Here is a 72,089-nt window from a genome sequence, read left to right as displayed (position 1 = left end):
GTGTGACCTTTAGCAAGACAGCAGTTTATATCTCGGTAATCTTCTAATTAGTAATGTATTATAACGATTATATTCGTACTACAAGTTATGGATTACTTTTAAGCCAAATTGGCATAAAGCTTCTACGGAATATATAATTATGAGCACCTTTAGGGAGTCCAGGACCAAGACAATATGTTGTACAATTATGGACACTATTCAACTACTTTAACCAAAATCTGTATTAAAATTCCCTTAGGAAATATTGACGCAGGGTATATATTCATCACCCTTTGAGTCAAAAGGGCAGAGTTCCGTGGAACAACACAGATATCGTACAAGTATTATTCTCTACTTACAAATTCATAGATTTGACCAAACATTAATTCGAACAGCTGCGGTTGACTTGAAAATAAATGGGTATATTATTGCCCTGCTGGCTCAGAGGTATAAGCAGCACTCAACAAAGAAAATCAAACTTGAGAATTCCTTAAAATATCAAAATGTCGTCTCTTTTGAAGTAGGGTGACAATCTTCATTAATATTACACCCTGCTATCCAAATACACGTTGCTTTATGTTTAACGCAATTTATAAAACATAAAATTCATCATTATTTGCTCTAAAATAGTTAGTCATGTAGATATAACTTTAATACTCGTATTCGTAGATACAATTTGTAATCACGCAGATATTAATAATTATTATAAATTATTCCAGCTCAGCCAGAAAAAGGTAGATTTTGTGACAGCTGAAATAGTATTTAATCTCATAGTATTTACACGTACTCAAATCAATTTCTGGGTTCAAGATTTCAGGAGTTAAGACTTGCAACAGCATCATATTTCAGTTGCTGGATGTAAGAGGAATTTGAACTCGAGATTCACGTGTGTCAACATCGTAGTGCACTAAATCGTGCACCTGATGAGACAGTGAGAATACCTCTTCACCTGGATTGCACTGCTTTTTTAAATCTGGGTATCTCTGATGTCAAAACGGAGATTTTTATTTTGAGCTTCATCGTTCTTCGTCACCGACTATCTTTGGATCCCACCAAACGAACCAGATTTCAGGAGTCAAGTCTGCAACAGCATCAGATGTTAGACGCTGCACGCAAGAGGAAGGTGAACTGGAGCTAAATTCAATATTAACATTGAAATCAATATCTCGAAAATCATTAGAGATGAATTTCTTATTCCAAAACTTTTAGTAAATCTCATAAGCATTCCAGAACACTTTTATTTTTTCCTTTACGTTCTTAAGTAATTCCCAATATTTTTAAAGTTTAAACGGCAGCTTACCAACGAAATACGAAACGAAATAGCGTACCAAGCAGAACAGCGAAATTAGCAGACATTCATAATATCAATTGCTGTACCAAGTTTGATATAGCTTGAGCTTTTTCGGAACATTTATCGTTTCCACAAACCGCGTTAAAACTTTAAACATTTTTAACGGCAGGTGATTTTGTATACATAATCTACCTAAAGTCTACCAAAAGAGTAACTTTAAAAGTACTAAATCGAATACACTCAACTGGCTGCCAACCCATTTACGAGTATATGAGCTATCAGATAAATTAGTGTCAATTGTTTTGGAGTAAAAATCTGTTTCATTCACTCGCAAAAGCTATTTCCACATTTCACGATAATGACTTTGGCTTTAATTATCAGCTACTGGACATTAGCTCATTGTTAGTAATGCGTTCATCTTATTTATTTAATGTTTTAGTGTTTACGTACAATAGCAATAATACATAACATATGGTAATTTGAAATTTCTCGTTGGTAATTTGATAAAATAATAAAATTCTGGAACATTGATGTAGTAATAGCATTAAATTTATGTAAATGTTACTATGCAGGTTGTTTAGCGCTTGCAAGATATTTGTCCTGCACATTCAAATTTTAATTATAATCCAACTAATTTATCTAAGCAAATTTTGTTTCTTGCAGATTTCTGCAAGTAAATAATCGATTTATATTAGTTTTTTGTACTTTTACTTTAATTGAAAACATTAGAATAACATTAGTTCCAAATACTGTGCAGTTTCGAAGATTCTTTTTTGTTTTACATTGATTATATTTTAGTTCGGCAAAATATATTTCTAAAGATAATATCATCCACGCCATCTTTTTTAAAGGAGGGTCAACACTGCTTTATCCCTTTCACAATTCACTCGTCTTTATTTTATGTAAATATGAGTCGTACCTAACTTAAAAGATTTTGTTATTTTAATTTCTAAACCTAACTTTTTGGTTTTTGTTGGTTATTTTTACAATACTACTTATTTAGTATATATATATATAAATATATATTTAATATATTATATGTATGTATATATATATATATATATGTATATATATATATATATATATATAAAATTAAGTAAAAAAATATTAAATAAGGATGGATTTTGCTTTATCAGATCAGGACAAAAAAAACTCCAATTTTGTTTTAAATTGACTCCCCTTAAAACCAAAGCCAACCAAAATAGAATTATGTTTTCCTCGTGGGAATAGAGACATTCATGTAAAGTTTTATTTTTAACTAATTCTATCCAGTTATTACTATGGTGTGGACACGGCGATGAACAGACAAGATGACCCCAATATCTCTGACCTAATTATGGTAGAGGCTTTACTTACTTTGCCCTATTAAATTTAGTAGTAATATTTAGGTATATCTCCAAATGGCTAGTTAAACAAGAATTTGTGCTGTCTGAGCTTTGGAACATCTATATGATAATAATATAGTTTGAATTCTCTAAGAAACTTTTGTACACATGATATACAGAGTGTTCAGGAAAGGGTGTCACAAACTTGTCACTCATATTATTCATTATATTAATTAAACAAAAAATGTTGTACTAATATAAATCGAGAAATGTGTTGTTTAGTCACTAGTATTTATTTTGTATATAAATTAATATATGTATATAGAAATAATAAAGCTGCAGATACCAAGCTTAGTACATAACTGATAAATGAACTTTAAAAATTAATGGTGTTATTCCCTTCTTTGAGCTGCTAATGAAAGGCAAAGTCATTATAATGCTAGAAATGGCTTTCTCAAATTAATCGGAAACAGATTTTTACTCCGAAACAATTAACTCTAATTTATCTGATAGCTTATATAAATTGATGGGCAGCCAGTTAGTGTATTTTATTTAGCACTTTTCAAAGTTAATCTTTTGTGGTTTAAGGTAGGTTTTGTATACAACATCACTTCGAAGTTTGGATTAATAAAAATAATTAATAGTATTTTTTGTTTTTTAATTTTAATTATACACGTGATTCTCAATGGTTTTTCTCCTTTGAAAGTTGATTAATAGGATACGTCGAACGTGGTTAATCAAAAGGACTATAGAGAGCAGACTCATTGAAACTCCTCTTAGCACAGATACAGACCAGAGTACATCATTATAGTGATAAAGTCTTTACAATCTTTGACACCTAAGAGTTGTTAAACCCGTACCCGTACTTATGGGTTCTTACATTCATAATTTAACCTTGTCTGCACATTGACATAGTTTGGCGAAACGAGTAATAAGAAGCATGTACTAAATTTGGATTCAAATGTAGACACTGAACTTAATTAACCCAATCAGGCTTCATCACATCGTAGGCTAGGCGTTTTTCCATATATCTCTGTTTCTTTCTTCAAGTATCTTATTCTCCTTGAACCTAAACCTCACACACCTCTCTACCTTCCCTCAACCCTTACCCTTGAAAATCATTTATTCTCACCACTATCTTTTCTTTCTTGATCTCTTGAAATTATTTGTTCGAACGACACCTAAACTTAATCAACCAATCCATTCTGTATTTTTACAAATCGTTCATACATTGGGCATCCTCTCCAATTTGTGGGAAGTTTAAAAGGAAAATATATTTTCATAAATGCAGTAATTTTCCGATGATTTGCTTTTAAAACAATGACGTGTCGTCATCATTTTGAATTATTTTTCCACATTGCATTCTGAATTCAATTCTTCAGGAAGAGAGGTAATATAGAAAAAATTGTGTTAAATAATATGGACGTACACCAGGAATTTTATAGAAGTAAGTGACCTCGATTTAAATCCAAACAACTAACTTCGTTATATTATTTTTTCAATGTTGCTGTACATATCCCCAAGTACTGTTATACCGCACAAATAACAGCTGTTTTAAAAATTAAGTTTGACTATAACGTGAGTTTTTTCGTTAACTTATTCTATAAGTTATAAACTTTGTCGTTTTGACCTGAGCAAACTTTTCAAAATAAGAAAGGCACTTCGAAACTTAATATTTTACCACAAAATTTATGCTTTAAATGACGTTTTAATTTAATATATTCAGTTTTTTTTTATTTTTTGTATGTCAAAATAATTTATTTTAACTTAAATTGATCAACCATGCCTCATCTAATCACTTGTTAGTTTTAGTATAAATCAGAAATTAAACAAGTTATGTTGCGTACGTTATATTGAACGTATGATTCTACTTTCGTTAGTTAATTGTTTATACTAAGCAATTTAAATTATTAATCTAATTATTTTTCCCGAAATAAAAAGGACTCACAGAAATCCAGTTCAATTATTGAAGTGTTTGACTTTTCAATTTACGTTAATCGTTTGTAAAAATAATTAAATTCTAAAAAAATATATTTTTGTTTATAGCAACGTAAGTAATTTATAATTACTCTTCCACTACAATAAAATTAACTTTTTGTTCTAAAATTATATTTCCATTGCAATTGAAACCAGTTGGTGAACTAAAAGATGGTTATATGAGAAGTTGCAACAATATTTTAGGTATAGTTTATTTTACATGAACTGCTTGTATAAAGGAGAGATTGTTTCACTTTTTCTTTACGAAAATATGTCTCAAACGCCAATCCTGGAATCATTTTAATGTCGTAATGGAAAGAAAACAACACGGAGAGCGCTACTGCCGGTTTTGCTTCTGCAATGAATATTAGAGCGTTGTTTGCAGGCTTAATGATGTCTGGAATGGACGGCAAAGCGAAACTTTTAATGTTACACATCAAAAGCGGTATTTTTCGAAGAACAAGACACTTTTTAAAATATTTTTACTTTTCTCTGATCTTTCTAAACTATTTTCTCGCAGCTCAGTAGCCCTGACGTGGTGGGAGTGAACTTATAGGCATTATAACGTAGTTTTATTTAAATCTTACTATCGAATTGTGCAGTACTGTTCTAAATATAAAAAAATAACCTACATGTCTCATAACATCGAACCCATAATTCTTTCTTGTTTCAAACACTATTTAAATGTCCTCTCTATGAAAAAACTATTTATCGTAGGGATACGCATAACATATCAAATAAATTGTACGCTATTTTATTGTTATACGCAACTAGAAATACATTTCGCAAACTAAAAACAATTCAATTACTGTCGTGTGTAAGGTTTGTAAGGTTGGTATAGATCAAGGTTGTGAAATATTATAATATATTATGAGCAAGGGCTGCTGTGAGAGGATTTAATAATAGGTTAGATTGGCAATACAACACCCTCAAATGAACCAACACATATTTTATTTGTGACAGCATTTCATTAAATTGATTAGAATTTTAATTAACAATTGATAACGTCAACCGACATATTGAGCACAAATTTTAATACCTTTATACTTTGAAGACATGTTTAATATTAAATTATTCATTACAATTTATTTTTAATTTAATTCACTATAACATTTACTAGTAATTTTTGTAGTGTAGCAATAAATATGTGTTCATGGACTAACGTGAGAAACTTTCTTTTAAAATATCTAAACATTTACATAAATTTACATGATTAAAACAAATGAGTGACCTTTTGACATTTAAATTAAATATATGAAATAAGAAAATATGAATTCCAACATTAAACTATTCATTTGATTTCTACACATTATAATCCTTTCTTTTCATTATTTAGGTTGGAATTGTAAATGATTAATGAACCCTAATATATATAATACTACGTTCCTAAAATTACTTACATTTTATTGCACTTCACACTTATTACGCCTGAAAGATTTTTCCCGCATACGAACACAAGCACTGGCATTCCCGAACTTCGCTTTTCGAATCCCGTCCTCGACTTTCTTCTCTCCTCCTTGTTCTTCAGTTTTGATGTTCTCCCGGCAGCTCATGACCACGCCTCTGCCAAATCTCTCCATCATAATTGGTGAGTACCAATTTTTCATAAATCAGCATGGCTGTCCCTTACATCGTCGCACGGTTTTTAGAAATAAGCATTTCCGCTGCTTACACAAGCATTTCCTGTTTGTTCATAATCGGTGTCTGGGCGGATGTGCGTATCCACTTACATCCGGAGGATGTTTGTCTCGAATTGTAATACAAGACTTCCTTTCCAGCAACTATCTGTACACCGATTCTATGAATTTTATTTTACTAATAATTACGTATGTCTTACACGTGAAAATAAAACCAAAACAATTTCTCCTTAATCGTTATCAAACCTACCTTATTTAATGCAGAAATTAATGTCCGTGCTAAACTTGATAAAAATGTGATAAGATAGAAGAATTGACTTTCAACTCTCCACCCCTACACGCTATTCCTTAAGGAATTAAAAATTATTTTGGAGGTTACGATTGGACTAGTATAACAACTAATTTTACCACGAGAATTTTGTTAACATAAACCCTCATTACATTTGCCGAGATAATCTTAAAAGCCAATATGATAACATAGCATGAAGCGTTTCAATCCTGTCTTGGAATTTCCTTAAGGATTTTCAGTGCAACCCATTCAATAATGTATCATTTCCAATCACTACCGTATTACTGACATTCATTCATGTTCCATCAAAGTGAAAGCTCTCATGTTAACAACAGTGATAGTCTTTGACTTGGGACAAGCAGTTACCCGAGGTTCACTCTGTTCCAGAAATATGTCATGTGTGAGTATACGGTTTAGAATACGGTTAACCTGAATCGCGGAGTTCTTTTATTTTTGGGTCTTAGACGAAGACAAGGTCAATCAGAGGTGGGGCACACCGAGGCAGCTGTATGAATACCAGTAGGTTGAATAAGTTAATATCCAGAGCCCATCCTAAGTTTAGACAGATACAATGAGGTTAATATTGTAAGTGCTACTGCCTTTGCCACGGTTCCTTTATAATCAATTTCGCTTATTCCCATTTTATTTCCGTACATGTTGCTATAATGGTGAAGAAACTAAAAAAATACTTAACGATCATCAAACCCATTGATGGAAATAATTAAATAAATTATTTTAAAGTGGATATTTTAAATAATAAATTCAGTTTTATATTGGTTTGTTAAATTGATATACAGGGTGTAAAGGTGGTTTGGTAATTACGGAATGACTACAGGTAAAGCAAATTCATTTACTAAGTTTAACTTTCACAACTTAAGCTAAGATAAGAATATTAAACCATCTAGAACAGGAAATACATTGTAAATATTTAAAACTTTTAACGTGCATAATCTTTTAAAGAGTGAACCCTTGCAGGTCGGATTTGTGGCATTGTACTCTACATAAAAGACTTTAATTTGAGGTACTACTCGACCTATGCTCTCATTTAAGATTTCCTTCTGACTCCTTGCGAGCAATACCCCTGACATGAAAAAAGTACTGTAGTAAGTTCAAAAAGTACATCTTTGAGGGCAGTAATGATGTACCAAGTTTTACTTCTTTGCCTGTAATCTTTCGGAAATTGTGAAGCCCGTCCGTGACTTTTTTACACCATTTATATGCAAGCAAATAAAGCGTCCTAACTTGGAGACTACTGCCGAACGTGTTACCTACTGTCAACTTACTTGTAGGTCGGTAGGCCGGCAGGACACTCTGAGACAGGCGCGATTGGCTCAGTAACGAGCTCTCCAGCTCCAGAAGTCGTGACTTGATCCTTAAATCCAACGTTTGAGCCTCTAGCTACTATCTATTTATAATCATAAATTTAATGTTTAAAACATACCCCCTTTCCTTGCTTTTAAAGATAGAAGGATTGTGAAGGAAACAGGACACATTATCCTTTGTTACTGGTTTATCGTATCATTGAAGGATGGTAAAAAAACGAAAACTCCTGTTTCGTTTACATGGCCTTTTTATATCAATATACCAATAATCACATCATACATCAACGAAGAATTAAAATTAAATTACCAAATACCATCATTGCTGATTTCATTGGTTACAATTTAGTTATTATAATCTGTAAAAATATACTTCAAGATTGTTTTCTTACTTTGGATAGGTTTTATCAAGTCTATTAATTTTTATTAGCCCAATAGTTACTAAATTTGGGGTATCCAGTAGGGTGAAAACTACTAATTTATTTCAAGTTCTCGATTCTCGACTACGATAGGTGTATAGTGAGGAGGGGTCTTGTTATTATTCGCTTTATGTCCCTTACACGCTAATTATAACATCTTATAACATTTTTAAAAAGACTATTCCTATAACTTGGCTTTTATAACTAATTTGATCGTACATATAAAAACGAGTACAAAAAGATTCATTCCATTTAAATAAATACTTTTTTATATTCAGCTCTGCATATATTGTTTGGTGACCAAGGGTACAAAATTGCCTGTGTAATGGACACAGCAATTAAACAGGATACCCGGTGTTTACAGTGTTTGACACGGCAGAGCTCATCTGACACACCCGCCTGTCAATCATTCGCTTTCAATCACGTACGTGTTGTTTGGTGACCAAGGGTACAAAATTGCCTGTGTAATTGAAACAGCAATTGAACAGAATAATCGGTGTTTACAGTGTTTCACTTCAAGAGCTCATCTGTCACACCCACCTATCGATCATTCACTCCTAATCACTTAGTTACATTGACACGTACGTGTTGTTGGGTGACCAAGGGTACAAAATTGTCTGTGTAATGGAAACAGCAATTGAACAGAATAATCGGTGTTTACAGTGTTTCACTTCAAGAGCTCATCTGTCACACCCACCTATCGATCATTCACTCCTAATCACTTAGTTACATTGACATGTAGGTGTTGTTGGGTGACCAAGGGTACAAAATTGTCTGTGTAATGGAAACAGCAATTGAACAGAATAATCGGTGTTTACAGTGTTTCACTTCAAGAGCTCATCTGTCACACCCACCTATCGATCATTCACTCCTAATCACTTAGTTACATTGACATGTACGTGTTGTTGGGTGACCAAGGGTACAAAATTGTCTGTGTAATGGAAACAGCAATTGAACAGAATAATCGGTGTTTACAGTGTTTCACTTCAAGAGCTCATCTGCCACACCCACCTATCGATCATTCACTCCTAATCACTTAGTTACATTGACACGTACGTGTTGTTTGGTGACCAAGGGTACAAAATTGTCTGTGTAATGGAAACAGCAATTGAACAGAATAATCGGTGTTTACAGTGTTTCACTTCAAGAGCTCATCTGTCACACCCACCTATCGATCATTCACTCCTAATCACTTAGTTACATTGACATGTACGTGTTGTTTGGTGACCAAGGGTACAAAATTGTCTGTGTAATGGAAACAGCAATTGAACAGAATAATCGGTGTTTACAGTGTTTCACTTCAAGAGCTCATCTGTCACACCCACCTATCGATCATTCACTCCTAATCACTTAGTTACATTGACATGTACGTGTTGTTTGGTGACCAAGGGTACAAAATTGTCTGTGTAATGGAAACAGCAATTGAACAGAATAATCGGTGTTTACAGTGTTTCACTTCAAGAGCTCATCTGTCACACCCACCTATCGATCATTCACTCCTAATCACTTAGTTACATTGACACGTACGTGTTGTTTGGTGACCAAGGGTACAAAATTGTCTGTGTAATGGAAACAGCAATTGAACAGAATAATCGGTGTTTACAGTGTTTCACTTCAAGAGCTCATCTGTCACACCCACCTATCGATCATTCACTCCTAATCACTTAGTTACATTGACATGTACGTGTTGTTTGGTGACCAAGGGTACAAAATTGTCTGTGTAATGGAAACAGCAATTGAACAGAATAATCGGTGTTTACAGTGTTTCACTTCAAGAGCTCATCTGTCACACCCACCTATCGATCATTCACTCCTAATCACTTAGTTACATTGACATGTACGTGTTGTTGGGTGACCAAGGGTACAAAATTGCCTGTGTAATGGAAACAGCAATTGAACAGAATAATCGGTGTTTACAGTGTTTCACTTCAAGAGCTCATCTGTCACACCCACCTATCGATCATTCACTCCTAATCACTTAGTTACATTGACATGTACGTGTTGTTTGGTGACCAAGGGTACAAAATTGCCTGTGTAATGGACACAGCAATTAAACAGGATCACGGTGTTTACAGTGTTTGACTTGGAGAGCTCATCTGACTCACCCGCCTACCAATCATTCACTCCTAATCACTTAGTTATATTGACACGTACGTGTTGTTTGGTGACCAAGGGTACAAAATTACCTGTGTAATGGAACAACAAATAAACAGAATACTCGGTGTTTACAGTGTTTGTCTTGGAGAGCTCGTCTGACTCACTCGCTTGTCAATCATTCGCTTTCAGTCACTTAGTTATATTGACACGTACGTGTTGTTTGGTGACCAAGGGTACAAAATTGCCTGTGTAATGGAACAGCAATTAAACAGAATACTCGGTGTTTACAGTGTTTGACTTGGAGAGCTCATCTGACACACCCGCCTACCAATCATTCACTCCTAATCACTTAGTTATATTGACACGTATGTGTTATTTTGGTGACTAATTTTCTTTATAACAATTAAAGACTTTGAACATTAATAGTAATTGTGTGTGTGTTCTAAATGTGTGAATTTGTAAATAGCGTATACCAAACAGTTTATTTTTAATAGTAAAATGTTATAAAATGTACTGAATATATTGTTAAATTGGTATAAAGGAGTTTATCTTATCGTTATTATAGGCTAATTAGTTGCTTTTTATTGTTAAACTTTGTGTTCTTCTTTATTAAGATAGTTTGACTTTGGTAAATGTTCTTGTATTATCCTAATTTTTGATTTGATGTTGAAGTTAATTATATATTGCTTATTGAAAAGAAATAACTTTCTGAATTATATTAAATTACATGAGAATGAGCTATTAAGTTGTGAGTCTTAAAGTTTATTCTAGATTGTCTGTAATAGATCGCCAGAAAGAATAAAAATATTCGATTAATATATTACTGATTTTAAATAATACTAATCCCATGCATAAACTATGACTTGCGTATTTTAAGAATTATAAGGAGACTTTTTTAAATAAAAATGACCTTTTTCCGGAATATTAAACTTTTAAGGAGCTGTTTCATATGAATGAGCTGAACTATATTTGTAGTCATGGCAACTGGTGAGATATATGGAAACAGTATTGTTACTATGACGATGGGTCGGATATTGACTTCACTCAATTGCCACAGAGTGATTTTTGTACAGAAATATTCGAGTTTGATGTGGGAAAAACCCTTCGGGAATGGGAAATAATTTCCTCTGTTGTGTAACAACTGTTTTGTGTTCCTTTCACTGTCACGTCTGGAACTCACCAGACGTGTTATGACTCGATCAGCCATGTTACCAGAGAACGCGATGTGATAGTCGCCTGTTCCTTGTTTAACATTTTTTGTGAAGATGGAACGTTCGTTAAGGAAACAGAACTTTTTTCGGAAATTTGCCATCGTTTAGTGATACAAGAAATCAGTAACCTGTAGAAGAAATCAGAATGCAGATCTCAAAACTTAATGAAACTTGATCACTAAACGATGACGAATTTCCGACAAAATCCTATTTCCTTCACTACCAGCTGGTTTTGCTGACGTAATATCCGCGTGTACGCGTGCCATTCCCTCAACTGTGCCATCGCAGGTAAGTAAGAACGGAAAATAAAAAAGTTTTTAAAAATGGTCAGAACGCGTTAGTTTTCTGGTAAGCTAGCAAGGTACGTCAACACGAAGATTTTGAAACCGAATTTGTACAGATCCTTAAAGCAATATCTAAAAATAGAGATCTCAGAGCTATTCAACAGCACCCTAGGATTAATCAATTCTGTCAATTTAAGAACTTAAATTCTTGTGACCGAGTTGTAAATTTAGGAAATAAATGTATTTAGGCCTACCTTAAATGTTACATAACAAAGATTTTGTAAATTAAAAGCAAAAACAAGAGGCGACGAGGCAAGGCTGTATCGCCAATTGAGCAATAGTGATCCTCCAGTCGCTTACTTACATTAAACTCAGTGAAGCTTTAATGCGCCTGTCAGAAACAGTTTATATTTAAATATAAATTTCTTTTTAATTTTAGTAAGATTGAACCTCATTTTCATTCTAAACTTTTCATGTTAGTATAACCCTATCGAAGTAGTAAGCTCATGTCTTGTATTATGGCTTTGTATACTGCGTTAGGGAAGTTTGCAACATTGTACGTATACTTACAGTTATTAATGACTACACATAAAGTCAGATCAATAGCCGAAATAAGTTTCATACTTTGCTAAACGTGTGAAGAAATGTATTTCAACACGTGACACTAATGTAGATTCTCTAAATGTGTTTCTAGGTATTACAATATACATTCGAGCAGTTTGTCTCAGTCGCTATGTGCAGGAGAGAATGCACAAAGGCTGCATTGTCTGCATGTCTACGTGTTGAGAATGTAATTATGGTACAACACATGATTGTTCTGAAACGCATTGTCTGATTCACAATTATTGGAATAATATGATCAAGTTTGAGATGAAAATTGTGTCACCGATATCAATCTATAAAAAAGAAAGCTCAGTTGATCCGCAGAACAAAACTTTCGTTATAAGAAATATAAACCGTAATTTGAATTAGATTTCATAATCGTAGGTTTTAATTTAAAAATATTTTCAACAAAAATTAAAAAGCAGTGGCCACAGATTTCCTAAAATGATGCATTTTCCGGTTTTTCACAAATAAATCTTATTTAAAAATTGATTTTATAATTGAATTTTAATTGGAATACATAAAGATACTGCTGTGTGCTGAATTTTGATTAAATATACTTTACTATGCTGTTGTAAAATATATTCAATGTTAAAGGTAGTGAAATTGTGTACTATAAATCGCAAGGCGTACTGTCACATGTGCTGGATGTAAGGAATTAGAAACCTAATACGCATTGGATTGTTGTGTCTTCACGTAATAACTGTTCTCAAGTAAGTGTCATTTAATGTTGCAGAAAATGTATGTTACACCTCATATATACTCACCAAGGAAACGTTTCTCTCTCTGACTTTAGAGCTCAATTTATTCCTCTTTAAATAGAAACTTCTTAAAGCTCAGAAAACTACATGACCAAATCCAATGTACTATGAATTTGTGCTACAATTAATGTTAACTTATCGTTATGGTAACGCCCAAAGAGATTCTCCCCGATTTCACGGATTCACTCCAATGAGCTCTGTATTGAATGGGTATTATGTCCAGGAACTTCAAGTGTGTACAGAACGATCTTCCCCAGGTTCCGAATCCATAAAAATTTGTAAATGGAGTTAGACTGTTTTCTTTAAAAGCGTATGGTAGATTAATTTTTCTTTTTTTTAATAAATGGGGGAACGCAATGAAGAGATGGCATTTAAAAATAACCCTTTGCCATTGAAAGAACATGTGAAAAAGAACTGTAAATAGGATTTTCCGGATATTTGCCATCGTTCAGTGAAATAAGAGAAATCAGTAACACTTGTTTCACTAAGCGATGGCAAATGTCCGGAAAAAATCCTGTTTCCTTCACAATCCTTCCATCGCCAAAAATAACCTTCAAACAAAGAACTGTAAATACTTTGAAGTACACATATTGGACCGGACATGCTTTTGAAAACTTGTATGACTATCAAGGTTCAATATTCTAGAAATATGAGATATACTTGGAAGTTTTTATGTAATATTTCAAAATATACTTTATGACAAAAGTTTAACATGGATGCAATTCTGTATATTACATATAAATAAATGTTTTGTGTCACAGAGTTGCTGATAAAGCTGGATTCACAATGTTGCTATGAAACTGATGAGACAGGATTGACTGTAGCTTGGTGTATTACCATTGTTAAAGTAAGGCTGGCAATACAGTGGTTTATTTCTTGACTCAATACCCCAGTGCTGCAAAACTTGTATTTATTGGTGATGGATGTATAAACACCTTCTAAAAGTAATTGGTTGTTGTTGCATAATGAATGAATAACTTTTTCCAGATATGTGATAATACCTTTTAAACGTCCAATCACATATAAACCATATATACACAGAATATGGATCAGATAAACTGTTATTCTGACATAAGATTGTGCTAATAGAGAGTCGATACTGTCCTCATGGGCTTAAAGGTTAGAGAATTAGTGTAGTAGTTCATTTAATAGGGATCTTTCTACGGTGTACTTGTAATATACCGGTAAATGTCTGAAGAACTGCTTGTTATAGAGCCCTGACCAAGGTATCATCCTGCCGCTAGTTCAGCTGTATTAAGCAGGGCAATAAAGATATCGTTTCTCGACTAGCCATCTCCAACAACGTTACCCAAGTGGCTTCCTCCCTTATTACTACCAGTCTTTCAGATATCCTCCTTAACACTTCCCCTCAAAATTAAACAGAATATTATAGAATAAACTGTTGTTTAGCCCAACCCTCTCGCTCTGTTTTAAATACAAGAGAGAGTGAATGTAACAGAGGAGGGGAAGAATATCGAGATATCAGAATAGCTATGTATATGAAACCCTTGAAATATATATTATACGGAAGAGGATTGTGGAATTGGTCAATGTCACTGAGAATCAAATAGTTTTGACAGAAATTACGATTTAGTTAGTATTTTATACCTATGACTACGAATGAGAATGAAATGATAGGGAAAGAAAACAAAGGTTATACCTAGTCCATGGTTATTGAAAGAGTACGGTAATTGTTTAGCACTTTGGTTAGAAGATGAGTTTATGTAGTTAATGACTGTGTAGAACGTTAGCTGGGCATGCAGCTTTCAATCAGAAATTGAAGATGAGCTTAAGCTATTATTATATGGATGGAAGTTGGCAAAATATAAACTTTTCGAAATTTAATATGTTTTTTTTTTTAAACAATTTAGTATTGGAATATGATTAAACATGTAGAATTAGTCAAAAATGTACCCAGCTAGTTGACTTTGTTTTTTTTAGGATAGGCCCTTTTAGGCTTTATTCCGTCAATCCTCCTAGCCTCTGAGCATGGTGAGGAGCTTATCAAACAGAATAAGAAGAAGATTTGACAAAGCAAAAGGCCATGGTACTGATAAAATGTGCATCGTCACAGGGGTTTGACCTGCGATATGTCTAACTTAGATCCAAAGTCAAATGTCTTAGACCGCTCGGGCATCAGAACTCCCAAAAATTAGAAGAGGTCACAGAAAGTAGAAAGGCTAGTGAAGATAAGAAGCTATGAAGAATAACAACAAGGACGAAAGGAAACTCTTAACTTTCATTAGATGTGGTATTGGTCTAACGTGAGCTATTTCTCAATTTATTAAAGAATGGCAGAATCGTAAAAAAAGGTGATAGCATTGAGAAAGTAATGAAAAAAAGGTGAAAAGAAAGGTAAACTTATCGTTTCGTGGCTCTAGATCTATATTCAGAGGTATATTCGAGCTATATTCAGAGGTGGAGATATGTTCTTAAAATAACCACGCAAAGTTATAGTGATAACCGGATCATCATCAGTTCTCTCGAACGTTAAGTGGAGTTTCCAGTGATAACCGAATATTAATATCACTATTCATTAAGGCTGACTCAAAAGCACAATATTGTGGCCAGCAACTTTTTCTAGTCACGAATGATCAACTGACACGAAATTAAGAAATAAAAAATCATATAAGATTATTACTATTTGGATAAAATTCAGACTGATTAGGGGTTTCACGACTAGAGTTTTGATAGCCTTATGAAGTTCTGTACGAATAGTTTTTTTATTTGACCATAAATGCAGGGCTTTATGGGTTCAGTTAATATCTTTCCCAGGTGTAAGATTCGGATAAGCGTTAAGGGTCAATATTGTAAGTACCAGCACTCATCTTACCGATACTCCCCGTACTGAACTTCCCATTCATTTTAAATTGTATTATTTTCCTCCTTATATCCTCTTCGTTACTGGTAATTTAAGGTAAAATCAGATCTCTTCTACAGACCTTGAAATAATATAATACCTAGTATTACGTGTAAATTTATTTATTATACCAAAGTGTTCGAAGTATTACAAAAGAACCGTTAAGGTGATGCAATGGGGTTTTATTAGGTTTATTTTAATTTATTTGTCTCAGAAAAAAGTTCCCTGAAAAATATGTAAGAAAATTTTGATCACCACAAAAAGCAGCAATTAGTGTAGGAGTTTTGAGCAATTTTGTTAAACTAAACTCAAACAAAACTGCTTTAAGATTTAAATTTAAATTATTTACTCTATCTATTAAGAAATATAACTTCTGTTAATACACAAACAATGCAATCTTTTACTTAAGGCAATACATTTTTTTAATAAAATATAATATAACATAAATATATTATCATAATTATCACTGAAGGAAATAATTGTTATAAATAAAAACGTGTAATTGCCCCTACACATCAAATGTATATAATGTCAAAATTTCATATGCCTTAAATACTTCTTTAAATATCCATAATTCCTCGTAGAATATAGAATAAGTTTTTCTATTTTTCATGATTTAAAAAAATGTATCTTGCAAAAAAAAACACTTTTACAATTTTTTAAAAGTTGTTCAAGCCAACTGATATACCACCTTATATACGTGTATTGTAAAGTAAATTGGGTTGGATAATATTTTTAAACATTTCAGTTCTTAGTATTTCTCGATTTTTAATAATTCTCTGCTTCTCTTATAAGAGAACAGTAAAAAAATGTTGTTTGCTCTAAAAAATTTTTATTGCTTAAAGAGTATAAACTGTGTTCTAAACAAATAAAATAATATTAATAAGTGTAATACGAAAATTAAACTAGTTAGTCGTGTTTGAGTAGTAAATGCTAGAAAATATTTCATAGATTTGATAATTTCAACTGGAAAACTAAACATTTATGGGGTTTCTTTATGGAATTACATTTTAGTCTTTCAAATTTTCTGTCGTACAAATAAAGTTCAATACATAGTAAAATTTTTTTTATTTATAGGAACAAAGCTTATCGTGTAAAGCTTAGAAAGGTTTTTGAGAGAATTCATCGTGAAATATATGAATGATCTAACTAATAAGCAAATAGTTGCATTATATTTATTTATTGTTTTATATAAAACGCTAGAATTATATGCTTATGACACAAAAACTGTTTCGACAGACGCTCAGAAACATCTGCCTGTCACCACCAGACCCTTCTCACAATGGAAGGCTCTCTGATTATGTAAAACTGTGTTATCCAGTAATAACTTTTCCAGTTAATATCAGTGACAATTTACCCATGGAATTAGTCTCTGATTATTTTTTACACTTTAATTAAGATTAAGCATTGTTATTCCTACTTATTTCCAGTTCACTTATAGGATTTACTTAATCTTTACAACTTGTTTAAATAAAATACGTTCAAAATAAATTATACTAGACGTAGACATAGTTAATAATTAGGGTTTAAATAACTTAAACAACATGAATAACCTAATAAAGATTATTTTATTTAAGTAACAAATCCACGTTCATTTTCAGTTTAGGATTGTATTTTTGTATTAAGTAAATTGATGGCAACAATGGTTTGTTGTTTTTCAAGCATATTATTTGAATTACTGTAAAAATAAAATAAAATTCTCTCTTGAATATACCCAATTATTCTGTTTTTGTGAATTACATATCATTAAAGCAATTATATATAACGATTTTCTTAAGTAGATTAAAAAAGATAAAGGATTATAGACATTTGCCATCGTTAAATGTTACAAAAGGAATAACTTTTGTAACATTTAACGATGACAAATGTCCGTAATCCTGTTAGCCTTTCAAACCTTCCATCGCCAAATAACAAACTTCCAACATAGATTAAAAAGTTGAATATTTTCAGGTTTATCAAGACTTAGTACCCCATATGTAAATGCTACATGACCACATATCATATACAAGACGCCTTTGCTCTGTAAGTATTCATTTTTTAGAAGGAAATGCAATTTTTCGTATTAGTATTCGAACCAAGGACCAATTTGCATTGCATATATAGTACTGATATCTTACTTATGGGAAAATCATCTGTCGATTTAAAGTGCTGATGCATTGCGAATTAACTCTCGGCTCTTAGAACATAATAATTGTGAACAGGCCAGAACTTGCCTTTTGTATGTTTACATTGGTCAAGACAAATGTTTCCTCTACGATAAACTGACACATATTTTAGATACGGTATGACAGCATTCTGTGGCATCTCCACATACGAGCTTAGCCGTAACGTATGGCATTGAGCGATGTTTCTGTTGACACTAATATATGCTGGCGTGTTGACTTCCACTCACGATTCACGCAATTCCTAGATATTGACTGACAAAAACAACAGGCGTTCTTGACTGATCGTTCTATACAGTTCAGGTTAGACAGAGTTTCAAGTACTCAAATCTTGCCGAAAAATGTATAATATTCATGATTTTTTGTTACTTATAACTTTTGTTAATTTTTAGTTTAAAAAAATTGTTTCTAAGTATCTTTAAGAGAGACACTAATTCCAGTTCTTTATCATAAAGTCAGTATTATGCAGTCTGAGGCATTTTGAGTCCAACAGAAGCTGGACATGGAGGAGTTAAGCTACTTAAAAGGTTAATTAATGTATGTCAATTTACTGAAATGTTTACCATTTATTTGAAATTTTAAAGAAAGCAGTAGATTAAGAAACTACATTCAGATAGATGTGGTCAAGGATTATATGTGCAAGGGAAACTATGAAATTAACTGTGAATAATGACTATTATAACATATGAACATTCAGTCAGGACATTTAAAAAGAAAACTAGCGCATTCATCTAAACGATTGGGGTTCTATTTAAAGGTGGAACTGTTTACGCTTTTGCATATAATTAGGAAATATGTATTTGAATATAATTGGGGAATCCCATGGCCGAGCGGTCTAGGCTGTCGGACTTTGGGTCTGAACTACAGATAACTACAGGTAACTACAGCTCATTTCATTGTTGACAAGACGGAACGACAGACAAAGAGTCATAAAAGTCTTTATTAACCATTAATCGTACATAATGAAATAGGTTTCGTCCATAAATGTAAAAATTAAAATATACCAAACTATCTTAAATCTATACAAGCCTATAAAATCAACAGTAATCTCACAGCCAAAAAATTCTTTTGACAACTCTTTAGTAAAATGGACTTTAAGGGAACCAGCTGTACTTTCTAGTCCTAAACATACTTATAGGTGCAGTTCTAGCAGATAGTAGTAATTTATTGAAAAAGTTTATACCATAAAGTTTGTGTGATTTTGGCAGTCACTTTAACTTATACATTGAGATGTCAATTTTGCTTTTTCCACGTGTATTATGACTATATTTTCCCTGATGACAAATTCATCTAAGTTGTTTTTTTACGTACATCACTGTACTGAAAATATAGAAGTTCACCACAGCAATGCAAGGGGCGGCAATGCTCCACAGGGCCACCCTAACACATTGTGTGAATTACCTTTTTTTATCAATAAAATGTCGCTGAGTAAGGAGTAATGTACCCACAAAAGCAAGCCGGAAATACGGTAAAGACATTACTACATCTCCCGGCAAGCAAAAGAGATATGCTTCAACAACGTTCAGCCAAATCTCATGGTTGGCACTCCCAGAACTTATTCATGTCTATATTCAAATGAAGATTCAAGGAAAATGCAATGTATATGGATTAGTTAGTTTTTAAATATCGTGCCTACAAATAGACATACAGACAGATGGGGGGGGGTGGGGGGGGGGGGGGGTGGGGGGGGGGGGGGGTGGGGGGGGGGGGGGGTGGGGGGGGGGGGGGGTGGGGGGGGGGGGGGGTGGGGGGGGGGGAGGACTGCTTAGAGTTGCGTTGGATTTGGTTCTGACCGTTCCTCACTGTAACACAAGAATACTTCATAGTCCAAGATGCCAATGCAGTTTTTCTGTCAAGATAATCAGAGAGTAACATTTCATCGTTTTTGTGCTTTATTAAGGACACATTTTAAGTGTTTTAAAACAAGATACTGTATAACAATAACTGAGAGGTGACATCTTTGACTTTTATGTTGTCCTACAAATTTTGATGATATTTTTGGTTCAGCTAACTCGAAAATTTTATCATCTGATTCAATAAAGAAATTTATGCAAAAAATTATCAGGAAAGTTAGTACATTTGATGGACAACATATTTAAGGCTTTTGGACAAGATGGATATTTCTGAAGGCAAATCTTCAAAAAAGAAAAACAAACAATTCTTGATTAAAGTGGATGAATGCCTTGGCATTCTTAAGAATAAGCAATTTAGTAAGAAATCTTAAAATATCTTTTTGCGTAAAGCTTCATTCAAACTTACGATTGGTAACAAAACGGTCGACCTCAACAAAGTACTGCCTAGCCTGTTCCAGGTTGAAGGGACGGCCCTGTACATCGTACTGAGGGCCGAAGAAGACTCGCACAACAGCGTCACTGTCCTTGTCGCTGGTCAGCTGGATGTTGTAGTTGAAGGGCTTGTAGTTGAGTTGTGGCTGACGGGCCTTGTACTGGTAGGTCTCGGCCTGTTCACCCTGCTGGTAGGTAATAGCATTGTACAGCTCTACCTCAGCCTCATCCAGGTAAGTCACTAGCTTGTCCACATTCACAGACTGGACCTGGACTCCGGGGTACTCGAGCTGCTCCTGCTTGTAGGGTGTGAGTTGGTTCTTGAAAGCTTGGAAGTAGTAGACGACACGAGCGATAAACTGGTAGAAGACGGGATCCCTCAGGGCAGCAGAGTTTGTCTCGACTGCTCCGGGAGCAGACTAAAACAATAACACACGAGGTTTTATAAATATTGTTGGAGTTTCTTTACAATGAATATATGCGAATAACCTATAAAGCTTTTCCTTTTAGATTAAGCTCTTTCTTATCTTATACCCTACTGATTTCTGCACTTATTACCTGGTACTGGTAGTAGGGTTCAACGATGCTTCCAACAAATTTCCTGAAGACATCAAAGTATCCGTAGAGACCGTTGTAGGCGGCATAGTAGAAGTTGTTGGCAGAGTATTCGTTAGCTTGCACTAAGTTGCCCAAAACCTCAACTCCATTGTCAGAGTTCAGAGCCTGCTTGCCTCCATTTTCCTATAAAAGTGCAATCAGATTTTTAAAAGATTATAAATAAACTATAACCGTTGTGCATAGAGTACAGACACCTCATCTTTTCAAAGAAATAGGTTATCATGTAAAAAGCAATTGAAGGATGAATGTGTGTGATAAGTCAGTGGTACGCCAGTGCATGAAAGGTTATGTAAGTTGGATAGAAGAGATCTTAGAGGCTTGCAGGCTTAATATCATTATCAACCTAATATTGTACCGACTTGCTTCATTATCTTATAATTTTTCTTTAGACCTTGGTTTTCTAATATTAGTGGAGTGGTTGAAATGTGTGAGTATCTTTTTAGGAAGAAATTAATTTTAAGTATTACTGCCAGTTTTTATAGATTAATGAACAATAAGGTGTATACTAGATAGATATGGCTGATAACACTGACAAATCAGAGTAACGAATGAGATATCCGCTTGCTACCAAAGTTCATTATTTCTTCAGATATGTTAGTGATTTGTTGCTTACGATAATTCTTAGTGAAGTAGCAGTTTTTGTGATCATGTTTAAATTAGCCACTTTGTTATCACAACAAAGAGTGTTTGTATGATTACAGTCACAATATTTATCCTCTTAAGTACCTTTTTAGTGTATTATAAATATTTTACTCACGTTCTTGACCTGGCGACTGTCAACGGCGTCAGCAAAGCGCCTGTCCAGGTTCTGCAGCTGCTGGTAGTAGAAAGCGTTGGCGTTCTTGTAATCAACGTTGTTGGGGCGAGCTGGCACAGCGTGACCGTTGTGGTACTGGAGTTGTGGGTTGTATCCGGGCTGTACATAACAGAAAATTAGATTTTATTCATTCCAAATAAAGTTACTAAAAAAATAGTGTACAGTATTTTAGAATACATCTGACTGACTTTTCCGCAGAGAACTATTTGTAGAACTATACAATGTTCTGTAATTTTCTCTGGTCTTTAATCGTCATTCAACTTTCGCAATGTATAAAATATTTTCAACAAGTAACAAAGATTACAAGGTACAACATAAATATATAAATAAATAAATAAATAAATAAATATATATATATTTATTTAATTTTTACTACAGTTTCTATTTTTACTCCTGCAATGAAATTCAATATCGAAAACAAAGTAATCTGTAAAGTACCTGGATGTTTCTGGTAGAACTGGAAGGGTTGCACGGTGGGCAAGTTGTTGGCGTATCTCTCAAGGTTGTAGCGAGCCAGGACCTGCTGCAGGTAGTAGTAGAAAGCCTCGCCATTCTGGTACTGTGTCTTCTGTCCGTACTTCTGGCTGTTGAACCAGGCAGGGTAGTAGATCTGCTGGTAGGCATACTGCTGGTTCAAGTTGACATCCTCAGTAAAGTAAGCGACGCGGCCCTCGTAGTCGTACTGGTTCTGGTACTGCTGTTCGTAGTACTGGTAGTTCTGGTACTGCTCTTGGTACTGGAAGGGCTGTTGGTCCTGCTGTTGTTGTTGCTGCTGCTTCTGCTGCTGGTAGTAGTAGTAGTTGTTGGTGTTGTTTGACTGGACATAAACCTGCTTCTGACCTGTAGAAAGATTCAATAAATTTGTAGGTAATTGTTAGTTATTGAACTCTTAATCTTGTAGAAAGCAAAGGGAAATTCAAGCAGCATCTTCAAAAGCCAAGACAGTTATTTTTAAGGTGATTGTGTTTTTTTCTCCCGACTTCTCAACCCTGCTTACCTTGCTGCTTGTAGTACTGTGCCTGCTGGATAGCCCTGGTGTTGATGTACAGCTGGGGGTAGACCTCGGACTGGGGAGGCAAGACTACGCCCTGGGTGTCTTGACGCTTTACAATGGCGACACTCAGAGCGTAGACAAACTGACCCTCGTTGACGCGGTCTCGAGCCCAGCAAGCGGCCTGGAAGCAGAAAAATGTTCTCATTACCTCAAAATAGAACATTACTAGTGTACTTACTTAACCCATGAGAGGTACTTTCTTATCAATCCATATTCCACAGTCTATTGAGAATTAAATATATGTATTTATGTTTTAATTTGGTAAACTATATAACAATTTAAAATGTTCTACTAATTTTACTGATAATTTATTTATGTTATGGAAAATGATTAAAGTTATAACACATACCAAGGAACACATTTAGAAATGTGTTTTATATACGCGAATATCAAATTTACGTAGGATAAACTACAAGAACATCGAGAATTGCTAGATCTTCTAAAACTGCTGGGCATTCTGGAGGCTAGTACTCGAACTACTCATCATTTCCATCATTTGTCATATAAGTATAATGAACACAAAGCACAAGCAGTAAACGAGATTTGTTATGAAAATCAACATTTAAAAAATTTAATGATGTTTCTGCGTACTGAGATATAACCAAAGAGTGAGCATGTGCATAGAACCGAAGCATTGTCAGGGACCAGTAATATCAATCTTAGGTGATTAGCAAACTGGTAATCTTATGTTGAAATTTGAGGCAGTCGAAAACAGTGCGACTATAGTTCACTCTAGCGGATCCATTCTGTAAACAATCTGAGGCGGAAAAAACATGATGATGCCGGAAGTGTGATGTCAGTAGATGTGGAAGTGAGGGGAGAAATGAAAAGTAGGCAACTTAGCTGACTTCCAGTAGGCACACATCTCCCGTATGGATCAAAGATTACTTCTATTAGGGGTGTGGTATTATTTGCGCACAAAACAAACATACGCAATTAAATATTAACAGTGAAGAAAATTTCAGCTCCACAACTGAAATTAAGCTGAGGGTGTGACAACATCTCGAACAAAAGTTATTGTGCTTAATAATATAGCCTAGTCGAATTTATGTTTTTGAGCAATCATCTTTGAATATTCGCATATAAATACATTTTATTGACCATTACACAAATAAGAGATGTATTTTTAATCCTAATATGGATACCTGGTAGAAGGTGTTGTAGTCCTTGGCGAAGTAGAAGACATCAAACAGTTGGATGGCCTGTTGCAGATGGTTGGGGTTGTTGTAGTTGAAGACTTGTCCACGGGGCAGCAGACCCTGCTTGTATGCGTACTGGAACTGCTTTACGGCGTAATCATTCTGGTGGAACAAGAATTAGGCGATATGAAACTTATTGATACATCTTATAAAATACAATATACACTACTTTCTGGATTAGTACTTTTGCACCATCAACTAAAAATTGTGTTTTAATTTCTTATTATCTTGATAATTTTTGACCAGTAAAAATTTATAACAATATGTACGTTTCTGAGGAGTAAAATTTAACATCACACAATTACCTATGCATTAAAACGTAATTATAACTCACACAGTTGTTAAATTCTTTAACTGCTGTAAATATTTATAAAAGGTCACTGACTGTATATTAATATTTCACAAACATGATTTAACACGCTTTTTAGTAATGTTGTCGTGCAGAAATTAAAACGAAACATCCAGTGAATTCTAGAAGCAACATTCGGTTTAATATACCAAATTAAGAATAAATGTTCTTTCATAAGTTTAGTTTTGGAATGAAAAGTCAAGAACAACCATAGAAGTTTAAATTTCTTGTAGCGTCCGAATTCAAGTTGTCAAACTGCGGCCTGTTAGAATAAAAACGAAAAATCCAGTGAATTGTGGAAGCAACATGTTTGTAATGTACCAAATGAAGTGCTAAATGTTCAGCTTTAACAAGTTTAGTTTTGAAATGAAAAAGTTAAGAACTGTCATAGAAGTTTTAATTTGTTGTAGCGTCCCAATTCAAGTTGTCAAACTGCGGTCTGATACGTGACTGGTGTGAGCTCTTACATTGAAGTTGTTGACGTTGTAGAGGTCGAAGCTGTTGCCGAGTTGCTGTTGCTGCTGATTGTAGTTGGGCTGTGGAGCATTCACAAACAGCTGCAACAGGTTCTGCTGCTTCTCCCCCAACTTGGGGTCAACTGAAAAGGTTGGCAAACATTGGTTTTTCAGTTACTTTCTGAAGTTATTTATTAAACTTACACTTTTATAGAGTACAGTAAATTAGTAGTAACATTAGTTAATAAATACTCAAAACAATAATTATTATATCTCAAGTCTAATGAAATAAAAAATATATTTACATTTTGAATATAATTTAATCCTAATTCTTTGGCTTAAATGGCTTGTTTCAAAACTAACGTATAAATTTTCGGTTCACACCACAGTAAAATATCTCTTACAAATTAGATTCTTGAAATATTTCAGCGACGCTGTTGAGTTATCTTCAGGAAACATGTTATTACCTAAACATCAGATCTTGAAATCTTGTAGAAATTTATTTGTATTAGCGATGGTTCAACGCAGTGTCAACTGGAAAAACTTACATGTTAAAAAAACGAACTTTGTCCGCAAACTCTTCAGTGTGTGTAGTAATTGTAGAGCAGGTAATAGCCTTGTAGTCAGTTAAGTAAAACGATTACTTGTTAATTAATTGCAGAGTTGCAATAAAAATCGTTTACTAACGATTACTTCTTAATCTTTTGGTATTTCTGGCAGGAAAACGATTTTGTTACTTTTATTAATTGGTAAATAATAGAATTGTAATTTCATTTTGTTTTTGTGTACTCATAGGATTTTGCACTCATATTGAGACGGTTTGGTATTTCTGGCATAAATAAGAATAATTTGGTATTTTTGGTGGAAAGCCAAATAAGAATTTACATGTGTAAAGTTCTTTTCTAATAGTAAACTATGCTATTAATTTTAACTTTAGTATTTTATTCTGGAATAGGTTGAAAACATCGAATTTCTCTTGTTATTTTGTTTTGTCTAACACCTAGTCTTAACACTTCTGTTTGATTCTGTTCGTTTATCATCACTAGATAAGTAAAATTACGAACGTTAATTTCATGATAAACAAATTGTACAAAATTATAAAAAATCATTAAATCAACAATTGTTTCATAAAAGAATATTTCTGTATAAGCATACAAGTAAATGCCCACAAAGATACTGATAAGTGCATGAAACCAATCAGTAATGTTGTTAGCTTGCTGAGACGATCTTAACGATGTAACTTTTTCCCCTATCATCAAAGTTACTAGAAATAACTTTGTATTCACCTCATTACGAGGTAGTTGTTATTTTAGATTCGTTGAAACTGAATGAGTTCAGCATAAAAATGAAACTTCCATCAAAATACTTGCAGTGGAACAACTTTCCTTAGTAAATATCTCACCAGTCTTGTATATAGCTGATATTCACATTCAGCACTTTTGCAAGAAAACGAAATATGTTAGACAAAACAAATAGAAAAGATTGATTGTGGAATTAATAGTTTCTGAGGTAAATACTTTTTCATTAGTTCCTGAAAATGTGCAAATCACAGTTCACGGAATAGCTAATATAGGTACCTTAAGGTTTGGAATGGAAATAACACTTTATTGATTTTAAGGGATTTAAAGGAATTATGGATAACTAATGATTAAATGTGCGTTTTTGAGTTCTGCAATAATTTCTCCCCTCGTTCCCACCACGGTTAATGTTTAACAAACACATTTTGGACCACTTGAGACGGCATTATCCTCCATCCCATTAACTTTTAGAACTGTACAAGTAAAATCAAAAGCTTTAGTGGACATTTACTAGAATTCTTCTTGTGTCTCTATTCACAAAATTACGGACATTAATTTTTCAATCAACAACTTCATATTTGGACCCATCAAATTAAAGATAATAAAACATAAACCAGCGTCGCTAAATCTGTATAATGATAGACTATGTAAAATGATAACTGCAATTTGTTCGTCTTGTAAGCCAAATAAGCACAATTCCTTCTCCATATTAATTTGAGCTAAATTAATTGAGTCCCCTTCATAAATTTAATTAGTTTTTTAAAGATTTTAATAGTTCGAAAAGTTATTTTTGTTCTGAAAGATCTTTATTGCACGTTCATACATTATTCTAGTTTTCTGAATGGAAAAAGATTTCACGAACTAAAAGTAGAAGTAACAGTATAAAAGTCAATTACACATTACGAGTATAAATGTGGACTGTCATTCTTAGTTCATAAAAGAACAAAAAGGGACAAATTACCTATTATTTTATTTACATTTTTGTATCTAAAGGCAACAGGAAATTTGGTTTTGGTCACAAAAATTTGTCTTGAATACGGATACGACTGGAATTATATGGCATAATCCGACTAAAGGCATATAATATTATAAGACCATAAAACTAAAATCTGTAAATCCACTAAAAGAGCAGATTACCTTACCTGGGTTGGCGTAAGTGAGCCCCAAGGCACACAGAAGCAGGGCTGTTACCTTCATGGTGTGAACAGTACCGTCCTGACCACCACGGCCCTCTATATACACGCCGGTATCAGTGTATCGCGTAACCCCTGGCCTGGCACCTCCACAAAAACTGCCCTGGTGTTCATTCACCTCCGTGTTGGAGAGGTTATGGTAGACAGTTGCGATTAATCTTATTGCAAAACCCCCAATTATAGCTCGGTGCTGATATAACTTTGTGCCTTCTTTTCTCATTTTATTAGTAACATTTAAAAAACGATATCTATCCAACGATTTCTTATTCATAAAAGTAGTTTTACAGTTTTTTAAAATGTTCTGCGAACAAAGGAAAAAAAGTACATTTGGTAAAATTAGGATAGACTAAAATTTGATCAAATATACGTTAGTTGGATGCCTACTGGCAATTCGCGACTTGGAATAGAATTTAGAAGAGCTTGCTTTTGTAAAATTACCTCGAGTTTACAGCTATTACAAAATAATTTCCGAGAACTAACGAATTGCACTGCTGCTTTTTTGATTGCACCAACACAATTGTAAATTCTATCTCTTAAATAAAATTACTGATCCACTTTGTAATGTTATAACAAATAAAAGTCGTTATTCGACATAACTGCAATAAACCAATTAGTCTCAGTGAATGTACACAATTTTTTACTCCTTGAATCACTGGTTAGTGTTTTATTTATATTAACAGTTTTATGCTTTTGCTTTAATTTGTGCTCAAATTAGTGCTCTTTGTGCACTAATTTGCTTCATGAAAAGCATTTATGCACATCTAAGTGGTACAGGCCATAGAATTTTGTTTAAATGGCTTGAGTCCTAAGAGCTGGGGAAGCTTAAACAATCAACACAATACAAATAAATAAAATACTAGGAAGGATGCAAATTCAAAGGATTGTCACATTGGTAGTGAATATATTTTATTATTTTACTCGGTGATGAACTTACAATCATGTTTCTCATCAAAGTGAATATATTTTATTATTTTACTCGGTGATGAACTTACAATCATGTTCATCCGGACCACCTAGGGTCTTTCTGACTCTTTCGCTAGTTTAATCTGATTCTAGTGGCTTCCTGTTCCATACATAATTCATGATTCACAGTCCATTTTTCCGCCCTCTTGCTTGTTGTTCTGTGCTGTCCACTTCCCGATGATCCCTTGCTCAAAACATCAATAAATATATATATATATATATATATATATATATATATTTATTTATTGTGTTCGTGTGTAAGTGACTGAACTCCTCCTAAACGACTGGACCGATTTTGATGAAGTTTTGTGTGTGTTTTCAATGGAATTCGAGAATGGTTTAGATTCACAATTTGGTCCACAGGAAAATGTTTTTTTTAATTAATTTTTCATTTGTAAGTAGTTTTTGATTTTGGAGTGTTAGTGCAGTCATTGAAGCATCATTGCTCCGAATTTTTGTACTGTGAACCGAATTGCATTATAATTTTGGAATTAGGTTCATCTTACCCTTAAATTCAAAAGTGAAAATGATTTGAACTCCGCAACCACCCTGGGGGGTGGTTGTCAACCCTTCTCGGGAGTGAATTATTTTTTTAATAACCTCGGGTATCGATAGAAGGCCTAATTTTAAGCAAAATATCATCTATAACGTTTTTCGAAAAATCCAATAATTTTCAAGTTATTGGCAATTGAAAATTCGCATTTTTCACGTCTTTTATCGTTTTTTTTGCAAATATCTCCAAAAAATATACGTTTTATCGAAAATTTTAATTAAAAAACAAAATTTGTAGCAGGTAAAAAATGAACAATTAGGTTCTTTTATAAAGTATTCTAAGTGCAATAATAAGCTAGATATTAAAGATCAAATCCGTTTTTTATTTTGTCTGACATTTAATCGATCTGGTCAATGCCATCTAGCGGCGAGCATATGCATTTTAGGCATTCTAATAAAAAAGGGTTTGTAGTGCTTGAAATAAGCTTTAAAATTATTAAAAGTCTTTTGCACGTAAAATAAGTGAGCTGTATCGCAAATAAGAGGAGCATCTAATGTTTTTTCTTTTAATCAATGGGTTTCATAAGTGCCATTTCCACCAAAATTAAAATTAATCGTATTCCGCCTAGAATTAACATTATTATGAAGATTTTTGATAGATTGTATCAGTTTGGCTGCTTCAACGACATATATTTTTCAAAAAAGTCACAATTAAAATAAAAATTTAAAATAAAAAAAAACCACCGTTTTTCATAATATCTTAAAAATGACGACAGATACGTATAAAAGTGTTGGAATAAAAAGTTTAGGTATTTTTCTGAAAAAAACAATTTCCTTTTTTTGTTTTTTCTGTCAAACAAAAATTTGACGGAGATATGGTTGTTTAAAGAGTGCGTGGCAGCGCAATCACAGCCAAGCTCTCTTTTAAGAGAGCTTAAGCCCTTTAACCCTTCACCGTTTGAGAAAAAGGTTTTTACTTATATTGCAATGAAGGATGTTATGCTCTCTTAATTACCTTTATAATGGGTTTTTTATAAATTTTGATAGCATGAAAATTGAAGGAGTTATGGTCCAAAAATCATATTTTTTTCTACTTAGTAACTGAAAATTTCGGAGTGTGAACATTTGGAGCAATGTGAAAGTACGCAGTATAGTAGAGACCCAAAACTATTTTAATGTATATATATATATATATATATATATATATATATATATATATACATAATATGGCTCATATATTTTGGAAACGTAGGCATGAATACATACCAAACGTTCTTAAATATGTATATATATAACACATTTGAGTGAATTTTATATAATTTGTAAATATTTTACTCAATAAATGGCAATTTTTTTTATTCTAAATTTAAATTATTTTTAAATACGTAATTTATATATATTTACTGTTTTAATTTAGGGGTAGTTTTAAGGGTAGACAAGCTTAAGAATATGATAATCATTTTCGAGAGTGTGGAATAATATTTAAATCCTCTCCATTTTATAAAAATATTTTTTTTTAAATTTTTTTTATCAAGAGGTAGTTTTCAAGGGTTGAAAGGGGATTACAAATTTGATAATTATTATAGAGAATATAAAATGTTACTTACTCTATACTTACATCTTTTTATGTCATACCAAAGTATTTTTTTGTGATTTTTTCAATTTAGGGGTTGTTTGCAAGGGTTGTAAGATTTTCAAGGGGTTGAAAATGATTTTAATATGAGGTAATTGTGTTAGAAAACACTTTGCAATTTCACCACTTTACTATTAGACATGTTTTCTAGCGATTAAAATGGGCTCAATGTCAATTTTTCCATTAAGGGGTTGTTTACAGCCCTTAAAAATAATAGGCGGAGTTTCAGATCATTTTCACTTTTGAAGTTAAGGGTAAGATGAGCCTAATTCCAAAATTTCATGCAAATCGGTTTAACAGTAAAAAAAATTCGGAGGTAAGACCGTATTTTTCGCTTCAATGACTGCACTATGTTTTACATTGGATCCGGCAGACTGCACTACGACATGTAATACAAAGTGAACTGATACTTAACAGCTGTTAATAAATTCAGCTGAAGTTCATCAAAGAGGCAGAAACATTTGTTTACATTTAAAATTATTATTTTAAAGTGCTTGATCAGTAGTGTAATGCAGATTGCATAGAAAAAGTTATTAACTAATTTTAAGTTTAGATTGCGTCAATGATCAATAAACTATCTAATGCAATGAAAAAAACTATAGCGTTGTTATAAAAACCACCTCATAGTACAAAGCCGTGAATGTTTGGACATAAGGTAATCGAATTTGATTAGATCGAAGGTAAATGAAAAGAGCCGTAAGAAGACGCTTTATGATTGAAATTGGTTTTCGTTGATACATTTCCTTGATCGAAGCACAAGGAAAACCCCACAATATTGGAAATATCTTAGACAGGAAACTAATTTTAACATACCGAATTTGATTCTTTATAACCTAATTAGATTATCGAGATCCATGTATATAAATTAATTGTATGACTAACTTATCAACACCTAGCAAAAACCACGAATGATAGAGGCAGGAAATATAGTACATATCTTCATAATGCGCTCAAGAGGCTCACGTAGGAACGACTATCAATTATCTCAGGAATGTTTAGAATGTGATAGAAAAAGAATACGTGAATATAGTGTAATAGGAAATTGCGTGCGACGCCGCGGGCAACTGCTAGTATACTATAAGTAATGAATGAAGCCACACAAAGTTTAGATTTATTTGATAGAATAATGCAAATGCATGGCACGTGTATTATTGTAATATAGTTTCTTACTCGTTAAATAATTTACATTAATTATGAACACGTATATTAAGAGTTCCAATATAAATATAACAGCAGTTAAATCAATATCAGATTACTATGCTGTTTTAAAGTTTATACGGCATGTTCAGAAATCTACCAATATTTTAAGGCATTACTTTCTTGTTAGAAAATATAAAACGTATTGCAATGAAAATGAACTCTTTTAAGAAAGGTAACCAAAATAAAAAGTTTAATAATATCAAACCAAACCATAAATAAGTTAATACGGAGTATACATAAGATTAGTTTACATTAAGAACAATATTTAAATGCGATGTAACATAATGATAATTCACAACATTTACCCCTTTTGATACAGAATAACTTTCAACGTGTTTTAGAGATATATAAACTATTACTTGAAGTTCGTGTAAGTGGAACCATGTGTTTGTTCATCTAGTTGAGAAGAACCAATGTTTTCCGGAGAAGTGTATGTATGGATACTTGATCCAGATTAATGATGTGCTACAAGATATCATGTTCTAGTGGAGAACTACTTACCACATCTATCATACATTTAATCTGATGTTTTTGATTCTTCAGAGATATTATTACCCGGTTGATCTATTATTGAAACATACTGATAGTAATCTTTCGAGAATACGGTGGTGTGGTATAGTCTCTCCTCGGAGCTAGCTCTTTCAAGGAAACACGTAAGTCTTCTGATCTCCGTTACATCCGAATAATTGATATTTACATCTATTCGACCTCATCGGCCAGTGGATCGTACATTACTCTCAAGAATACTTTTCAGATTCGAGTAGACAGGTTAGCAATGATTGAACGTTTGAAGACTTTTCTTAAATGATCAAATATTCTTTCATGCGGTGTCATATTTGCAGCAGGTCGTAGTAAGGATCTAATAGGGTGAAAGGAATAATTTAAAACACACTTTCATTCATATTTTATTACATTGCAAATGTTTAGCAACGATCTTCTAGATTATACCATTGTGACGTTCTACGTTGCCGTTAACTTGTGGATTGTAAGGTGTAGTGCTGTTTATCACTTTGCCTTTTGAAATATGAAAGTCTTTAAGGTCTTTTGACATGAAAAATGAAGAACTCTTGTCAGTATGACTATAAGGGGGTAGTCAAAATAAGCAAACCAAGTATCATAGCTTTTCCATTACTGTGCTCGATTTTATGTTATGGATAAACATAAGAAAAACGTGAGAATCCTCAGAGATATTTTGTTGAATTTTTTTGTAGCAACGGTCCCTTAAAATCCACGTAGCCCATGTTCTCAATTTCAACCTTTCAAATGGAGCAGATGATTTGATTTGCACAGTTTCGTGGATGTATGAAAGTGAGGCTAATTTTTGCACATGCAAGACAAATTGGAGTGATCTTTATTTCCTCCAAAGAGATAGATTTTGACTTCGCACCCAGTCGGAAGTGACTACCAATCAGAAAGTGTCGTCACTTTTCCAAAAGTTCAACAATGGTTTTCACAATGGATTTCAACTGCAGAGTTTTTGTTAATTTAGCATCAACGTTCTCGTGAAAAATGATACTGGATGTCCATTGTATGAAAGGCTAGCAGCAATAAAACTCTCAGATGAATCTGTTTCGACGTAAAACAACATATTTTAGTCTACAGCAGAAATAGCTGATTCATTATTTCTCGTTTCAATGTTTCAAAATGTGAGGCAATCTGAGAAGAAACTAGAAATGTAGTAGTTTTTTGTATTACACTTTAAACTTTGAATTATTCGGAACCCACTCAAAGCAATGTGATAGCATACCAATCGTTTCTCTTAATGCACCTGTGTCTATAGATAGTAGTAAACTTTCTGGTACTTTAAGTGTCTTAGTCAGGTCACATAGTTATGTTATTTATCATGTACCATTAGTTTGATTGATTGGAGAGAATATTTGACTATCTTATAATTTATAGTCCAAATTTATTGATGGAACCAAGGAAGTTATTTAGGTTAACATCATATTCATGTTGCTCCTTGCCACATACTGAAATATCATCCATATATGCAAAGATTCAGATTGTTTTATGTCAGCAATCACCTTATTGAAACAAGATAAACCATTCCATTTATTACTAAAAATGAAATTTTGGTAAGTCGATAAAGCCTAGCCCCAGCTTCGAAAGTAGTGCATTTAGTTTCATCATCTCGTGTGGGAATTCGATAATAAGGACTAGAGAAATCGATGGTACTAAAAATGGTATTTCAAGACTATACATGAGAGAGTTAAAGGATAAACATCCAAGAGGTAAAGTGGTCGATAGTTTAATAATAACCTATCACCATCGCCTTGTGATTTTCACGAGTAATCAGCTTTTGCTCGTCAAGATGATTGCATTTTTTCAATTGTTCCATCAGCAAATAATTTTCTAACTTCATTGTGAAAGAACATGTTATCATTTCCTGAAGGTCTACGAGATTTAGTAGCAATCACTCGTACATGTTCAGTCAGGTTACTATTTGTACGAGGTTGATTTATTAACCATAATATAAAGAATATACAGTAAGTGAGCATTTGTTTCACCAAACTTCAGTTAGATTTGAGAATGGTGTTTCAGCATGACTTGCAACGAAACAAGTACGAAGATCTTTTAAAAGTGTAATGTTATTCTTATCTGTAAATGCTTAAGAGGGTTTACATAAATAATATACTTAGCAGCCAACAATTTGAGAACCAGGTGAAGTAGATATCTTTGAACCCCATCAGATCCAGAGAAATGTTACTGCGAGAAACAGACACATCGCTTCAGAAACTCTCTGAGCTTCCAGTATTTAGTAATGCCTCTGCTTCGTACTCGTCAATATTTACCTTATAACAGCATGTTTCAACATGAGGAAGAAGCAGCTGTAATGGTGACAACATTAGAACTGGACATAACGGCATTCATTTTCTGCGTTGAATTCTTGATAGAAGTTACAAGGTTTTAATAAAAAAGAAAATTTGAATGCTTTCAAAATATAATTTCATATTAATAGCGTTTTCACCGGATAAGGCATCATCAGTTAATGTTAACATGTGTACAGTATAAAAAAATCTTTTTAAAGGAGATGCCGATCCCCTTTTATGATTTATTCTGCCCGTCTTCATGGGCCACTGGCCTGTGCGAGGATGCTATGAAACAGAATAAGGTGGAAAGTCGATACGGTACAAGGTAGATGATACTGATAAAAAGTGCAAGGGTCACAGATAGGATTCGAACCTGCGCTATCTCTAACTCAGACTCAAAGTCCAACGTCTTAGACTGCTCGGACATCGGCACTCCCAAAATATAAAAACAATAATAAAGTTTAAAACATTTGATAAAGTAGTTGAAATACAATTTGAAACTAATTGTAAAAACCAGTAACTAATAAATTATAAAAGAGGGTAAATATGTTTCACAATTCATAATTTTGGAATGGATTTCTTAGAAAAATGTACAGAAATAATGTATTCGTAGTTTTAATGCGTTTTTCTTTAGTTTTACCTACAGACGTTAGATTGATGTCCAGATGAAGAACAAATGGTATATTTCCTGTCTTTAGTAGGGCGGTTTGTGGGTGGTTTCCGACTGTGTTCATAAAGTTAACAACAACAACATAATCATCAACAATATCAACAACAACAACAACAACAACAACAACAACAACAACAACAACAACAGCAGCAGCAACAGCAACAGCAAAAACAACATAATTATCACCATTAACAACAACAACAACATCATCATAATCATAATCATCATCATAGAGTTGATTGTGACCTGCTTCTTAGGTGAGATCCTCATTAGAAGATTTACACCTTCACTGCGACCTTATACTAGGAGAGACCAACTACATTCCCTATTATTGTGCGGGCTCATTTATAACTATTGATCAAATGAGAACATATTGTATGGTGCGTAGCTGTTAGAGGCAGGTCTTAGTTCTATCGACGTACTCAAATGATATTCTCTAAAACAATGCAACAACAATCAACTAACTATTACAGTGGGTTTAACAGTAAATTTAATGAAGGGTCGATTTTCTTTTAAAGACAAGAATAATGAAAATATTTTCAGTTTGTTATTTTAGAAAGTCTATAAAATGTTCTTCAAATGAAATTAAAATGCCTAGAAACCAAAATGTTATTCAGAAACCCTATTTTTTATCAGACCTTGAAAATGTAGGTGCTGATTCATAAGTTGTTATTTACAATTAAATGATTATAGTTTAGTTATTGTATATTTAGTAAGTTTCAAACCTGTAGAGGTATTAATAGTTAAATTAAATTTTTAAATGGAAGAATAAGTGCACACTATTGTTTAAAACATATCTCACGGTTAACTACCCATATGAAGAGGTTTTTTTGATTTGCACACAATGTATAGAACTGATTTAGAAAACTTCTTAAGCAAGAAACATTTTTGTGCATTGAACGACTTCTTTGTAGAGTAAACGATACCCAGTGGCCAAGCACAAATGCTTTTTGCTGATCTCTAACGGTTAGTTGAAAATGATTATCAAAGACATGTTAGATGCTAGGCGTAATAGAGACATTCCTTCCGACGACTTTGAATAAACTTAGTTTTGAAATGTTGTCAAATCCCGAACAAGTGTCAATCATAGACACTTGATTATTTCATTCATTATTTCAATAGTAAAACAATGCCACAGTACAAAACAGAGGGAAGGTGTGAATGCATCAATCTATTCATTCCATTTTTGTAACAAGTTCACTCATTGCAACCCCAGGGTTATCATTGTTGTGTGGCTTACTGTCATTAGCTGACGATCCATAATCCATAAAAAAGTTGTCCACCAATGAAAATAGCTTACATTAAAACGTGGGGTAATTTGTATTTGTTTTTGTTTTGGGGAAAATATGTATTTATTGGTAAAATCATTGTAAGTGCTTGGTGATTGTTGGATTATTGTAGATGATATACGAGCTGTGTACCTCTACAATCTGCAACTTGCCATCAACAACTGGGTTAATATTAAATGTGGTCAATTTCAATGTGAAATCATTCAATATCAAAAATTGGAAATCGTGAAGTTTGTATAAAATATTTAAGAACAGTTGTTATTGTAATAGTTTAATAAAATGAATTATTTGTGTACACAGATTTTTAATTTGCCACTACCTTGGTTTTGGAATTTGGACATTAATAAATATTTATTTTTTAGATTTTAGATGCAAAATTGAAAAATTATGTTGTAAATGGTGTCTGACTAAAACAATAGTATATGAAAAAATCAAATGAAAATCAATACGAGTGACTGGAGATTTCGGGATGAATTAAATATGATTTTATTTCTTATATTTCATTTTTGGTAAGAAACAATGCCTAAAATATCTGAAAACAAATTCTGAAATAAAAGTATTTCAGAATTTGTTAACTAAAGGTAAAATTTGTTAACTAAAGAAAAATTGTTATTTAACAACTCTGAAATTATCACTACAATTAGGTCTTAGAAATCAGAACGAAATGTCTCGTGTATTGCAACTGTACATGTAATAACACTGCTAACTTTATGTATTTAGTCTTTAACTTATGTGTCAGAGTTATAAGTCGTGTTTCGTAATGAATTATTGTACCAATACAAGTTTTTTAATAATTTGTAAACTGATATATCGATCTTAAATTGAGGATATTGTTTGTAGGACAGTTAATGAGGTACCAATATGAAGGTTATTTCAATGCAGTATGTTTATTTCAACTTAAAATAATCACAGCTGTGTTTATTGAGCAGGGTTGTTGACCTGCTGTTGGTTCTGGTTGTAGACATAGACAGTCTGGTAGTAGAAGTTCTTGTACTGCTGGAAGTAGTTGTACTTTGACGGGACGATCGAAGGGGAAGCCCTCAGGGCGGTTGTCGTAGGGTTGGTACAACTGGGACTGTTGGTCTTGGTCGGGTTGGTACTGGTGTACAGTCACAGCAAAAACGTACTGCTGGCCCTGCTGGGAACCACGGGGCAGCAACAGGTTCTGGGGCAGCCTGTACAGCTGTTGTTGTTGATTGGTCTGTACAGACAGGTATATAATATTAAATGGTGCTGAAATACTAGTATTTGTGACTTGTAGCTGTAACTGACGGCTATTTAAAAATATACAAACATTTTGTTCCAAATAGTTTGTTGCATCTTTTATTGGTTTGAAACTGTTAATTCCTTACTTTGGTGACAAATAAAACGATTCGGATAACATGAGCTTGAAATATGTATTTAAATAATTTAATAAATACATAAAAGTAAAAAAGAAGCATTTATAAAAAAATAATGTTATGAGACAAAGAACTCCTCCATAACCAAAAAGGTGAATACGTACTTTGTTAAAAGGATTTTCATTTCTTAGCCTTTGACTAATAATTTAATTCAAGTAGAGTTTGGTAAATATTTGGAATTTGCGGGCTAAGAACGTTGGTAAAACAACGTTGAGCACTTTAATAAGTTATGTTGACACTCATTAATCACAGACATTACATTTACTGTATAAACGAATTATATAAATGTGGTGAAAGTACGAACGAAGTAATACATTTGTGATTCGGAGGGCGTTTATTGAGTTGTAATATTAGCTAGTGATCTACTCGTTATATCAGAATGTAACATTTATTTGAACGGGAATGATAGAGCGGAATACGAGTACATCGATTTGGCAAGACTACGGGAAAATCCTGTTTAACGAGACCGCTCTTAGTATACCAGACCGCTCTTATTCTACCAGACCGCTCGTAGTATACCAGACCACTCTTAATATACCAGATGATTCTTAATATCCCAGACCGCTCTTAATATACCAGACCGCTCTTTGTATACCAGACCGGTCTTAGTATACCAGACCGCTCTTGGTATACTCAGACCGCTCGTAGTGTACCAGACCGATCTTAGTGTACCAGACCGCTGGTAGTGTACCAGACCGCTCTTTGTATACCAGACCGCTCTTGGTATACCAGACAGCATACTACCTAAGAGCATTCTTAGTCTACCAGAATGCTCTTAGTATACTAGTCCGCTCTTAATATACCAGACCGCTCTTGGTCTATCAGAATGCTCTTAGTATACTAGACCGCTCTTAATATACCAGACCGCTCTTGGTCTATCAGAATGCTCTTAGTATACTAGACCGCTCTTAGTCTACCAGAGATTACAATACAGAGTGAAGAACTGTTATCAGACAGTCATACCTGGTTGTAGTAGAAAGTGCCTTGCTGGGCCTGAGCGAACAGGGAGCGAGTGTTGGGCTGCTGCTTGAAAAATCTGGAGGACTGCTGAGAGTTGCGCTGGATTTGGTTCTGGCCGCTCTTCACTGTAACAATAAGACCACACATTAGACTGGGACTATCAAATTGTTACATAAATATTGCTCATTACAAGCATTATTTTGCTACGCTTTAGTGGTGATCTCTTCTTTTATGCGGCATTTTAATATTTTAGAAAATAAATCCACAAAATACCGGTCCTGAATGATGATGAGCTAATTTTAATTTCTTTTAGAATTGGGAAAAAACAAATATATAAACTATGTATTTCAATAAAATAAGGTAAGATATCTAATAAAAACATAGTTAGCTAACAGTCGTTGGAAAGAATGAAGATAATTTAAGAAGTTTATGATCAGTGCAATAAAACATAAAATATATTTGTGTATTTTGAATCGAACTTACGATTGGCAACAAAACGGTCGACCTCAACAAAGTACTGCCTAGCCTGCTCCAGGTTGAAGGGACGGCCCTGCACATCGTACTGAGGGCCGAAGAAGACTCGCACAACAGCGTCATTGTCCTTGTCGCTGGTCAGCTGGATGTTGTAGTTGAAGGGCTTGTAGTTGAGTTGTGGCTGACGGGCCTTGTACTGGTAGGTCTCGGCCTGTTCACCCTGCTGGTAGGTAATAGCATTGTACAGCTCTACCTCAGCCTCATCCAGGTAAGTCACTAGCTTGTCCACATTCACAGACTGGACCTGGACTCCGGGGTACTCGAGCTGCTCCTGCTTGTAGGGTGTGAGTTGGTTCTTGAAAGCTTGGAAGTAGTAGACGACACGAGCGATAAACTGGTAGAAGACGGGGTCCCTCAGGGCAGCAGAGTTTGTCTCGACTGCTCCGGGAGCAGACTAAAACAATAACACAAGGTTTTATAAATATCGTCGTGGTTTATGTACAATGACTATATTCCTATAGCAGATTAAGCTTTTCTTTTTATGATTAAACTCTTCCTTTACTTAATCCCCACTGATTCCTACACTTATTACCTGGTACTGGTAGTAGGGTTCAACGATGCTTCCAACAAACTTCCTGAAGACATCAAAGTATCCGTAGAGACCGTTGTATGCGGCATAGTAGAAGTTGTTGGCAGAGTATTCGTTAGCTTGCACTAAGTTGCCCAAAACCTCAACTCCATTCTCAGAGTTCAGAGCCTGCTTGCCTCCATTGACCTGAAACAGTTTTTGAATGTTTATTTCTAAAGGACAGAAAATTCATTTCGAAAGAGGATAGTTTTCTAAGTGGCTATGACTAACATAGATTGTTTTACCAATTGAAGTTTTAAATTCTATCCTGTCAATTTTTATAGTAAAATTTAATATAAGGATTTTGTATAGCATTTTAATGAAAATGTATTAGAACGATAAATAAGATTTAAAGGTTTGGTTATCCATTACGTATGCTACTTACATTTTGACTTTTGAGTGAATAAAAAAGCACATTTTCCGTTAACATAAAAGGTTTCATAAGAAAGACAATTATATTAGTATCAATTGCTTGTATATCAATAAATATTCTACTCACGTTCTTGACCTGGCGACTGTCAACGGCGTCAGCAAAGCGCCTGTCCAGGTTCTGCAGCTGCTGGTAGTAGAAAGCGTTGGCGTTCTTGTAATCGACGTTGTTGGGGCGGGCTGGCACAGCGTGACCGTTGTGGTACTGGAGTTGTGGGTTGTATCCGGGCTGTACATAAGAAACTATAGATTTAATATAGTATAACTAACATCATTCTGGATATAGTTAGTGTAATGTTGAAACATATATTATATAATTGGTACGAGCATTCTGCAAAATACATCAAGCTGATTTTTCTGAAGAAAAGTCCATGTAAAATTATCTAAAGTATATTTTTATATCTTTGTCAATCATTAATTCAAATTGCATAGTTAAATAAATTTATATTAACTTTAGTACAGTACACTTTGTCCTCAAGCAATGAAATGATGTTCATAAACAAAGTAATATGTAAAGTACCTGGATGTTCTGGTAGAACTGGAAGGGTTGCACGGTGGGCAAGTTGTTGGCGTATCTCTCAAGATTGTAGCGAGCCAGGACCTGCTGCAGGTAGTAGTAGAAAGCCTCGCCATTCTGGTACTGTGTCTTCTGTCCGTACTTCTGGCTGTTGAACCAGGCAGGGTAGTAGATCTGCTGGTAGGCATACTGCTGGTTCAAGTTGACATCCTCAGTGAAGTAAGCGACGCGGCCCTCGTAGTCGTACTGATTCTGGTACTGCTGTTCGTAGTACTGGTAGTTCTGGTACTGTTCTTGGTACTGGAAGGGCTGTTGGTCCTGCTGTTGTTGTTGCTGCTGCTTCTGCTGCTGGTAGTAGTAGTAGTTGTTGGTGTTGTTTGACTGGACATAAACCTGTTTCTGACCTGTGGACAGATTCATATAAATTATAGTCAACTCTTAGTTATTAAATTCTTTATCTTCTAAGGAGTAAAGAAAAATTAAATCTCAAGGCACCTTTGAAAGTCAAGAAAATTCTTTATAATGTAATTGTGTATTCATTTTTCTCCTGACTTCTCAACCCTTCCTCACACTTGGCTCACCTTGCTGCTTGTAGTACTGTGCCTGCTGGATAGCCCTGGTGTTGATGTACAGCTGGGGGTAGACCTCGGACTGGGGAGGCAAGACTACGCCCTGGGTGTCTTGACGCTTTACAATGGCGACGCTCAGAGCGTAGACAAACTGACCCTCGTTGACGCGGTCTCGAGCCCAGCAAGCAGCCTGGAAGAGCAAAGAGTGAATTAAACTAAGAAAATAATTTTTTGAAGCCCTAATACTACTAGCGTACTCTATCTAAGTGCAAGATGAACATCATCGTGAATCCTAATTTCAAATGTCTCTACGCGTTAAACACATGTAACTTTTAATTTATACTACAGTGCTATTTATTAATCACTAAGGTGGAGTACCTGGTAGAACAGTACTAGTGTACTTACTTAACCCATGAGAGGTACTTTCTTATCAATCCATATTCCACAGTCTATTGAGAATTAAATATATGTATTTATGTTTTAATTTGGTAAACTATATAACAATTTAAAATGTTCTACTAATTTTACTGAAAATTTATTTATGTTATGGAAAATGATTAAAGTTATAAAACATACCAAGGAACACATTTAGAAATGTGTTTTATATATACGCGAATATCAAATTTACGTAGGATAAACTACAAGAACATCGAGAATTGCTAGATCTTCTAAAACTGCTGGACATTCTGGAGGTTAGTATTCGAACTACTCATCATTTCCATCATTTGTCATATAAGTATAATGAACACAAAGCACAAGCAGTAAACGAGATTTGTTATGAAAATCAACATTTAAAAAATTTAATGATGTTTCTGCGTACTGAGATATAACCAAAGAGTGAGCATGTGCATAGAACCGAAGCGTTATCAGGGACCAGTAATATCAATCTTAGGTGATTAGCAAACTGGTAATCTTATGTTGAAATTTGAGGCAGTCGAAAACAGTGCGACTGTAGTTCACTCTAGCGGATCCATTCTGTAAACAATCTGAGGCGGAAAAAACATGATGATGCCGGAAGTGTGATGTCAGTAGATGTGGAAGTGAGGGGTGAAATGAAAAGTAGGCAACTTAGCTGACTTCCAGTAGGCACACATCTCCCGTATGGATCAAAGATTACTTCTATTAGGGGTCAGGTATTATTTGCGCACAAACAAACATACGCAATTAAATATTAACAGTGAAGAACATTTCGGCTCCACAACTGAAATTAAGCTGAGGATGTGACAAAATCCCGAACAAAAGCTATTGTGCTTAATTTGAATTTTAATTGAATTTGAATAAGTTGAATTTATGTTTTTGAGCAATCATCTTTGAATATTTTATTGACCATTACACAAAGAAGAGATGTATTTTTTTTTTAATCCTGATATGGATACCTGGTAGAAGGTGTTGTAGTCCTTGGCGAAGTAGAAGACATCAAACAGTTGGATGGCCTGTTGCAGATGGTTGGGGTTGTTGTAGTTGAAGACTTGTCCACGGGGCAGCAGACCCTGCTTGTATGCGTACTGGAACTGCTTTACGGCGTAATCATTCTGGTGAAACAAGAATAGGCGATATGAAAGGGATTGTTACATTCAGTATAATAACATAAACAATAATATCTGGATTTTTTTTTTTAAATGTACAATAAAAGTTTTATTCCTCTACAATACTTATGAACACAAACCTTGAATAACATTTAACATACAGTGTTATTGCGAGTAATATACAATATGCTATGACTGTAAAACTACATTATAAACAAAAACAAAAAACAGATATCAAATTTACTGTAAATAATGTTAGCTAAAATATAAGTAAAGAATACTTTTACTTAGAAGTAAAGTTTTTTTTATTTCTTTTTATACTTTTTCAGTGACGGTTAAAAGTAAATGCGTACAATATGTCAAATTGACAAACATAAAAAAAATAATAGTAATGAATGTAATTTAGCAACTATAAAATTTATTTAGATATTTCGCAAATATCAGATGGCATTCTTCAATAATTACGTCACACATAATAAAACATACCGGGATAGTACTCGTATACTAGTATACGTAGTGAAATTCAAAAGGAATATTTTTCAAATAAATCAAACCATGAGTCAGACTTTCAGTTTTCACGTATTTAGTGTTGAAACAAAGAGTAATAAAATAATTATATATTAGATGTATTTAGATATTTGGCAAATATAAGATGACCTTATTCAATAATGATATCTCAAAAAGTAAAATCTACAGTGATAATAATTTACGTACGTAGTGAAATTTAAAAGGAATAAAATATTAAACTGAGAGTCAGACGTTCAGTTTTCACGTATTTAGTGTTAAAGCAAAAAGTAATAACGAGTGATGGTATAAGTTTTAATTTCTTGTAGCGTCCCAATTGAAGTTGTTAAACTGCGGTCCGTTACGTGACTGGTGAGAGCTCTTACATTGAAGTTGTTGACGTTGTTGAGGTCGAAGCTGTTGCCGAGTTGCTGTTGCTGCTGATTGTAGTTGGGCTGTGGAGCATTCACAAACAGCTGCAACAGGTTCTGCTGCTTCTCCCCCAACTTGGGGTCAACTGAAAAAAATGGTAGTGAATGTTAGGCCATTTTTTTATTTTCTAGTCAAAGTTATACTTTAATTCTGGACAAATTAAATTAATTATTGAATGATTTTGTATAAATCTTATTTGTTATCTAAAAATTATTCATACTAAAAAGCGATGATTTGTTGTGAAGCAAAAGAAAACGTTGAAAAAATGGTACTATGTTCATAGAAATATCAATATGTTTAAAGAGATTTCATAGCAAAACGTGTTAATGATGTTAATTATGTCAATATTTCATATTAGTATATTATTATTTATATTATTAGTATTATTCGTCTTTAATACTTCATAGGATCGTATTGGTTTAATTTTACAAAGATTAAACATTGAAGTTGCTTCAAATTTAATTTATTGTTACTTATATAATAAAAATGTCTAATAAAAAGTCTTATTGCAAATCTTTAGAAGCAGTTTGAATTAATATGTGTAGCTAAAAAAATCTATTATCGAAACTTTGCTATTTTAAAAATGAATGTCCTTTTTTATTCGACAAAGTCTTCCTAAGATTTATGTTACTAAATTATCACAACATCTATCATGTATTGGATGCACGAGCATAATAAGTTTGCTAACAAAAATGATTTTTTTTTTAGATTGTTACTGTTACAATTAAATAAAAGAAAAATATGTTGAGAAAGATAAACAAAATAAACATTACAAATCCAGTAAAAAAGTAAATAAATTAAGAAAATTGTATATATTAATGTTATATTTTTACGGTTAAATAGTTGATGATAATTTAGTATGAATCCATTAGTTATACAAAAGTGGAGATTAGATTTTCAATAAGTTCTCTGAATTACACTATACCCAAGTGAAAACGTTATAATAACGAATATTAATTCTGGTATTAATTTAAAAAGAGGTTGGGTGGAACTAAGACAATGGTATCTGTCTCATCAGAGACTCAGCAATAAAGATGTTAAATCCACACTTTATTGTCAAATATCCCTATAAATAAAGGATTTGCATTCTCAAGCATCCTTCTAGCTGGATGAGGAAGAAGTGAAAGAAAACTTAAACATGATGAAGCAGTGACTTTATATTAAGTTTTCATACTTATAAAATTTAATATTCAACGATCTTTAAAAGTGAAAATATGTAGAAGAATAATAAAATTGAGTTAATATTTATTGCTAATAATTCTTAAAAATATATCACAACTGAATTTAATTAAAAATACGTGTATTTAATAATTGTTATTACTTGAGATCGGGTGAAGAGGGAATGGTCATTAAATCTTGAATTATGGTTATAGATAGTGAGAACTACTCTTCCCTCTTATATTTATGAATTGTAAATAACGCTATTTTTTTTGTAATAAGTGTACTCATTTTAGCATTTTCCATGTACACAGGTAAACGTTTGTTTTATGGAATGGAATCTTTTTCAAACTACTGTATTATAAAAGTGGATAACTAAAAGGATCGAAATACTCTAACAATTGATCGAGGTATTTGCTTCTTTTAAATGAATTACTGCAGTATACTGAATATTTATTACAGGGATTTTAACAATTTTAAGTGGCAAACAAATAAATACATTTTAATATATTTAGTGTAGTTTTGTATTATAATTATTAAGTTAATTGAACTAAAATTGAGTCAAGAAGATGAGGCAAATTACCTGGGTTGGCGTAAGTGAGCCCCAAGGCACACAGAAGCAGGGCTGTTACCTTCATGGTGTGAACAGTACCGTCCTGACCGCCACGGCCCTCTATATACACGCCGGTATCAGTGTATCGCGTAACCCCTGGCCTGGCACCTCCACAAAAACTGCCCTAGTGTTCATCTCCACGTAGGAGAGAGGAGAGGGGCGTTTGACTTGTTTCGAAATCTCAAATAAGAACTCTTGGATATAATTCTTTGTAACAAGTTCATACCGACATCTTCAATCCATGTCCATGAAAGTACTCATAGAAGTTTGCAAGAGAAATTGTCAATTGAAAATAACTATTAATTCGTAAATACCAAATCTTAAGGTTTGAGGCAGCAAATAAAAGTTCCAAATGGTTTAACATTCCCAGGTAGATGCTGACCGGATTCTGCTTCTTCCAGCTCTCAATTAACCTGATTTTTGTGAAGCGGACGTTTATCTCTCAGTGCTGATCTTATATTTACTCTTGGTACTCAATAACGACTATGTGCTGTGACGTCGAACTATTTGATTGAAGGAACTGGAAGTGTTGCTGTCCTCCATTAAACTTCAGTCTGCTTGATTAGAGTGCGAGTAGTTATTGAAATGACACTAGATTGAAAGAGACAATGGAAGGAAGGCTTAAAAGGGCAAGATCTCTCCTCAACCTTGGAACTAGGAGAGACTTAAACTTTTAACCTAATGAGTTATCGCGTTTCTCTGAATTAGGGAGATTTTAGAGAAATGTGCCTGTTGCAATCGCCCTCAGAATTTTGGGCAGATATTTCTTGCATTTTTGTCCGATCACGACCCCCAGAACCTAAAACTACATTAGTCCGAAACTTTAGTTATATATGTATGTATGTGCTTATGTCATATAGCGCGTGTTTGTGAACAATGTAACTATCTTAATTTTTAAAATATCTAGACTCGACTTGTACATAATAAAAATATCCAAGCCAGTATTTGCACATAGCTTGGATGAGTTTGTCAGTCAGTCTTAACCAATAAAACAAACCTAACCCAAACCAATAAATTTTGCAAATTACTAAGTAGCTATAAACAAAATTTATTCTTTTATTTTTTCGATTTAATTTTAGTCTTAAGGTGGCGGTTAAATTTGGAAAAAGAAGGTTTTATATAATATTTTATTTTATAGTGAAAAAAAAAAAAAATAAAAAAAATAAAACAGTGCTTTAGTATTCTCATTTACAATAATGTAATGTAGTAGTGTGTATATAACACACGATAACTGCCGTTAACAGATGCAGACTAATCTTTGAGACAATTTTATATATAGCCTAATTAGTTCCCTTGCCAGTTTTAACAAATAAAACATTTCAAGATGGCGTCCATTCACATTGAAGCAAAATTTAAACTCGACTAACTCACAGCGTTGATCCACATTTTCACAATATAATATGTTTATTATATAAAAATTTAAATATTTTACTTTTTTCAATACGTATCTCTTAAGGTTTCAATTCGGTAATGATTAAATATATATAAAAGTATGTCAGTTATTATGAGTAATAGTCGTAAATATAAAGCGTTTTACAATTCTCAGCTCACGTTTGCCTTACGTGTGTGTAGTTCGTTGTTTTGGTTTTTCGTCCGTTTTAGTTTGACAGTAGTTAGAGATGACAGGTTACTGCAATCTACCTTTCTTCCGGCTAAGCCGGAAGGGATATTTTTATATATGTTATGGCCATCTTTCACCAAGCTGTTGTGGAGTGTACGGTCAGGCTGGCCTTTCCATTAACGTCTTACCTTCCATTATCTTACGTCTCTTTGACATAACTAAAAACAATAACTAAACAATAACTCTTAACAATAACTAAAAAATGGCTGACTGACTACAGTCACAGTAAAGTGAACTCCAGGAAAAATGTGCATCTAAGTGGTAATAATCCAACAAAATATTATTTACTTGTGCACAATACTCACCTTGGATCACATGTAAGTAAATAAGCTAATGCGCCTTCATGAAAACTTCAAAACTTTATGAAGAAACCAGAATTCAATATTGAACATTGACAAGCAAGTAAACTGTCAAGATTAAACCAAGTTAAAGACTTTCAAAACTCAAGCATAACACTTAACACAACTATATCATCCACTCTGAAACTTACTTTCATGAAAATATCAAGATATCAATCAAATAATATTAAAAACAATGTTTGGATTAATACCGATGGCATAACCCTATTACAGTGACGTCACTGCCAAGTCACAATCAAACGGTGATATTCCACATCATACAGTGTTAGCACACAGCTGCTTGCTCACCTGCAACTAGACCGTTGACCCAGACACCGTGTCAGCATTGCTAGCGCTGACCTACAGCAATACATCCAGCTGCTATTTGACACAGCACTTGATTGCCACTAAATCAAGAATACTTACACAATTTCTCTTTTAATTACCAGAACCTCTATTTATTGACAATAGGAGCCAGACAAACCCAGCTTTAAAAAAACTGCTAACTTTCTATGTCACCAGAACCACTATATTGACAATAGGAGCCAGCCAAACCCAGCTAAAAAACTGCTAATTTTTATTTTCACCAGAACCACTATATTGACAATAGGAGCCAGCCAAATCCAGCTTAAAAAACTGCTAATTTTTTTATTTCACCAGAACCATTATATTGACAATAGGAGCCAGACAAACCAAGCTTTAAAAAACTGCTAACTTTCTATTTCTCCAGAACCACTATATTGACAATATATTGACATACTGACAACAGGTGCGAGAAAACCCCAGAATGTCAAAATATCCATGTGGAGCTTGCACCATAGGAGTGAAACACAAAGGAATACTGTGCACTGGAAACTGCAAACAGTGGTTCCATGCAGACTGTGTTAATCTTTCAAACAAAGAGTTTAAAAACTTGACCAAAACACATTCAACAACTTGGAAATGTAGCAGTTGTGTGGATTTTCACTCCCTACATGAAAACCGAGAATCCACTCCTGTTTCTTCAAACAAGACTTCAAACATCAAAATGACTCCCCAATGTGACTCACTTAAAGAACTTGAACAAAGTCTGGTTGAAAATGAGGAGCAAAATAGTGGAGAAAGTTTAATAATGGCAGCTAAAATAGGATCTGCACTTTTACATGAAAGCAATATTCTTAAAAAAGAAAATTGTACCCTGCTAGCCCAATTAAATAGCCTTGAAGCCAAAATAGAGGAGCTGGAATACAATGAATCAAAACATATCTCCAATATGGAGTCACTACAAGGAAAAATATCCGAACTTGAAGCACAGCTAACGAAAGAAAAACAATGCATGATTGAAGCACAGGATATTTTTGAAGAAAATGACAAAAAACTCTCTGAAGTGATATTTGAGTACGAAATAAAAATTAAAGACCAAAAGAAACAAATTGCAATGTTGAAAACGCAAGTATCTTATGGAAATCACACAACAGCACAACATAGCAATGTAGAAACCCAAACTGAGCTCTCTACTGATCAGACCAACTCCTCCTTCCCCCCTTCCACCTCACCCTCCCTTCTCCTAGAAATTGGCAGTTTTAAAAAAAGTCACACTTCACTTGAAGAGAAATTCTCAAGCTTAGAAGCATCCATCAAGAATTTATTAAGAATTAGAAATGGCAAAGAAGAAACCTCTGAAAGGAAAATACCAAGGCACAAACACAAAACTAATCCCAAAGCCAAATATAGTGCCTCCCTTAAAGTGCAGAAGACGAAAGCATCCATCTCCCAGGCTGAGCACCCTACCAGTGAGCCCATCCCCGAAATAGCCCAACCAATTCATTCCAACAGCAACAAAGAACATCCTTCTTTCACCAGTACTGCAAACTTTACAAAGAAACTATCACCCCCTATAACAGCCATCATAAGGCCTTCAAGTCAGACTACAGAGGATTTCTTTAATGAACACATAGAATTCTTTAAAAGGAATATGCAAATATGCAAATTAGTTCTACAACTCATCAAATAACACTTAAGGCAAGTAACCAATGCTCAACAGCTTTTCTAGGTCAAGCTCCAAACCAACAACACACTTTTTTTTAGAAAAAAACCAAGACAAAGATTGTGAAACCATAGTACAAATATTAAAACCAGAAACAGGAAAAAGTAAACAACACAAATTTATCATTGCTCACCAAAACATTGATGGCCTTCAGAACAAAATCGAGAGACTGACACACTTCCTACACAGCTCTAATCCAGACTTAATAATTCTTACAGAACACGGCTTAAGTAGTCAAAAGTTGGAAAACACAAGAATCCCTGGCTACAGTCTACTAGGTGGTTTTACCAGACAGCAACACCGGAAAGGTGGAGTGGCTGTTTTTGCTAGCTTAAGACTAAAAAACAAGATTACAGTAGTATCAATATCAAGCAATACATCGGAACTCATTTGTGAAACGATGCTCCTGAAAATTGAGCTGAGACAAGGATTTTTACAACTGCTAAGCGTCTACAGACCACCCTGCAGCAACTTAGAAAATGCAATAGACATTTTATCAGCTGAGCTTGACAAAATTGTAGCCATTAATGACATGGTACTGGTGATGGGGGACGTGAATGTAGACAATCTTATTGAAAGCAATGACAGAAGAAACCTGGATGAAATGCTCCTTAGCCATGGCTTGAGCAGACTTCATCTACCCGCAACCAGAATAACAAATCATAGCCAGACCTCTATAGATTTTATATGCACGAACATAAAAGAAACGGATATAGCTACCAAAATAACACAGACAGGCCTCTCAGACCACACGGCCCAACTATGCACGATTCTCACAGATTCTACGAAACAGCCACTGACCCAAACAAAAATAAGACAGTTTAACGCAAGAACAGTGCAAGAATTGAAGCACAATCTGGAATCCCAAGACTGGACTAAAGTCACTCTCACCGAGAATGTGGAAACTGCTTATAAAGCATTTAGTGGAATTTTTCAAACCGCATTGAACATAGCATGTCCACTCAAGATAGTAAAGAAGAAAAGAAACCCCTACAAAAATATATGGGACAATGAAAGTCAGGCCCTAAAATTATCATACTTAGAAGCACTGAATAAACAAATCATTACTGGCCACCCTGATGACAAAAAAGAAACAGCTCGAAGGAAAAAATGTTATGATATAAAACTCAAAACTCTTCGTAAACAGTGCAACTCTTCATTCATAGAACAGTCGGACAACAAATCAAAAGCTGTGTGGAATGTAATAAATAATGAAAGAAAAGAAAAATCTTCAAAAAAACCCACTAGAATGCCTAAAAATAGAGGAAGAAATCGGTGACTCTCCAATAACTATTGCCAATCATTTAAATTACTTCTTTGCTACAGTCGCTGACCGAACACTCCTCAGAAATGGAACATCGACACCTGTAATAGCACCAAACAATAACAACCAAACACTTCAAACACCAAACCTAGCCTTCTCTGAAACCAACAAACAAGAAATTGGAAAAATCATTGACTCTTTAAAAGCAAAAACATCAGCAGGGGAGGATGAGATCTCATCAAAATTGATCAAACAGTGCAAACACGAAATAATCACCCCACTGACTCACATCATTAATAAATCACTTTCACAAGGAATATTTCCAAATGAACTAAAACTCGCAAAAATCTATCCGAAATTCAAATATGGAGCAACAAATGAAGCCACCAGCTACAGGCCAATTTCCCTAATCTCTACTTTTTCTAAAATACTGGAGCGAGTAATACTAAATAGACTACTGGGCCACCTCAAGCAGCACGATCTTCTCACCCCTAGACAACACGGTTTTATAAAAGACAGATCAACTTCAACAGCAATAGCTCAACTAATTGAAGAAATCATCGACAATCTGGAAAAAGGACAAATTGCAACAAGCATATTTTTGGATTTTAGTAAAGCGTTTGACTGCCTTGATCATGAACTCATACTGAAAAAGTTACACTCTCTTGGAGTCATTGACAAGGAACTTGATTGGTTTAAGAGCTACTTGAGCAACAGGGAACAAGTAGTAGAACTTACTTACTTGGAGAAAAACACTGTGACGAAAGTAAAATCTAAGCCACTACCAGTAAGCAGAGGAGTACCTCAAGGCTCCGTGCTTGGACCCGTCTTGTACATTCTCCTAACAAATGACTTCCCAAATTATCTCCAAAACCACTGTGAAATTGTAATGTATGCTGACGACACAGCTTTGATTTTAGCAAATAAGAACAAAGCTCAGCTAGATATAGACTCTTTTGTTGCATATAATGTGGCTAAGCAATACTGCCACCTCAATGATTTAGTCTTAAATGACTCAAAGACCCAACAGCTAGTCTTTACACCTAACCCAAACCAATATGACGGGCTCCCAGAAATAACTACAATTAAATCAGGAAAGTACCTTGGTCTAACTGTTGATCAAAACCTCTCATGGGAACCTCACATCAATCAACTCTGCCACAAACTTAATAGTAGCCTGTATGCAGTGAGAAGAATAAAACAAATCAGTAGCCCTCAAGTAGCTTTGACAGCATACCTTTCCCTATTTGAATGTCATCTTAGATATGGACTGATAGCCTGGGGAGGTACGACAATTGGAAATCTTAAAAGGGTGCTCGTTATACAAAAAAGGGCTGTCAGGACTCTAAGTGGATTAGGACCAATGGACTCATGCCGAGCACCTTTCAGACATCTAGGAATACTGACGATCATAGGACTCTATATCCTAGAGACGATCTTATTTGCCACAAAAACAGGGCACGCAAGAACTGGCGACATCCACCCCTACAACACCAGACATAGAAACAACTTCCTCCTTGACCCTCATCATCTGACTCTGTTCGAGAAAAAACCATCGTATAAAGGAGCCATGTTCTTTAACAATCTACCTGACTACCTAAGAAAGCTTCCAGAGAAGAACTTCAAGACCTCCTTAAGAAGCTGGCTGCTGGAGCATCCATACTACAGTGTCCAGGAGTTCCTTCAGTGGAGGACAAGCGCTTTGTAATTTACATACACTGACTCATACACTGATTATGACATAAACACTGACCTTTGTTCTATTCTCTAAGAATATGTCCAATAAAGATATATTCTGTTCTATTCTAAAGATATATTCTATTCTATTCTATTCTACATGGTTGCTTCAAAACATACGCTGTAGACTATGACGTGGTTTTATGTATCCTACAAATCTCAAACCCAATAACAAGCACAATTACCTCCTGTGTACTGTCAGCAATACATTAACGTAGAAGATAAGAACAAGTGCAATATAAAATACAGAAGAGTCAAGAATAAGAAACACGAGAAGGTTACAGATATAAGCAGTTCACAGTAATTCTGTACATTGTTGAATTAGGTCATACTATGTATGTCCCTACAAGTCCTGAAGCTTTTATAGTAGTTAATCCTATATGCACCTAATAATTGGTGATCAGGATCTCCGGGAGGGCTTACTTTTGCCTGGTTTATTCCACTTGAACCAGCACTAGGTACATCAAATCTGATGTGTCACTTAAATATGGACAACCCTATGGATGTCTCTAATCGCAAATGTTGATTTATTGTTTGCAAGGGTAGTTCGATAGACGTTGTCTACTGTTGAGGACAACTGTTGAGTTGGTGGAGCTCTCTAAGTTTAATATGCAGCTGCTAACCTAGACATAATGGTGTGCTACCTCTGCTCACTTGACTGGATTTGCTAGTTCAGAGTGTTTACGACTAAGTGTGCAATGAGAGGTTTCTCAGCGTCTTGTTCTAAGATAAAATCCCAAAACTCCAAAAATCAAGCGAGGCTGCCTATTTCTGATTCATCTTAGCCAACAAGGTGTGTAAAAATTTTAAAAAATCAGGAATCTTGGATCTATGCCACGCTGTTACCATTTGGGAAAGTTGCATTTTGAGAGGAAGCAATGTTTTTAACCTCTATAATTGTTATTTAATGCAACTTGCCGGGTTTAAATGCCGGCTTAGGCACGTGTAACTATAAATATTTCCACAATTTCTATAAATAAATACAAATAATTTATATACAGGTGTCCCACGAGTAACCCGACAAACTTCCTCTCATCACAATATTGAAAAAAGTTATATAAACAATGCCCGATTCTCTAGGAAAGAATGGAAATAAAGCGAAACTGATGTTTTTATGGCGTAAAAATAGTTGTAAAAATTATTGGATTTTATGTAAAATGAACTAAAAACTTGAATAAAATACGCCACAGAACTGTAATACTATTCTAATGTAATACCTATTTCTAAGATATCAGACAGAATATGTAAAATTTTGTCTCATAAAATATGCTTTGTATAGATTTGAAGTACATTGACTTCATTAAATGGGTAAATAAACATGCATGCTTTTTAACCAAAACTCTTAGAGAATTTTATTCCAAAAAGAATAATGTAAAATATGCAATTAATAAACAAACACAACATTTTAAAATTAATGTTTAATTAAATCAACACATTTGAAAAATAAGACAGAAAATGCAATATCTGTTTATTGAATGAACGTTCTTTGTAAAAATAAAACATCTAATGAAGTTTTTTAAGTCATGTAAATAGTTACAAAACATTTATAGTATAAAACATTGTACGTTGCGAAACAAGATTTTAAAAATACAGCGTCAATTGCAATGCTTTTAGTTATTGAAAATCTAGACTTGGCAACAGTACTGAATACAAGTTATTATTGTACAGCTGTACAACAAATCAGCTGTTGCAGTAACTCGTTTATCATCTTTGGTTTGTGCAATATATGTGTATTATTGTATTATTTGTTCTGTATTCGTGTTTTTAACGACAAGATTCCATTTACTTTTTCAAATCATGAGTACGCAGATATTGTGTTTTGTCTATGGTTTTGCCAATGGAAATAGTCGTGCAGCTAAACGTGAATATGAAAGACGATTTCCGAACAGAAGAACATCTACTCACGTAACATTTACATCGGTTTTCAATAACTTACGAACAAATTGATCTTTTCCAACCGTTAATTGTTCAAAAGAACGTCCTGTAATACAGCCTTTACGCGAACAAGATAATATCATCAATATGATAAAACGCAGTCCTCAACTTAGCACTCACTGACTTTCAAACAGATTAAACATCTGTACAGTCTGGAGAATATTGAAAGAAAACAACTTTTACCCAAAATCACTTACAAAGAGTTCGATATCTTCATCCAGGCGACAGTGTATTAAGATTACAATTTTGTCGATGGGTTAGAAAATCGAAATAATCTAAGTTATCTTTTATTCATGGGCGAATCGATGTTTACAAGATACGGGATTCTAAATTTGAAAAATAGTCCCTCGTGGACAAGTAAATAATCCAAAAGTAGTTGTAGAGTCGAACTTTTAAATTAGATTTTCGATAAATGTATGGTGTTGTATAATTGGAGACCAGTTAATTGGCCTATTTGTGTTTGAAAACCGCCCTACTGGTCTCGAGTACAGAGACTTTTTAGAGAATCAACTGCCAGTTCTACTTGAAGATGTGCCACTTGAAATAACACATCAAATGATATTACACCATAGTGGCGCACCGGTACATTATTTACAAAATGTTAGAGAACACTTGCAGATAAGTTTTCCATGTACAGTAGATGGATTGGTGGAAGTAGACCAATTAATTGGTCTCCTAGGTCCCCTGATTTAAATCCTTTGGAATATTACCTTTGGGGTCATTTAAAGCAACTTGTATCCGCAGAACCAGTTAATTCCAAAGAAGAATTATTCAACCGAATTTTAAACGCTTATGAAATAGTTAAGAACGACTGAGATGCTATCAAAAAAGCTACACGCGGTTTCATTAAACGCACTAGATGATGCATAAATTATTAAGGAAATAATTTTGAACACCATTTATAACGTATAGAAATTGGAATAAAAGAGTAGCAAAGATCAGCAATTGAAATGTTTTGTTTTTACATTGGCTAAAAGTTATGGTTAATATATTTGCGTGTTTATTTCCCATTTAATGAAGTCAGTGTAGTTGAAATCTAAACAAAGCATGATTTTCTAGACCAAATTTTGCAAATTTTGTTTGATATCTCAGATATGGGTAGACTAACAGGTCTGGGATGTATTTTACTCAATTTCTCAGTTCATTTTACTTAAAATCCAACAAATTTAGCAAATATCTTTACGCCATAAAAACATCAGTTAAACTTTATTTCCGTCCTTTCATTGAAAATCGGACAAAATCTGTCGCTAGCCGTAGCCCGCTAACAAAGCGTTTCCGGATATGTTTATATGAGTTTTTTTTATTACTTTGATGAGAGGAAACCACCTGAAAAGTTTATCGGGTTACTCGTGAGACACTCTCTATAGTAAAAATTCATGAGTTAAAACTATATTCATCATACACTTACGTATACGAACATTATTAGAAGTTTAATTTATTATTTATTTGATGTAATAATAACTACACCCTAGTTGTGACTTGTAGTTATGTATCGAGCTAGTTTAGAAAACTTCTGAGGCTAAAACAGATTCTGAACTATTTTCTTGTAGGGTAGACGATGCCTAATACCGAGCACTAATACATGTTCGGTTCTCTAACGACTAGTTGAAAAGGATTATCAAAGTCAATATGCTAAATAATAGGTGTAATAATTCTATTCGTTCTGATGAATTTGAATAAACTTATTTTTGAAATGAAGTCAAATCGCGAACGATTGTCGATCAGTTGCAAGTTAAATAATGGGATTAATGCCACTGTTTGTTCCACTTAAAACAAGTCCACTCATTGGAACCCCGGGATTATCCTCGTTGTGTGGCTTGCTGTTACTGGTGGGCGACCTAGATTTCACGAAAAAGTTGTCCAACGATGGAAATAGCTTATATGAATTGCAAATTGTATTGTGAGACAATAAATGTTTGTGAGAAAAAAAATGTTTATTTACTGTTAAAAACGCTGTAAGTGCTAGGTGATTGTCGTAGAGAATAATATTAGCTGTGTATTGTAGACACAACTGCAACTTGTCACCAACAACTATGTTAATATTAAATATTGGATAACCACAAATAGGAAGTCGTTAAGTTGTATAGAATATTTAAAAACAGTTTATTATAATAATAGTTTAATAAATTTAAGTATTTACGTACTCCGTTTTATAATTGGCCAGTATTTTGGTTTTAGACTTGGAAAATGATTATATATTTATTTTTTTAGATCTTAAACCTAGAAACAAAACTATAAGCAAAATTTAAAAATTAACAAGCAAATGGTTTTTGTGGAAAACAATAATATATGAAAAGACAAAATGGACAAGTGATTTGATATTTTGGGATAAATTAAATATAATTTTATTTCTTATATTTCCTTTTTGGCCAGAAACAAATCCTTAAAATACTGGGTAAAAAGTTCTTAAATACTTTGTAAAACTCGTTTACTAAATAAAAAATTTTATTTAAAAACTCTGAAATTATCACTACAATCAGATCTTAGAAATCAAAACGATAAGTCTCATTTATTGAAACTGTATATGTAATATTACTGCTAACGTTAAATATTTCGTCTTTAACTTCTGTGTCAGAATTGTAAGTTGTGTTTCGTAATAAATTATTGTACCGATACCTGATTTTTAAGTCTTTAAATTTGTGAACCGATAAATAGATCAGTAAAGGAAAAATGTTGTTTGTAGGGCAATTAATGAGGTACCAATATGAAGGTTATTTCAATGCAGTATGTTTATTTCAACTTAAAATAATCACAGCTGTGTTTATTGAGCAGGGTTGTTGACCTGCTGTTGGTTCTGGTTGTAGACATAGACAGTCTGGTAGTAGAAGTTCTTGTACTGCTGGAAGTAGTTGTATTTGACGGGACGATCGAAGGGGAAGCCCTCAGGGCGGTTGTCGTAGGGTTGGTACAACTGGGACTGTTGGTCTTGGTCGGGTTGGTACTGGTGTACAGCCACAGCAAAAACGTACTGCTGGCCCTGCTGGGTACCACGGGGCAGCAACAGGTTCTGGGGCAGCCTGTACAGCTGTTGTTGTTGATTGGTCTGTACAGACAGGTATAGAATATTATATGGTGCTGAAATACTAGTATTTGAGACTTGTAGCTGTAACAACTGATGGATATTTAAAAAAGTACAAATATTTTGTCCGAAAGAGTTTGTCACATCCTTAAATGTAGTTTGAAAACTTAGTTCTTTCATTATGATAAATAAAAGGATTTGGATATCTTGAGCTTAAAACAAATATTTTAAGCTTAAAACAATTAATATTTTAATCATTTAATACGTACATACAAGTAAAAAAGAAGCATACATAAATAATGCTTTATGAGACAATTAATGAGGAGCATCCTCCTGAAGCAAAAAGTCAATACATTATTTGTTAAAACTATTTTCATTTCTTAGCCTTTAGATTATATTCAAGTAGAGATTTGGAAAATATGAGTTATTATCGGGCTAGCAACGTTGGTGAAATAGCGTCCAGTACTTTAATAAGTTGTGTTAAGAGGGAGGAATGGTAGTGTGCAAAACAACGATTTGGCGAGAATTGAGGGAATTCCTGTTTATCAAGACTCTTAGTATACCAGACCGCTCTTGGTGTACCAGATTTTACAATACAGACTGAAGAACTGTTATCAGACAGTCATACCTGGTTGTAGTAGAAAGTGCCTTGCTGGGCCTGAGCGAACAGGGAGCGAGTGTTTGGCTGCTGCTTGACAAATCTGGAGGACTGCTGAGAGTTGCGCTGGATTTGGTTCTGGCCGCTCTTCACTGTAACAACAAGGCCAAACTTTAGACTGGGACTATCAAATTGTTAAATATGTTAGGAAAGAACCCACAAAATACCGGTCATGAATGATGATGAACTAATTTTAATTTCTTTTTGAATTGTGGAAAACAATTATATAATTCATGTTTCTATGTAGTATAAGTTAAAAAACCCCAGCACAAAAAAGGTAGTCAGTTAATTAGTCGTTAGAAAGAATAAAGCTAATTTAAGATGTTCATGACCAATGCAATAAAACACCATAAAATACATTTGTGTATTTTGAATCACACTTACGATTGGCAACAAAACGGTCGACCTCAACAAAGTACTGCCTAGCCTGCTCCAGGTTGAAGGGACGGCCCTGCACATCGTACTGAGGGCCGAAGAAGACTCGCACAACAGCGTCATTGTCCTTGTCGCTGGTCAGCTGGATGTTGTAGTTGAAGGGCTTGTAGTTGAGTTGTGGCTGACGGGCCTTGTACTGGTAGGTCTCGGCCTGTTCACCCTGCTGGTAGGTAATAGCATTGTACAGCTCTACCTCAGCCTCATCCAGGTAAGTCACTAGCTTGTCCACATTCACAGACTGGACCTGGACTCCGGGGTACTCGAGCTGCTCCTGCTTGTAAGGTGTGAGTTGGTTCTTGAAAGCTTGGAAGTAGTAGACGACACGAGCGATAAACTGGTAGAAGACGGGATCCCTCAGGGCAGCAGAGTTTGTCTCGACTGCTCCGGGAGCAGACTAAAACAATAACACACGAGGTTTTATACATATTGTTGGAGTTTCTTTACAATGAAGATATGCGAATAACCTATAAAGCTTTTCCTTTTAGATTAAGCTCTTTCTTATCTTATACCCTACTGATTTCTGCACTTGTTACCTGGTACTGGTAGTAGGGTTCAACGATGCTTCCAACAAACTTCCTGAAGACATCAAAGTATCCGTAGAGACCGTTGTATGCGGCATAGTAGAAGTTGTTGGCAGAGTATTCGTTAGCTTGCACTAAGTTGCCCAAAACCTCAACACCATTGTCAGAGTTCAGAGCCTGCTTGCCTCCATTGACCTAAAACAGTGCAACACAAGCGGGGTTTTAGAGTGTTTTGAGAACGTTTAGTTACAAAGGGCAGAATACTCATTTCGAAAGAGGATGAGTCTATTGTAGCTCCAGTGGCTAGACTGACAAGTACACTAAAATTATTTAAACAAAGTTAAATTTATTTACTGTCCTGCCAACCTTTAATGGAAAATGAAAAGTGAGAATTTTTATAGCATTTTAATGAAAATGATAGTGTTGTCAAGCGATATATAAGAGATTAATGTTCGGTTATCTGCTAAACACAATGTTACTTACATTTACCTTTATAAAGAAAAAATATATTTTTGCGACAGTTAAATTTGTAAAATATAAAACTAGTACTCACGTTCTTGACCTGGCGACTGTCGACGGCGTCAGCAAAGCGCCTGTCCAGGTTCTGCAGCTGCTGGTAGTAGAAAGCGTTGGCGTTCTTGTAATCAATGTTGTTGGGGCGGGCTGGCACAGCGTGGCCATTGTGGTACTGGAGTTGTGGGTTGTATCCGGGCTGTACATAAGAAACTATAGATTTAAGCATTCTGGATATAGTTAGTGTAATGTTGAAACATATATTATATAATTGGTACGAGCATTCTGCAAAATACATCAAGCTGATTTTTCTGAAGAAAAGTCCATGTAAAATTATCTAAAGTATATTTTTATATCTTTGTCAATCATTAATTCAAATTGCATAGTTAAAACTGTAATCTCAGCAATTTATGTTGATTAATCACTAAATTTATATTAACTTTAGTAGCCTACAGTTCAGTTTTTTCCTCAAGCAATGAAATGAAGTTCATAAACAAAGTAATATGTAAAGTACCTGGATGTTCTGGTAGAACTGGAAGGGTTGCACGGTGGGCAAGTTGTTGGCGTATCTCTCAAGGTTGTAGCGAGCCAGGACCTGCTGCAGGTAGTAGTAGAAAGCCTCGCCATTCTGGTACTGTGTCTTCTGTCCGTACTTCTGGCTGTTGAACCAGGCAGGGTAGTAGATCTGCTGGTAGGCATACTGCTGGTTCAAGTTGACATCCTCAGTAAAGTAAGCGACGCGGCCCTCGTAGTCGTACTGATTCTGGTACTGCTGTTCGTAGTACTGGTAGTTCTGGTACTGTTCTTGGTACTGGAAGGGCTGTTGGTCCTGCTGTTGTTGTTGCTGCTGCTTCTGCTGCTGGTAGTAGTAGTAGTTGTTGGTGTTGTTTGACTGGACATAAACCTGTTTCTGACCTGTGGACAGATTCATATAAGTTATGAGCAATTCGTATTCTTAGTCTTCAAAGTTCAAGATGGTTATTTTTAAGTTTTTTCTTTATTCTCCCGACTTCTCTAGCCTTCCTCACACTTGGCTCACCTTGCTGCTTGTAGTACTGTGCCTGCTGGATAGCCCTGGTGTTGATGTACAGCTGGGGGTAGACCTCGGACTGGGGAGGCAAGACTACGCCCTGGGTGTCTTGACGCTTTACAATGGCGACACTCAGAGCGTAGACAAACTGACCCTCGTTGACGCGGTCTCGAGCCCAGCAAGCGGCCTGGAAGAGCAAAGAGTCAAATGAAACTAAGAAAATCATTTTTTGAAGCCCCAATACTACTAGCATACTCTAAAGTGCAAGATGAATATCATCGTGAATCCAAATTTCAAATGCTTCTACGCGTTAAACACATGTAACTTTTAATTTACACTACATGCCATTTATTAATCACTAAGGTGGAGTACCTGGTAGAAGGTGTTGTAGTCCTTGGCGAAGTAGAAGACATCAAACAGTTGGATGGCCTGTTGCAGATGGTTGGGGTTGTTGTAGTTGAAGACTTGTCCACGGGGCAGCAGACCCTGCTTGTATGAGTACTGGAACTGCTTTACGGCGTAATCGTTCTGGTGGAACAAGAATAGGCGATATGAAAGTGATAACTACATTGAATAAAAGTTCAACTGAAACGCTAATATCTTTTGTGATTCGTGTTCTGTACAAGAAAAGTAATATTACTCTAAAATACTCATGAACAGATATAAAACTTGGAAAAAATTAAACCTACAGTGTTATCATAAATAATGCATTAGGTTCTATGACTGGAAAACTACATTATAAATACGTTATTAAAACTGTAAAAATGTTACTAAAAAGAGAGTTAGCTAAAACCGTAAGTTAGGATATATTTTACTTAGTAATACAGGTTTACAAAGTAGTCCTTTTACTGTCATGACTAAAAATAATTGTGTGTAATTTGTCATCATTATACAATATCTTAAAAAAATAAACGTTTTGAATATAATTTAGCAATTATTAAATTTATTTAGGTGTTTTGCAAATTTCGTAAATTCAATAATGATGTCACATAGAGTAAAACTTACAGTGATAATAATTTACATACGTTGTGAAATTTTAAACGAATAAAATACCAAACCGAGAGTCAAACGTTCAGTTTTTATGTATTTAGTGTTGAAACAAAAAGTTATAACGAGTGATGGTATAAGTTTTAATTTCTTGTAGTGTCCCAATTGAAGTTGTCAAACTGCGGTCTGTTACGTGACTGGTGAGAGCTCTTACATTGAAGTTGTTGACGTTGTAGAGGTCGAAGCTGTTGCCGAGTTGCTGTTGCTGCTGATTGTAGTTGGGCTGTGGAGCATTCACAAACAGCTGCAACAGGTTCTGCTGCTTCTCCCCCAACTTGGGGTCAACTGAAAAAAATAGTTTTGGATGTTAGGCCAATTTTTGTATTTTCTAGTCAAAGTTATACTTTAATTCTGGACAAATTAAATAAAGTATAGAAGGATTTTATATGAATCGTATTTATTATCTAAAAATAATTCATACAGAAAAGTAATCATTTTGTTGTGAAGTAAAAGGAAGTTTTGAACAAATTGTAACATGTTCCTAGAAAAATCAATGTGTTTAAAGAGATTTTAAGACAAAACGTGTTAATGTTGTTAATAATGTAATTTGTTCATATTAGTGGTGTTTGTTTTTAATACTTCATGGGATTATAGTGGTTTAAGTTTGCAAAGATAGAACATATTTATTAAAATTTAGTAATATTTAAACATTGCAGTTGTTACATATTTAATTTATTGCTACTTCTACAATAAAAAAAGAACTCATGAAAAGTCTTATTGCAAATATTTACGAGCAGTTACAATAAATATGTTTTTCTAAAAATATCTATTATCGAAATTTTACAATAGAATGTCCTTTTGTTTTCTATAATGTCTTTTTAAGATTTATGTTACAACATTGCCATAACGTCTATCATGTATTGAATAAATCCAAGGGTATAAAAACAGTGTTGCAAGAGCACAACAATTTTTTGCTTCAACAAAAATGATTTTTTTAAGATTGTTACAGTTAAAATTAAATAAGAAGAAAATACGCTGAGAAAGATAAAAAAAATATATTAAAATGCAGTAAAAAGTAAATAAATTAAGAAAATTGTATGTATTTATATTATATTTTTATAGCTTAATAATTGATAATAAATTAGTATGAATCCATTAGTTATAACAAAGTGGGAATTCGGTTCTAAAAAAGTTCTCTGAATCATACAGTACCCTATTGAAAACATTATAACAACGAATATTAATTCAGGTTTTAATTTTAAAAGAGTTTGGGTGGAACTAAGACAATGGTATCTGTCTCATCAGAGACTCAGCAATAAAGATGTTAAATCCACACTTTATTGTCAAATATCCCTATGAATAAGGGATTTGCATTTGCAAACATCTTTTTAGCTGGATGAGTAAGAAGTAAAAGAACAAATCTTAAACATGATGAAACAGTGACTTTATGTTAGGTTTTCCTGCTTAAAAATCTAATATTCAACGTTTTTATCAGGCTAAAAATATATATTAGTAAAATGGAATTAATATTTATTTGCTTATAATTCTTAAAAATATATTCCAACTAATATAATTATTTGAGATTAGGTGAAGAATAACAGAATGAGTGGTTATTAAACCTTTAATTATGACTATAGATATTGAGAACGTATATAGATATATTCTATATAATATATCAATACATTTTAAATAAAGCTATTTTATTATATAATAAATTTAATCATTATAGCATTTCCAAGTACGCAGGTAACTGTTTGTTTAATGGAAAGGTGTCTCTTTTACACTACATTAAAGTAAAAGTGCATAGCTTCCAACATTGGAATAGTCTATCTATTGATCAAGGTGTTTGCTCTTTTTAAATGATCTAATTGCAGTAGACTCTATGTTTATTACAGAAATTAAAAAAATCTTAAGAGGCAAAAAAAAGGAATTCGATCAAAACAATTTAAAAGCAAAAATTTAAAATACTAAAAGGGAGAAAGAGAAAAGATTTGAAAACTCAACGTATGATAATAATAATGATTATACTCACTACACAATAATGATATAGGCCAGTGCTAATTATTACTGTAATGAAACAGGAGTACAATAATATTTTTGAACTGTTAAAGAAAGTATGTTATAGTCCTGTAACTTATAAAAATATTCTTCAGCTTTAGAAGAAAGACTACTGGTCTATACCCTAGGAACCTCAATAATTACTTATAGTTTTAGCTCGCTTATTTTGCTTATTTATGAATTATGATTTATTATTTTTTAGTTATGTAATGCATTTTGTTTAGGCAACGACTTTTGTTAGAACACGAATTTGATTAAGATCATTAACATCTCCGAAATCGCTACCCAAACAGACAATTTGGTGTTTAATTCTTCATTGTGCGTTCGAGATTCATTAAAATTTTAGAAATCATGTTTTATTTCGACCATATATCTAGAGTACACAAATAAGTTCATACAAAGGGTAAGCTAACTGCCTTTGGATGGATCTACACATACCTTTGTATGAATATGTATATTTATTCAATTGTAAAGTTTGTTTGTACTTGAGGAATGTATCTTTAAAGGTTCAACAGTTGTACGAAGAATCTCCCTCTAAGGCAAACCTAATATAACGTTAAACCAAATAAACACTTAAAATGGTCGCAAATTAATAAATAAGATCAACATTTTGGAAAAAGAAAATAGCATAGAATATTTAAAAAATTTTAAAAGCATGGGTATTCTGTTGTGGAATATCTTTTTATGTTGAACAGGATCCTTGCAAAGTCATTTGGCTCATTATGTTCAAAAAGGAGAGTAAGACTTTCTTAAACCATTTCTCATTAACGTATTCGTACTGTTGCATAAAATAAGTAGTTATGAATTACGAGAATATTTATCGTACATTGGTATAGGGTATATTTTAAAAAAGTTTAAAAATTTGAATTAAGGAAAAATATTATTTTGTTGAGTATTGAAAAAGATATTTGTAAAGTATATTTTGTGTAAGTCTGTATTATAATTATTGAGTCAATTGAAACTAAACTTGAGTCTGATGAGGAAAATTACCTTGATTGGCGTAAGTGAGCCCCAAGGCACACAGAAGCAGGGCTGTTACCTTCATGGTGTGAACAGTACCGTCCTGACCGCCACGGCCCTCTATATACACGCCGGTATCAGTGTATCGCGTAACCCCTGGCCTGGCACCTCCACAAAAACTGCCCTGGTGTTCATCTTCACGTAGGAGAGGGGCGCTTAACTTGTTTCGAAATCTCAAATAAGAACTCTTGGATATAATTCTTTGTAACAAGTTCATACCGACATCTCATTCCTTATCCATAAAAGTACTCCATTAAAATTTGCAAGGTGTTACGAGATTAAATAATAGAGTAAGAGAAATCATTGTAAATAAAAAGTAACAACTACTTTGTAAATACTAAATTTTAAAAATTCAATGGCAAGAGGTCATAGCAAATGTGGCAATGTTGGAAGATCTAAAGAGGGAAGTAAATTAAATTCAAATACAAGAATATTATAACAAGTCATATGTAATTTAAAATGTACATCCCTACTAGATATAACAATCTTGGCAGATGCCAGCATAAAGGCAATTTCTAATATCTAAAGATTTACGGGCTCGAGGCAGCTAGTTCCCGGCAATTTGTAGCGAGTTCCAAGCCTCTAGGAGGCTCAACCTTTTCTAACTTTCAGAGTATGGCCACTTCCAACCACTGGAAGCTTGATGACTCTTAAAATTTTGAATTTTTGAAGGTTCTTGCTACTGAGTAATTGAAGAAAGAATCAAGAATCAAGAAATTTATTTGCAATAAACAATTTTGGGTCCCAAAAATACAGATAATTTATCGTTGGGTTCCCATCTTTACTGTACACAACTTCCTAATATAAATGTTTTCTAATTAACAAAAAGAAAAGCATTGAACGCGCTTTTGGCATCGGTGCTTTCAGCCATGGCCAATGGAATGCACAACCAGACTACAGATAAAGCAATAGTAGAAAAATATTGCTTTAATTAAATAACTGATTATTTGCAACATGTATTTCATAACATGTCCATGGAACTTTTGACAAAGATCAATAGATTAAAAGGTATGAATACGCCACACCACATGTTGTATTAAACGGCTTCGTTGAAGTTATGTGCAAATTTTTTATATTTATGACTCATTTCATCCTTCGGATATCTTGCAGAAAGACAAGCTGACGGAATAATCGTCGGGGATAATATTTACATCCTGTCCCCAGGCAGAAAATAGGGAGTGCTAGACTACTGAGTAATGGCTATTTACAGCCAAGTCACATTTTATATGGAACTGCGTCATCAGAGAATTATTTTCTGTTTCTTGTAAATCATATAGTCTACAGATAAAGCGTATATTCAAAATATCTTGCAACATAATAAATTTAATTTTTGTTTATTAAGTTGGGTTTCACAGTATGTAGTGTTTGAATAATACGAACTGACACATCAAGCCATCAAGGGATGATGTTGAAGATAGTGTGGGGTTATTAGGCTACATGTGTTACTATGTCACACGGTTGTACTTTGTTTGTTTATTAAGTTGGGTTTCACAGTATGTAGTGTTTGAATAATACGAACTGACACATCAAGCCATCAAGGGATGATGTTGCAGATAGTGGGGTTATTAGGCTACATGTGTTACTATGTCATGCGGTTGTACTTTGTTTGTTTATTAAGTTGGGTTTCACAGTATGTAGTGTTTGAACAATACGAACTGACACATCAAGCCATCAAGGGATGATGTTGCAGATAGTGGGGTTATTAGGCTACATGTGTTACTATGTCATGCGGTTGTACTTTGTTTGTTTATTAAGTTGGGTTTCACAGTATGTAGTGTTTGAACAATACGAACTGACACATCAAGCCATCAAGGGATGATGTTGCAGATAGTGGGGTTATTAGGCTACATGTGTTACTATGTCACACGGTTGTACTTTGTTTGTTTATTAAGTTGGGTTTCACAGTATGTAGTGTTTGAAATAATACAAACTGACACATCAAGCCATCAAGGGATGATGTTGCAGATAGTGGGGTTATTAGGCTACATGTGTTACTATGTCACACGGTTGTACTTTGTTTGTTTATTAAGTTGGGGTTTCACAGTATGTAGTGTTTGAATAATACGAAAACCGAAACATCAAGCCATCAAGGGATGATGTTGCAGATAGTGGGGTTATTAGGCTACATGTGTTACTATGTCACACAGTTGTACTTTGTTTGTTTATTAAGTTGGGGTTTCACAGTATGTAGTGTTTGAATAATAAAACTGACACATCAAGCCATCAAGGGATGATGTTGCAGATAGTGGGGTGATTAGGCTACATGTGTTACTACTATGTCATGCGGTTGTACTTTGTTTGTTTATTAAGTTGGGTTTCACAGTATGCAGTGTTTGAATAATACGAACTGACACATCAAGCCATCAAGGGATGATGTTGCAGATAGTGGGGTTATTAGGCTACATGTGTTACTATGTCACACGGTTGTACTTTATTTGTTTATTAAGTTGGGGTTTCACAGTATGTAGTGTTTAAATAATACAAACTGACACATCAAGCCATCAAGGGATGATGTTGAAGATAGTGGGGTTATTAGGCTACATGTGTTACTATGTCATGCGGTTGTACTTTGTTTGTTTATTAAGTTGGGTTTCACAGTATGTAGTGTTTGAACAATACGAACTGACACATCAAGCCATCAAGGGATGATGTTGAAGATAGTGGGGTTATTAGGCTACATGTGTTACTATGCCATGCGGTTGTACTTTGTTTGTTTATTAAGTTGGGTTTCACAGTATGTAGTGTTTGAACAATACGAACTGACACATCAAGCCATCAAGGGATGATGTTGCAGATAGTGGGGGTGATTAGGCTACATGTGTTACTATGTCACACGGTTGTACTTTGTTTGTTTATTAAGTTGGGTTTCACAGTATGTAGTGTTTGAATAATACGAACTGACACATCAAGCCATCAAGGGATGATGTTGCAGATAGTGGGGTTATTAGGCTACATGTGTTACTATGTCATGCGGTTGTACTTTGTTTGTTTATTAAGTTGGGTTTCACTGTATGTAGTGTTTGAACAATACGAACTGACACATCAAGCCATCAAGGGATGATGTTGCAGATAGTGGGGTTATTAGGCTACATGTGTTACTATGTCATGCGGTTGTACTTTGTTTGTTTATTAAGTTGGGTTTCACAGTATGTAGTGTTTGAACAATACGAACTGACACATCAAGCCATCAAGGGATGATGTTGCAGATAGTGGGGTTATTAGGCTACATGTGTTACTATGTCACACGGTTGTACTTTGTTTGTTTATTAAGTTGGGTTTCACAGTATGTAGTGTTTAAATAATACGAAACTGATACATCAAGCCATCAAGGGATGATGTTGCAGATAGTGGGGTTATTAGGCTACATGTGTTACTATGTCACACGGTTGTACTTTGTTTGTTTATTAAGTTGGGTTTCACAGTATGTAGTGTTTGAATAATACGAAACCGAAACATCAAGCCATCAAGGGATGATGTTGCAGATAGTGGGGTTATTAGGCTACATGTGTTACTATGTCACACAGTTGTACTTTGTTTGTTTATTAAGTTGGGTTTCACAGTATGTAGTGTTTGAATAATACAAACTGACACATCAAGCCATCAAGGGATGATGTTGCAGATAGTGGGGTTATTAGGCTACATGTGTTACTATGTCACGGTTGTACTTTGTTTGTTTATTAAGTTGGGGTTTCACAGTATGCAGTGTTTGAATAATACGAACTGACACATCAAGCCATCAAGGGATGATGTTGCAGATAGTGGGGTTATTAGGCTACATGTGTTACTATGTCACACGGTTGTACTTTATTTGTTTATTAAGTTGGGGTTTCACAGTATGTAGTGTTTAAATAATACAAACTGACACATCAAGCCATCAAGGGATGATGTTGAAGATAGTGGGGTTATTAGGCTACATGTGTTACTATGTCATGCGGTTGTACTTTGTTTGTTTATTAAGTTGGGTTTCACAGTATGTAGTGTTTGAACAATACGAACTGACACATCAAGCCATCAAGGGATGATGTTGAAGATAGTGGGGTTATTAGGCTACATGTGTTACTATGCCATGCGGTTGTACTTTGTTTGTTTATTAAGTTGGGTTTCACAGTATGTAGTGTTTGAACAATACGAACTGACACATCAAGCCATCAAGGGATGATGTTGCAGATAGTGGGGTTATTAGGCTACATGTGTTACTATGTCACACGGTTGTACTTTGTTTGTTTATTAAGTTGGGTTTCACAGTATGTAGTGTTTGAAATAATACAAACTGACACATCAAGCCATCAAGGGATGATGTTGCAGATAGTGGGGTTATTAGGCTACATGTGTTACTATGTCACACGGTTGTACTTTGTTTGTTTATTAAGTTGGGGTTTCACAGTATGTAGTGTTTGAATAATACGAACCTGAAACATCAAGCCATCAAGGGATGATGTTGCAGATAGTGGGGTTATTAGGCTACATGTGTTACTATGTCACACGGTTGTACTTTGTTTGTTTATTAAGTTGGGTTTCACAGTATGTAGTGTTTGAACAATACGAACTGACACATCAAGCCATCAAGGGATGATGTTGAAGATAGTGGGGTTATTAGGCTACATGTGTTACTATGTCCATGCGGTTGTACTTTGTTTGTTTATTAAGTTGGGTTTCACAGTATGTAGTGTTTGAACAATACGAACTGACACATCAAGCCATCAAGGGATGATGTTGCAGATAGTGGGGTGATTAGGCTACATGTGTTACTATGTCACACGGTTGTACTTTGTTTGTTTATTAAGTTGGGTTTCACAGTATGTAGTGTTTGAATAATACGAACTGACACATCAAGCCATCAAGGGATGATGTTGCAGATAGTGGGGTTATTAGGCTACATGTGTTACTATGTCATGCGGTTGTACTTTGTTTGTTTATTAAGTTGGGTTTCACAGTATGTAGTGTTTGAACAATACGAACTGACACATCAAGCCATCAAGGGATGATGTTGCAGATAGTGGGGTTATTAGGCTACATGTGTTACTATGTCACACGGTTGTACTTTGTTTGTTTATTAAGTTGGGTTTCACAGTATGTAGTGTTTGAATAATACGAACTGACACATCAAGCCATCAAGGGATGATGTTGCAGATAGTGGGGTTATTAGGCTACATGTGTTACTATGTCACACGGTTGTACTTTGTTTGTTTATTAAGTTGGGGTTTCACAGTATGTAGTGTTTAAATAATACAAACTGACACATCAAGCCATCAAGGGATGATGTTGCAGATAGTGGGGTTATTAGGCTACATGTGTTACTATGTCACACGGTTGTACTTTGTTTGTTTATTAAGTTGGGGTTTCACAGTATGTAGTGTTTGAATAATACATACCGAAACATCAAGCCATCAAGGGATGATGTTGCAGATAGTGGGGTTATTAGGCTACATGTGTTACTATGTCACACGGTTGTACTTTGTTTGTTTATTAAGTTGGGGTTTCACAGTATGTAGTGTTTGAATAATACAAACTGACACATCAAGCCATCAAGGGATGATGTTGCAGATAGTGGGGTTATTAGGCTTCATGTGTTACTATGTCATGCGGTTGTACTTTGTTTGTTTATTAAGTTGGGTTTCACAGTATGGTGTTTGAATAATACGAACTGACACATCAAGCCATCAAGGGATGATGTTGCAGATAGTGGGGTTATTAGGCTACATGTGTTACTATGTCACACGGTTGTACTTTATTTGTTTATTTGTTTATTAAGTTGGGTTTCACAGTATGTAGTGTTTAAATAATACGAAACTGACACATCAAGCCATCAAGGGATGATGTTGAAGATAGTGGGGTTATTAGGCTACATGTGTTACTATGTCATGCGGTTGTACTTTGTTTGTTTATTAAGTTGGGTTTCACAGTATGTAGTGTTTGAACAATACGAACTGACACATCAAGCCATCAAGGGATGATGTTGAATATAGTGGGGTTATTAGGCTACATGTGTTACTATGCCATGCGGTTGTACTTTGTTTGTTTATTAAGTTGGGTTTCACAGTATGTAGTGTTTGAACAATACGAACTGACACATCAAGCCATCAAGGGATGATGTTGCAGATAGTGGGGTGATTAGGCTACATGTGTTACTATGTCACACGGTTGTACTTTTGTTTGTTTATTAAGTTGGGTTTCACACAGTATGTAGTGTTTAAATAATACAAACTGACACATCAAGCCATCAAGGGATGATGTTGCAGATAGTGGGGTGATTAGGCTACATGTGTTACTATGTCACACGGTTGTACTTTGTTTGATTTATTAAGTTGGGGTTTCACAGTATGTAGTGTTTAAATAATACAAACTGACACATCAAGCCATCAAGGGATGATGTTGCAGATAGTGGGGTGATTAGGCTACATGTGTTACTATGTCACACGGTTGTACTTTGTTTGTTTATTAAGTTGGGTTTCACAGTATGTAGTGTTTGAACAATACGAACTGACACATCAAGCCATCAAGGGATGATGTTGCAGATAGTGGGGTGATTAGGCTACATGTGTTACTATGTCACACGGTTGTACTTTGTTTGTTTATTAAGTTGGGTTTCACAGTATGTAGTGTTTAACAATAATACGAAACTGACACATCAAGCCATCAAGGGATGATGTTGCAGATAGTGGGGTGATTAGGCTACATGTGTTACTATGTCACACGGTTGTACTTTGTTTGTTTATTAAGTTGGGTTTCACAGTATGTAGTGTTTGAAATAATACGAACTGACACATCAAGCCATCAAGTGATGGGATGATGTTGCAGATAGTGGGGTGATTAGGCTACATGTGTTACTATGTCACACGGTTGTACTTTGTTTGTTTATTAAGTTGGGGTTTCACAGTATGTAGTGTTTGAAATAATACGAAACTGACACATCAAGCCATCAAGGGATGATGTTGCAGATAGTGGGGTGATTAGGCTACATGTGTTACTATGTCACACGGTTGTACTTTGTTTGTTTTATTAAGTTGGGGTTTCACAGTATGTAGTGTTTAAATAATACAAACTGACACATCAAGCCATCAAGGGATGATGTTGCAGATAGTGGGGTGATTAGGCTACATGTGTTACTATGTCACACGGTTGTACTTTGTTTGTTTATTAAGTTGGGTTTCACAGTATGTAGTGTTTGAGCAATACGA

General features: G+C 34.2%; 2 protein-coding genes across 2 annotated transcripts; both read right to left on the bottom strand.

Annotated features, from left to right (window-relative positions):
- Nucleotides 1-19,966: 19,966 nt before the first annotated feature.
- Nucleotides 19,967-27,670, bottom strand: LOC124363351 (hexamerin-like; the record flags this gene model as incomplete). The annotated part of the gene is given in 10 exon segments (XM_046818600.1): nt 19,967-20,016; nt 20,474-20,918; nt 21,058-21,240; nt 21,875-22,033; nt 22,373-22,447; nt 22,449-22,774; nt 22,932-23,109; nt 24,134-24,289; nt 25,004-25,134; nt 27,432-27,670. Coding segments are annotated over 10 exon segments (1,758 nt in total), but the record flags the coding sequence as incomplete, so codon positions are not given.
- Nucleotides 27,671-37,403: 9,733 nt separating this feature from the next.
- LOC124361766 (hexamerin-like) lies at nt 37,404-65,028 on the bottom strand. The gene is given in 11 exon segments (XM_046815732.1): nt 37,404-37,548; nt 37,550-37,740; nt 38,903-39,024; nt 39,383-39,827; nt 39,966-40,148; nt 59,857-60,015; nt 60,331-60,731; nt 60,856-61,033; nt 61,219-61,374; nt 62,048-62,178; nt 64,882-65,028. Coding segments are annotated over 11 exon segments (2,112 nt in total). The 5' UTR covers nt 64,937-65,028; the 3' UTR covers nt 37,404-37,457.
- Between the last annotated feature and the right edge of the window lie 7,061 nt (nt 65,029-72,089).

The sequence above is a fragment of the Homalodisca vitripennis genome, chromosome 5 (assembly GCF_021130785.1).
Source record: "Homalodisca vitripennis isolate AUS2020 chromosome 5, UT_GWSS_2.1, whole genome shotgun sequence".
NCBI classification, from domain to species: domain Eukaryota; kingdom Metazoa; phylum Arthropoda; class Insecta; order Hemiptera; family Cicadellidae; genus Homalodisca; species Homalodisca vitripennis.
Note: the sequence above shows the minus strand (reverse complement) of the source record. Positions and strands in the feature narration are given on the sequence as shown.